Here is a 68,903-nt window from a genome sequence, read left to right as displayed (position 1 = left end):
GTCGATTTATATATACTCCAAAAAACACGCATATAAAATCATAATTTGCCAAAATCACAAGAAGCCCATCCCAAATGAACAAAAATAAAATAGAAAGAAACACCATCTAATCAGAATCTGACGATTGTGAATCCATTCAAATATTCAGAATAAAACACAATAAAGACTCGAACTTTCTGCAATATTTCCAAATGGGCCATGGATCCACACCCAATTACAACAAAAAAAAATCACCGATCGCACTTACCAGGAAAAATAAGATCGTTGAATCATGTGAATGAGAAAGAAAAGTTTCCGAATTCCAGCTTCCTTTCTTGGGTGTAATGTGGTACCTACGCGCATAAAATTTGTAAGCATAGGGAATGCAAACACCGACTGATCGATTCTTATTTGATAAGGAAAGAGCGTATACTTGAAGTGCCAGACAAAGGAGTATACGCGAAGAATATTGAGAAGGATACTTGTAACAAAGTCCGAACGAACCACACTTTGAAACATTCTCGTATTCGAACACGTTGCAGTTCCGAATTTGGCTTCAATTCTGTGGTTTCAGTTTAATTGGGCGTTACAATTACACCAAATTCAACTGGGATTCGTTTAGATGCATCATTGTAAAATGCATACTATTCTTGTTGACAATGTAGAAGAATTTTACTGGTCCACTTTTAATATTCCTCAATTTCAAATATCTAATAAATAACAAAAGTTGTACGACATAATTTATAAAGAGTGGGTGGACTTAAAACATTTATACCGAATAAAATTTAAATATCCATTATTTATTGAAAATACATAATATAAAAAAATATTATCAAATCTTTTTTTGCTTAGTTTTCAATTTTTGGGTCATCTCTGTGAGACTTTTTGTCTTAGTTTCTTGATCTTTTTACTTAAATCAAAAATTTTTTCATTATCTTTGATTTTTATGATTTTTGCTTTAGAACATTATAGACTTTGTTTTCTTTTTCTATGATTTCGTGATTTCCTTAGTGCTTATTGTCTTCTTATCTTCAAGTTATACTTGCTTTGCTATTTACTTCGTGTCATTTGTGTTCGTAATTTTTTTTGTCTTCATTTTATATTTTATTGATGTTTCAATTCTTTTTTTTCTTATCAGCATTTATCTTGAGTTGTGGTTTCTCTAATTCATCCACAATTATTGATGTTATTCCATTTTTGGTCGAGACAGACTTGTCTAACTTGGAAAGAAATTTGTGATCTTCTTTGCTTGATTGATCAAGTATTGTTACATGCTCCACATTACTTTTTTTCTGCAATATGAATGTTGTACATGTTATTTAAATAAATGTTTTAATTCACCTAATTAGTATGCATGTCGATTATTTTTTGATGGAGCAACCAATGACATCTCAGCAACCTCTTCAAACAACGCCACCCTAGCTATTTCATTTTCATCTTAGACCAACATTATTATCCGGTATCTGAAAAATTAATTGTGAGAAAGTATACACAATAATTAAATGCTTTCAAGCATGCAAAGTTAATTATAGTTGTAATACCTTGTGACGATCTCGATATTCAGCTTCACACAATTGGTGCAATCAATTTCATTGGTAGTTTTGGTAACTGATTTGAAACCGTTATAACATGCCTAGTACCACGGGGTTAATTTATTTTCAATTTCTTTAATGCTTGCTTTGATGTAGTAATACTTGTTCTACATTAATTTAATATTATAAGAGTAAACAAATTTAATTCTTGTTATATCATCTCATGTCATCTCAAAGTTGTAAAGGAATATACAATATAATTATTTTAAACAATAGATGTTTTGGTTCAAAACAAAAATTCATGAAACGTAACATCACCATTATCTCTTCTAAAGTTTCCTTTTTAAGCCATCAGTTGTCGTATGCTGAGTTGCTTTGATTCTTTTATCATTTTATATCCAAATTCATTCAAAGTTTTTTATGTTCACTTCTCTTCAACCTGTAAAAGTTGGAAATAGATAGAAGAACAAGTAAATAAAAAAAACATATCATAACTCTAAGAGATAATGCACTAGGACATACATAGAAATACATAAAAGATGACACAAATTTACATTCAAATAAGAAAACTTAGCAACACTTTTTGGGAAAATAAACTCAAAACATCAAATACAAATTATTCTTCAATTATGAGACATAACAAAACCGCAAAGAAGAGTTATACCAAACGTGAGTGATGACATTCAAAGTCACAGGTAATATAGATAATTGTATATACCAAAGTTGTTACACATGGATTATTGTAGAATTCAATTTGGAAATACAATCTATATATATACGTCATATTTGTACCATGAGTTTATATTTTCAGTGGAACCTTCTTGATGATGCTAATGATATATGTGCATAATAACATTATTTTGATTAAAAATATATATGTAAATATCACAATAAATAAAATGAAAACTTACTTTGGTCACTAGTGTCGTTTGGATTATTTGTAAATGATCAAATTCTATGAAGAGAAAATTAAGTTTGCCTAAATTTGACGCTTCTTGCAATTCAGTGACTAAAGTTTCTTTTGCATTATCAACTCAATACTTAGATTTACATTTGGATAACTGGAACTTTTTTGCTTTATGGTTGGATTTCATATAAAATAAATTTTGTTAGACTCTAAAAGCTGTTCAAATTGTTGAATAACATTGACAAAAATCAAGCCATGCATCATAGTTTCCTATAATATCATATTCATATTGTCAATAAATAATTGGTGGTCCGAAAAACATTCTATTATTTGTTCTTAAATAAATATAGCATTTGAAAAGTAGTCATTTGTGCATCCATGGAAGTTAACTTTCGGCTAGTCTTTGAATTATGTCTTGTTGAAATTCGATATCTTTGTCGAATAATAAATACTTTGACCACTACATTTTTTGATCATGTTGGAACGTATCAATCAGCATCACATCAAGATTTGACATTGTCAGTATGCCTTTAATACGGACGTGCAAAACTTTTTGTTGGTTAGTGAGATGGGTGGTCTGCCGTAGTGCCGTGTATGATTCAATATGATTTATAATTGTTAATAACTATCGTGACAAATGACATATTAACTATTGGCTTTCTAGTCATTTTCGTTTATTTCATTAATATCAGCTATCTTTCTCTTTAGCTACCTCATTTATTATTTTCATTAGACTAATTATGTGATTTATAATTAAATATGTAATGGTTGTTTATTAATTATATGTTACAAAAATTATGATAACTAAATAGGTTTTGATTTGTTTATGAATATTTAGATATAATGAAATCGTTATAATAATTCATTTAGTATGAACAATTGTTTGGAATATTTTTTTTTAAATTTATTTGCAAAACTTATATAGTATAGTGATTAAAATATTGAATGAAATAGTTAAATGCAATAAAATAAAATTTACTGTAATATATAATATAATATATTAGTTAGAAAATAATACACAATGCGATATTAAAGTTAAAAAAAACTAATACACAATTAATAGATGGAAGGACAATTCCAAAAATACAAAAATCAACTTAAAATTTTAAAGAAATACCTCATTAAGGTACTTGTGTAAAATAGTGAGGTGAGAACAAGTTAACCATAAGCTAAAATTAGAAAGAAAAAATGAAAAACATATTTCATTCAAATAACATCCAAAGCTAATATTTGGACATACAGTTATTATTCTATTATATTCTAATTCGATGGGTCTGAATTAAATATTGTTTGACTGACTTTTAATTATAATGCACTTCACTATCACCGATCATTTACTCCAATACATAGAATACATATATTGATATACATATAAATAATAAACGGAACAACATTCATGTGATATATATATATATATATAGATATAGATATATATATATATCGATTTGGATTTGGATTTGGATATACTCGACCCTAATGGTCCGGTGCAGTGCATGAGATTGTTAATCAATCAAATATTACTCGTGTTTTGATTTGTGGTTTCTCAGCCATGTTGGGACGAAAATCTGAGGGCTTTCGCAATGATGAAATAATCAAAGGGATGTTCACGCTGGATATTATTTGAAGTGAACTTTACAAGAAACGGCAAGATGACTTTTTCTGCACATCGTTTGTTAAAATAGCAAGATGCAACGTGTGTTTAGCAAACGGATGTCATTTTTTTAAAAAAAAAAATTGAAGTGCAATTTTTTCATATTGAGCTATCGATACTTGTGCTTGTGAAGTTATGTAAGTTCACATTTTTGCCAGAACTTAGAAATTTTCTTTAAATATCACTCTGTGTTGAACTTTTATATTTTACATAGATATCCAACGACATCACCTGCCTGTTTGTGGTTAGGACAATGGTGGTTTTTGTGTGCGTGTATCATGAGTGACATCTGGTAATTGAAAAGTACTGTAATGTCATAACCACCACATGAAAAGAAGAGTTGCAACATTGTGAATTCAAACCGCTCCTCCGTAGTGTCATATTCCGGTGAACACGATGGTTTGCTGGATCAACTCGTACTATAATATTGATTGCGAGTGTTGGGAGATGTGAGAGTGATGAAATCATCTTTTGGAGCCATAAATATTGAAATAGAGTGATTAAGACATGAGAATAATAAGGGAAACGGAACTTAAAGAACATAAAACGTCAATCTAGCTAAGGACAGGATAACGCAGGCGATATTTGTGATTTTGGAATACAGCGAGAACAGAACTGAATGTCAGACAACGCAGATCTTTGACATAAATAAATCACTAATTTTCAGGCTCTTTTCTTTGATTTACCCTCGTTAGCCCGCTTGAAGAGCCGTGCCTGAGTTGCTGCAGCCTTGTTGGAGCTAAGCGCAGCAACAAAACTATCCCTGACCTGTGTGGTTGTGTAAGGGAACCTCGAGTCAGCTGCGGAGTTTAGCAAAGCAGCTGTTCCTTGCCTGTAAAGCTCTCCAAAGCCATCGCTACGAGTGTTTGAAAGAGCCTGTAGCAAGTTCATATTGGCACCAATTCCTGGTAAACTGGTCACTCCAAATGTGCTGCCAATTGTTCCAATCCAACCAAACAAACCCCATATCAATCCAGGGTTAGTGCTCCAGTAGCTGCAATTCACAGGTAAGAAAAGATTACCAAGCTTTATTTTTTTAGTTTTGATATTTGAAGCCATGATCTGTATATATATATATATGGTTTTCATACATGAAAAGCAGCAATGGTAACTGTGTGAAAGAAGGAAATCAGTGGCGAGATTTGGAAATGTGATGTGAAATTTAATTGTGGAGAAATTGAAGAAGTGGACATTTGAAGAAAGAATCAAGCTTTTGATACCTTTCATATTCTGAAAATAAAATTATAAGAAGCTGATACAGACTTACATGCAAGTAAAAGGTGGAGAGACTGGCGTGAACGAAAATGGAGGTGATGGAACGGTGACGCCTGGAGTGGTCGGAACTCCGGGGCCGATAATGGGGATGGTTGGAGGACTTCCAATGGGTAGCGTTGGAGTAGTCGGAGTAGTTGGGCCAGGGATTGACGTTGGAGGGGGGTTGTAATATCCGCCACCAGTACCGCCACCAGTCGGAGGAGTTGGGGTGGTCGGAGAAGTTGGGGTAGGGATTGAAGTTGAAGGGCCACCAGCACCCCCGGTTGGAGGAGTTGGAGTGGTCGGAGTAGTTGGGGTTGGGATTGAAGTTGGAGGGGGGTTGTGATATCCGCCACCAGTACCACCCCCTGTTGGAGGAGATGGAGTGGTGGGGAGAGGTCCACCGCCTGGGGGAGTACCGCAGTTGACGGGTGGTGTGCCTCCATAGCTGCCACCTCCATGAGAAGGTGTTGGTGTTGCATGTCCACCTCCTGAACCATGTGCTGCAGGGGTGAATGAGACTGTAACCAAAAAGAAAAAGAAAAGACAAGAATTCAGCTCGCATGTTTGAGGGGTTGTTCGCCAACTCGGTACCATTCCACATTTGCATGCTTAAAACAATGTATCCTTTTTGATTCACACAGAACGGGAAACAATAAAGCTTAGGCTCATGTCCTTGTTATGTTTTGTTGACAAAAATATGTTCTCGTGGATGATAAAATCTATGCCTTTGCATGTTTCCAATAAAAAAAACATATATATGCCTTTGCAAACATAAACCAAGAAACGCCAATATACGTGCATGAATGAGCGTGTACGTACACACAGAGAAAAAAGAAAAACGCATTGCCTGTTGGAGGAGTTGGAGCATAGTAGTGTTTCTGATCCTCAAAAGACATGACAGGGATAACCAAGTTTTGGGAAACCAGCAGAGCAACAACAACAGCCCACAGAGGCAGCGGTGCCGGCTTAATTTCCATTCTTGAATCCATCTTCAAAGAATGGGAAGAATGATAGGTAGAAGGTAAAGTTGTTCAGAGACATGCACTGGGGATGAATCCAAGAGGAAGAAGCGGTGTATATATAACTGAAGTGCATATATATAATATACATACACAGGTAAATAAGTATGTGTGGTTGGTTGGTATGTGTTGCAGGTGCATTTAAACCACCATTTAACTCACACACAACGATGTACTAATTTTACACTGCATATGATTTGATGAATATTTAGTCAAATATAAAATATTTGCATGGTTAACATTTCATCCATTCATGTAACAGATGATCGAGCATCAAATATATGGGAAGATTTGAATCTCTCTCTCTTTATTTGTATTGAAAGAATCTTGGCACATGTAAATTTCTTTGGAGTAGCTAACTACCAACATGCTGCTTTAGGTGATGGAGATTTGGCAGAATTGACATAGAACGTCAATTTCCATGGATCCAACGTTTGTGTTAAGATACTTTTAAATGGAAGTTGGTAATTAATACTCCTGGAAAATTGTGACTATAGCATATCACTGTATTTATAATTTTCATTAGGGCAGGACATGTTAAAAAAAATATGGTACATACATGCCGAAAATATATAAATATTCCAGTTCGAAGAAAGACCATGTATTGTAGGGGTAGATTTTATCAATAGAGATCAAGAACTTGACTCGACTCATGAAAAAAACGTATAATCTGAATCTTCACTTTAATTTCTTCCCACTCAGTTTTCTTGATATTCTCCACCTGTCACAATTCACAACAGGCTCTAATCAAATCTATGCATTTAAAATTGTTGGTCTTGATGAGGGTTTCTGTGAAAAGTAAACATAGGTTGCAGTGCTTCCCTCCTACTAAATGCGAAGTAACTTGTTTGGTAGTATGATACCGACCCCTCTTGAGTTCGACTAAGAAATGCCACTTTTTGAATAGAAATCATGTTTGGCTGGGGTGAGTTAAATCTAAAAATATGTAAAATAAGGATATAAACCAATCGAATCGAGCCAAATATCGTAACATTTTAAGATATACTTCATTTCATTCGGTTTTTTTTATGTCCCGAGCAGGGGCGGAGCTACATAGTAATATAATCGGACTTTAGCTCGGGTGGCCCAATTTTTTTAAAAAAAATTTATATGTAAATTTTGAAATAATATGATATTAGTCCGGATAGATAAATTTAAAATATTAAAAAAATTTAGATTTTAAATTTTTAGCCTGGCCATAACCATATTTCTGGCTCCGTCACTGGTCCCAAACGTGCCTAAATAGATGATGCAGAAATGACAAAACAACGAATCATGTTCATCGTTTGAGGAGATATATTTGAAATTTATGATTTTGATTATAGTTTTATTATTAACAATGAAATAATAGATGAATTATCAAATATATACACTACTTAATTACATATTAGTTACATAAAATAGAATGAATTTCAAATGTCTCGATTATTGTGTGAGCTTGATATACATCATAATTAAGATAAAACATTATATAAACATACAATAGTTAGATTTGAAATTTATGATTTTATTTTTATGAAACTAAATTTATGGATTTGAAATATGTGGATCCAAATATATTATTTTAACTTTCTTGGGTACCCCTAAACTAAAGTTGCCTTCATTTAATGGGCAGGACTGAAATGTTGGTAAATATAAAAATTAAAAATGATTACTGATGCATTTAATTCTTGAATTAAATGAGAAACGTCCCTGAATCCGCTTTAAACTTTTTATTAATTTTTTGTGCTTAGAAAACAGAGCCTCTTTTTTTTTTTTTTATTTTGACAAGTAATCTGATGAGTGAATTTTAAATGACTCCATAAATTAAAGTTTCGAATATATTATTCTTTAAAAAAATCACTCGAAATCGAAGCTAAAATATTTGAAATTCATTCAACGTGTTTTGATATAGGATTTAATTAAAATCCATAAATGAAAAATTTATTAGAAAATAATTTTAAGCTTTATATTTAAAAAACTAAATTTGATGGAACTTATAAAACTAGTGCATAATTCAAGATTTAATTATTTTATTATATTAAATTACTATATATATTTAAGTTACGGGTTGGGCCGACTGAGGAAGGGGGGAAATCCGGGTCCAGATTATCCTGGGTTCCGATTTGTCGGGCCAGACTGGGCTTCCGAGTGGCCTAAATTAACAATGTGGCAATCATTCCGCATATATAGTTGGAGAATTTAATTCTCATAAGGAAAATAATAGCCTACTTTTTAAATATATTTCACATTTATTTTTATAGTAGAAACTATAATTTGACAACTAAATTACTAAAATAAGTTACATTTGATTGCCTTTAAAATTATAGTTAAGTTTTTTAATATCCTTAAATGTCGAAAAAATACACAAGTTAAAATTTTAAAAATTATTGTTCGTTAAACTAGTTGTTACTTTTATTTTATCTTGACTTATGTTTTTTGGAATCAATTTTTCAGAGACAAAAACTTGCGTGAGACGATCTCACTGGTCGTATTTTGTGAGACATATCTCTTATTTGGGTCATTTATAAAAAATATTATTTTTTATGCTAAGAATATTACTTTTTATTGTGAATATCGATAAGGTTGATATGTCTCACAGATAAAGATTCGTGATACCGTCTCACAAGAGATTACTCTTTTTCAAATCATCATGTGATGTTTTCTTCTTATGTTTTCAATGTCTTACTTACCTTTTTATTGTAACTCAAAAATGGAAAAGAAAAAAAGTTGATTTTTTTACTTATAAAAGAATGAGAATACTAATAGATTTGTTATTTTTAAGTAAAATATAATTTATCAATTTTCGGAGACAAAACTCAAACTCAATAAAAATTATTATTTTTGAATCAAAAGTATTATTTTTCATAGTAAAAAGATCGGTCAAATCCGGCTCACATGTCATACATATAAATATTTGCTACCGTCTCACGGTTGACTTGCTCCATATTTATTGGCAGTAAGTGAAGAAGTTTCGAGTAACAAACAACCTGATAGCTGTGATGTATTTGAAATCAGCCCTTGTTGAGAATTTGAAAACCCATTGGTGGCTTAACGCGTTAACTCCAGCTCAATTTCACAGGATAACTCACACTTTTTTCCTTTTTCTGCAAACTCAACCACAGCTGTCACCAATCCCATACTCTATATAAATCTTGATTTTCATTCATAATAGGGGCACGATTCCTTTGTTTCTTTCACCTCTCAACTTGAATGAGATTTTCGAATTCTTCAAGTTCATCAATGCTTCTTCTGTTCACCGTTTTCGTGGCCTGTTTCCTGGCTACTTCAGCTGATTTCAACCGAGACGCTGAAATCACATGGGGCCAAGGCCGTGGCAAGGTACTTGAAGGTGGCCGGGCCTTGACTTTGTCGCTCGACCAGTATTCGGGTTCCGGGTTCCAGTCCAGGAATGAGTACATCTATGGAAGATTTGACACCCAACTCAAGCTTGTCCCTGGAAATTCCGCCGGGACTGTCACAACTTTTTTCGTAAGTCATGCATGATTCTCGAAACCAATCCTGTTTAAAACTTGTCAAAAAAAACTAGTGAATTAAAGATTCTAAATTTTGAGGTGCAGTTGTCATCCCAAGGGCAAGGACATGACGAAATCGATTTCGAGTTCCTGGGAAATTCTTCCGGGGATCCATACACAGTCCACACCAATGTTTACGCGCAGGGGAAAGGAGACAAGGAGCAGCAGTTTCGTCTCTGGTTCGACCCAACCGCAGCATTCCACACTTACTCAATCGTCTGGAATCCTCAACGCATCATGTATGTATAAATACTATCATGCAACCATTCCGCAATAGTATATATCCATCACTGGTACGAATTTGAACGATCCCAATTCTTGTTGTTGCGTAATTTTCAGATTTTTAGTGGACAATATCCCGATCAGAGTATTCAACAACCACGAAGCAATCGGAACTCCTTTCCCCAAAAGCCAGCCCATGAGAGTGTACGCCAGCCTGTGGAATGCTGACGACTGGGCGACGCAAGGCGGGCGGGTGAAGACGGATTGGACCAAAGCTCCATTTGTGGCCACTTACCGGAATTTCAACATCGATTCTTCGAAACCCGGCGATTCTTTGAATGGGAATCAGGCATGGCAGACTCAGGAACTGGACAGCAACGGCAGAAACAGGTTGCGATGGGTTCAACAGAAGTATATGATCTACAATTACTGCACTGATTTTAAGAGGTTCCCCCAGGGAATCCCTGCTGAATGCAAGCGCTCAAGATTTTGAATGACTCGGTTTTCTTTAAAATTCTGTAATTTTTACACCTGTTGATGCAATTCGTTCATTCTTTTGTTCAATTGTAGCCATGTATTCTTGGAAATATGTTCGAATAAAGCGATGATAGTTCTTTTCTTCTTTCTTTTTTTCTTTTTCCACTTAATTATTAATAAGAACATTTATTCACAACAACAACGATGTTATAAAACAATTCTTACCATACAAAAAATTCAATACAAAAATTTTATTTATCAAAATCTCAATATATATTCAACGCAAAATCTCATGACATAATAATAAAATCTCGTAATATAATTGTCATAAATATCATTGTACGATATATTCATTGTATATTTAAGATTATTCTCACAACAATAATAGGTATAATGATGATATCATCATAGATAAGAAATTAAAATTGGAGATTTTAAATATTTAACAAGTAGAGATTTTTCTACAATTCTTCATATGCTACAAATTAAAATTAAGTATTAAAAATCTGCGGAATATGTTATCATGGCATGCATGGGTTATCTGAAATTTAAATAAAAAATTACTCCACTTAGATATAAAATTTTCAAAAGTGAATTATAGAATAAATTTATCTTGCATCTTCGACTACATAATTTAAAAAGTTATGTAGTATTGAACTCTTGTAAGGAATGCTACGTTTAAGAAAACTTTAAGTACGCCATCGCCAGTTCATTAATTGAGTTAATGGTTTTATTCAATAAATATGAGAAAACTTGCCGAGTTAATTCAATACGCATCAAAAGATGATAAACAAATATCAGAAAACTATTGCGGATTTCATCCTGTATAAAAAAAATATGAGAAAACTAAACACACAGTCTGTTTATTAAAAGATGGAGAGAGACAATATGTGGGATTGTGATTTTAATCTGTGTTACTCTTCATGATCAATAGCATAGAAGGAAATGACAATAGAAATATTTTCACCCCAAACGATAATCATGGCTACCTTAACTGGATGAAAATAGTCATCTTGCATACCTTGTACTGATATAACCAAAACAAGACTTGATGGATACTAAATTTTAAGCAACTGAAGATGCACAACAAATGAAATCGCAGAAAATCTGCAATGCCTCAAAAATAAAACTGCACCTTCGTATCAAACTGTCAATATGTTACAATAGTTCATGTGCTTCGCGGACCAATGGCTTCATTCCCTAAGACTGGCGAACGTCATTCACAAATGAGCCTGCCTAGTCATATGTAAACATCAAACGGTTCCAAACCCTGGAGTAAGCATTCCAGCGATATCGGGACCTAGAAAAGGAGGTTCACAGAGAAGTATGCAACCTTAGTTACAAAGAATATTGGCATGCAAGAATCAAACTTAGCAAGGAAGCCTAAACAAGGAAATCGTGTAGATATTGATCGAGTTGTTTTAACTCGCATGATTCCCACTTCTCTGTGCATTTCTATAACATGACATCACCGTAGGTAGAAATGTGCATGGCAACCAAAATTTTTCAAATAGAAATCAAGATAATAAAATGAGCATGCAAATGCCTGTGATACAAGTTAAGTAAAGAATCTGATGCGAAAGAAAGAAACTTCAGTGTAGTTCCACAAGAATACTCTTAAGATTACAGCAATAACACTTACAGTGTTTTCAATTCCCATGGAAGCCAAATAAATATTTTTAATTGATAATTCTCTCAATCCGAGTTCGTTTATCAACAAATTTCATCTTTGTCATCCAAAATCAAATACATAATGAGATTCATATCTAACTCTTCAAGAACAAAAATGTACAACAAATAAAATGGAAGGCAATAGTAAATGATTCCCTTAGGCTACATAACTCAATTGATTCCCCATCTATCAGATTCTAATAATGAACCGTTATTGTTAAAGAACGGCATGTGGTATCTGTTTTCCCCCTGAGACAGTAGCATTTTCGATTAGCGTTATGAGTTAGTTTGAGGTTCTTTAGGACTAATGCAATATATTAAAACAAACACCGTGCTTTAAAACATAAATAAAAGAGCAAAATCACAGAGAGTGAATTCAAGCGGATGTTATATAAAGCAGCCTCTTTGAACTTAAGGAGACTACCATGGATAACGTATTAGGACAGCATTTCTAACTTCCGAGCACTTGTGACTTCAACCACATCTGATGTTAATAGAATGTCAAAATCTGTTTCCAAACTTTTGCAATATGTGCATATATACTGAAAAACAGGACCATTCTCAACTATTCAAATAACTGCTTGAGCTTATGAGGAAACCAGAACAAAAGCTAAGAATTAAACAAATGGAAACACGCATCCTCCAAGGTTTGACCAAAAAGAAAATGGCAAGAAGGATCCCTTGCCTCGACCCTTGTCGTATGACTTGTATCAAAAAGATGAACAAGAAATTGGCAAGATAATTTTTCCAGGTTTGAAGCGACAATTTTAAATCCATCTCCCACTAAAGAGACTCTGACAAAGAAAACACAAAATACAGATGGCAAAGATATAAAAAAATTCGTCAATATGAATGCTATGAACGTGCGACGGAACACTGCTTCTAAGGTCTGGAAATAAGAGAAAAACTAGCTGAACAAGAAAAGACATGAAAGGAAGGGCCGGTAAAGAAATCATTTAATATGTACCTCAGCAATGCAAAGAATATGTTTGAAGAAACTAACAAGATATCAACGAACCCGTCAAGAATATGAACTAAATCACAAAAAAATCATGAAAAAAAATGCCGAACCTTAGTTTTACCTTTGGGGATGAAAACCCATGTTCCAAGACAAAAAGCACAATCTAATGCTACGGCCATGAGCTGAAATCTTTGTAAATGGCAAAGCTCAAAAAACTACAAATAGTCAAACGGGCGTTTATTTGACTTCCACAGAGAAAAAAGCAAGAAAGGTAAAAAATTTGCAGCGGCAGAAGCATTAAGTAGGAATAGTATCGGTTCCTGAGGATTTTGTTGGCGAGACAGTGTCATTATATTTCCTTTTTCCCCACCACCGATACAGAGACCGAGCCAAACAGTGCTCACACATTCGATACTCGCTCCTATCTGTAATGCAACTGGTATATGTGTTGTGTCATTTTGTGTATAGTTTTTTCGGATTACACGAATCGCGAGGAGGAAGGGAAGGCGAGGGTTCAAAATGTGAACAAATGTAAAGGTTAAAACTGCAGTAAAAAGGGTTCAAATTTTGTCTTAAATAGTGGGCAATGGCATCCCCACTATTTTCTTGTTTTGAACTGTCTTTTTCTTTGCACTTTTGACTCTTAGATGTCATCATCAAATCTGAAACTCTAATTTTTATTTTAAAAAAAATTGTTGGATTCCATTAGTTCGTGAAAATATGCGACATATAGATTTAATATTTCATATATTATTTTTATTATTAACAATAAAATTATAATCGAAATCATTAATTTCAAATACATCTATCCAAATACAAGTTAAAAGAAATCCATTTAATTTATGGAGATAAAATCATCATCGTTAAATAGATGGACTAAACATGCATTTTGTAGCCCCACAGGCAGGCTTGTCCATTTACTTCCTTCATCGTACAGCTCAAGGTCTGAATTTGGGACTTGGCTGATTTCAAGAATCAGTTTTTTTGAAACATTTTAACGTCCATGTTGTAGTGGGAAGTGTCAGATTCCACGACCTCATATGCCTTTGATTTTGTACTTAAAAATTAAATTCTCAACAATTGATGGCGATTACACAGGTATCATGTCCAGTAATATTCCTTCTTGTGGGGCAATTGATGCTCCTCTCCTTCAGATTTTTACAGAAACCACATCAGATTATATCACATGCTGCCTCTGCAAATTCTTGATTTTGCAGAACTTGTAGGGGTCAAACAAAATACTTGGAATCAAATTTAAGACCTTTGTCCTTTTTTCTAAAATAAACTAGAACATTATATACTAAATCATGGATAGGATTTCGAAGGTTTTCTATCGACAAGAAGTGATCAGCAGATAAGTTTTATATGATGGTTTTGACTATAGTTTAAAGTCTCCAAGGTAACCAAGTAATAGGCTTAATTTAGTGCGTGTCTATAGCATTCAAATATGAAATGTCCCAACGCCATATAGACAGAATAAAATAAAAAAACTCACAGGTTCTCCACGTTGAGCAGCTTCCCCGGCTCTTCTGTAACACGTCCCATTAAACTGATTGCCCTCCATGCTCCTGAAAACTAAATATCCCCCAAAACTGGACAAAGACGCTCGGTGCTTGGCTCATGGGATGACATAATAAATGAAGCAAAAGAATAATATAGTTATTTATAACTTTAATTATTGTAGAACTTGAACCAAACACAAGATGATACAAGAATGTAGAGTCTCGTCTTTCGCACCAAACGGTGCATAAAAGACAGCAAGTATCACTAGTATAGCTGAAAATTAAATTCTGGTCAAATCTCACATGTACTTCACTTTCTTAGATGCCCATTATGCTTAGACAAATTTATTAAACTTGTACTTTGATCGATGGATTAGAAATTAATTTCTTGAGTTCTTTGGATTGACAAAATTCAAGTAATTTTAAATTCATTCTACATCAAGTTAAAAAATTTCAAAAAAAATCGGGCTATCGTTTGAAATTCGTTCATCAAATCTTCCTCTAAATCAAATAAATCAATCTAAACGCAAACTAAGGTAATTGTGAAGAAAACAGCCGCAGCCATCAGATTTACCTAGGTAGTTTGTCTCATAAAAATTAAACGTGAACGTATTGATTCACTTGAGCAAAAAAGCAGACTCGCAGCGAAGAAAAGAGATGCAAAAGATATAAACTGATTGTTAGAATCATATCACGCACAGTGCTTTTTTAAGTATCTATGGTTTCAAGTTATGATTATCTTCAACTGCCAAGCAAAAAAAATGCAAAAAAGACAAAATAGAAAAGTCCTACACCAAAGTAAAAGCAGTAGCAGAAAATATATCCTCCAAGATTTGCATCGAGTTCAGCAGCCAAAAGTGAGAGATTGAAGATCAATACCACACATTAAAAAAAACGAAGGAAATTTTCTTCAGCGAGTAAAAACACATTTTTTCGCAAGTAATATGCTCCATCGGAGTAAGAACACTTACAGATGACAGTATCGTTGTATCACAGCATTTTGTCCCTTTTCGAGGTTATCCAGTTTTTAGTTTCATCACAAGAAAGATGTTCGAAGTCCCAATAGTTTTTTCTCAACTGATCAGCCCTTTCACAAAAATCATTCTCAGTAAGATCATGTTCATTAAAGAGAAACCAGGAATATATAAATGAAATGTGTTGTAAATATAAGAAAGGAAACATGCTTCATTCATATCAACCAAGCAAGATCCCCCCTTCACAAAATGTTCTTCTCACCTGGCATTGCACCATCACTGGGAGATAATTATTTCTATTTCATTTATTGTCCTCTTATCTTATACTTCATACAGAAAAAAAACGCCTTTATGGAGAGACACAAAGTAAGAAGGGCCTTTCTAGAATATGAATTGTGGGTTAGTTTGATCCAAAAGATTGGAATAACAATTTACTGGGGCCTACAAACAAGTTATTAAAGATTACTTGTCTGCCCGAAGCTCTTTGGTCTTGCTTCCAAGCATTCTCCACATAGCCTGATGCGTAAGAGAGTATGGTTGTACCAATTCTCTTCTACAACAACCAAAGATTAAGTCCACACTCAGCTATAGTTCCCAGGTCCAACCTGAATTTGAGAACCACTACAACAGAAACCCATTCTTCTGTCTGACTTAATTTATCCACATTATTGACAACCATTTGACTATGTGAAACTTAGATAATAAGAACTCACACGTGATTGTCAATTTAGCACTTAAATACGAATAGCAAGGAAAAGGAAAAACATATTAACAGATTAATTGAACATTTTATCAAGCAATCCATCGCAAGTTCTATAGAATCTATAAAAAAAATCGAAGTAATACTAAATTATGGTGGAGAACTTGAGATTGTAAAATTACTCCAATCTGAAATATATGCCCCAGAACTGTTTGCTTTCCCCCCTGTACAATTGTTATCTATTATGAAAAAGAATGGAAGCATATATATTAGTAAGTGTTAACAAGAAGTGTATATCCAATACATAGCCAGCCAAAACCAGAAACTAAATTCAAGTATCAAACTCCCACTGACCCACAGTATAAAAAATTTTGGTTTTCATCAGACCAAAAACTCAAGATTACATGATATCATAATTCTAATAACAAAACAACACTTCGAGAAAAGAAACAAAATACTAGTGCCGACTTTGTTGCAAAATTTACGACCCAGCAACCAAGTTCCAAAGTGACTCAAAATTCCTCAGCAGTGGAGCCTCAACCATTCAGCATCCCATAAAATAGCCTAAGCAAATTCTGCATCTAAGTTTATCATTCTGTTGAGGAACCTTTCTTTGGTTTCATCCTTCACCTTTGCAGTCCTTTCACTTGTTTTTCCATAATGCTCCCTGTTTTTCTTTCCCTTCTCTCTACCGGACTTCTCTAAACCTGTTAACCTATCTTCCTTTGACTTCCTACCCTCCACCTTCTCTGCTTCAGTCTTTTTCTTGACCCGGTTTGCCCCATTCATCTCATCCAAAATCCGTCCCTTCAAAGTTCCACTCTTGTTCCTTTTATTCCCTATATTTTCTCGAATTGTTGAATGATCATCCTCGATAGCATCTGTCTCTTCATTACCATCAGCACACTTTCGCCCATCAAAATTCCTTCCCTTTTCTTCCGTCCTACAAATGCATCATTATCCTCAGTCCCCACCGGTTCATTCTCATCAATATCACTCTCCATGACATCATCAACATCCATATAATTCAACTCACGAATTCTCCCAGTCTTCTTCTTCTTCCCAATATTACCACCCTTGATCCCACTCATTTCCTTGGACTCAGCCTCATTGTCACTCGATTTCACTAGCTCGGCTCCCTTCTCACTTTTCGCACCCTATATTTTCAACTTCACGTCTGGCAAAGCTTGATAAATCGGCAGCGCCACAGAGTCATAGAACTCCAGGTGCAGACTCCTCGCACCATTCCACTTCTTTGGCACCTTCTCAATATCCCCAACAATCGCATCAAACACAGTATCCACAACTTCATCCTTTTCCATCGACACTTTTACGACCTTCACCGCACATGTCCCGGTCCTCATGTACAGTATCGCACTTCCCAAAGCCCTCTCCAATTGAAACTTCAAATTTTTCTTCCTCAAATCCACCCCCAAAGGCAGCTTATTTTTCTTAAAAAGCTCCTTTACCTATCAACTTGGGTAGCAAGAGAACAACCCTTTTGTCCACCAAGAATAAGTCATAGCTATCACAAAGCTTCCTTTTTGCTTCAAAAGGCTTGTAATTTGCCTTCAGTTTGGAAATCTTAAGAACTTTTGAGATGGGATTATTCTGTGATTTCACGAGTTTTTTAATGCCTTCAGAAGTAGGAGTCCGTGATTGAGCCCTTTCGTCTATGATCAAGCAAATCTGCGACAAAGGGTCCAAGTGGTGGTCAGGAAGCGAGATTTTAAAGGGGTTGGCAAGCGATTTTGACGGGATCAGAAAAGCTGCGGCTTTTGGCTGGCAGATTGCTTGGCTTGGCTTGGCTTTGTGTTTTCATATTGTTAGATAAAATTTCTGACAATCCTCACGTTTCAATTAGTTTTTGTGGATTAGTTAAGTACAAATATCAATTTTAACATAATAATAGACTCTGATTTCACCGTTCAACGTTGGACTGTCTATAATCCTATTGTATTTATTCTTATCGAGTATTGTTAAATTTCATGTAGCAAAATGTATTTATAAAAAATTGATTGATGTTAGCAAATATCTTTGTATAGTAATAATAATAATAATATGATTTTTTAGAATAATTATTATATATATATATATATAATTTTGATATGTTACACAACAATCGTTATATTTACATGAAAGAATCATTTGGATATGATGAAATACAATGTGCAAACTTATCAAATCCTTGGCTTTGCTCGTCCACAATTTGAAGCAAATATACTACAAATCTTTCTGTATACCAACATTAATTACTTCTTGTTGGTAATTACAACTTTTTTAAAAGCTCCACATAGCATCTTCCAGTTCAGTTCAACGAAGAAGCGGCCCGAGAATATGGCGGACTCTGAGAAAAATGGAAGTGTGGATCAATGTGAAGAAGCAGGGGCGGAGGATCCGGTTCGGAATGCGGTGTCCGGGTCTCCGAAGGATTCGATCGTGAAGTATTTGGAGGAGGAATTCAGTGAAGCAGCAAGATCAATGGTGGACAAGCTGGCAGAGTCTTCTTTTGTTCAAGAAGTTGAAAAGTTGGTCAATGTGTTGGATCAACGGGCTGCTCTCAAGAATTTAGGGAGTGATCACAAAGATGAATAGAAACCAGCCTGCACTGGAGGAGAGCACGTTGCAGCTTCAGAAGAAAACGTCAGAGAATCCTCGGAGGAGGCCGCTAAAACGTCGGATGAAACTCAGGTTGTGGTGTCGAAAGAACGAGAAATGGCTTATCTGCATGAAAATCCAAAAGCCACACCCAGTCAGGTATGATGTTGGTTTCATTGTTAACCTCAGTCGAAATTATTAGAAATCGAGCTTTATATCTATCAAGTATTATGTCTTTTGTCACTTCAAATATATTTATGGGTCATGTTACATGTATAATGTGGTACACATTGGGTTACAAAGTGAATCTAAAATGACAAAATTATTTAAATGTATTTCTAAAAGAATTTTTCCAAATAAAATATAATTATAATTGTCATTTCAATTGAATTTTGTAACCCAATTTGTAACTCTTCTTATATTTATTAATGGATATAGTAGCTTGTTAAATATTCAATAAAAAAGAGTTTGGCCGTGGACGCATGATAACCATTTGGTCTCATTGCAACATGGAGCAGCCATTTATTGCTGCAACTGCCGGATCAAGGGCCTCTTGGGTGATTTGCTGCGGGTTGCTGGACTTTCTGAAACCTACAGACCAGTGATTCTATCATTCTAGTTTTGGTATGTTTCCGGTTTTCGACAAACTCAGCCACGCCAAAGGGGCAGTTCTCCCCTCGGTTTGAAATCTACTTCTTGTTCTTACATAAGTGATTTTGATACTATTGGTTTTTGGCAGCCGCAGGACATGGAAGAGAATACAGTGCAACTGCGTGGCGAGGAGCACTATTGAACCAATTGAAGTTTATTGGGCTTGTTTTGAATTTGATTTGTTCATTTGATTGGACGAAGCTTTTGTATTTGTAGAGGTAAGGTTGGGTGTTTTACTTTCTAGTTCTTACTCATGTTAGTGGAGAACTAAACGTGAAACTTTCGGAATGTCTCGCTACATTACACGGAATATGTACTACACCTGTGAGGTAGCATTCCCGTGTCACTTTATATCCGGCAAATGAAACTTTCGGAATGTCTCACTCAAATCAACAAAACTAGTCATTATTATATGATGCATATCTTTGCCTAGACCTTTATTTTCTTGAAGCAAGCATGCAGAACCCAAAGCGCTGCTTGTGAAAAGCTATATTCCACATTCAACAGAAACTGAGGCACAGTGGATCCAGTAAATTAGTACCTTTTTGGTGGAATCCAGACCTCACAAGTTAAAGAAGAGCTTCAAGCATTATCATGCATCTTCTTGTGTCCAGATTTGTTCAGTAAGCCAATCAGCTCATGACAAGCACACATTAAATGACGATGGCTCAAAGCAATGCCAAGTTTGATGCATCACATAAATTCAAGCAGCTTTAACAATGGTGATGACCAGAGCCAACAGACTACCAGTAATCAAAACATACTTCTTCATAGGACTTCACCTAGTTGGCAATGATAAAGAGCGATTGTTTTAACCAAGAGCATGATAAAGAGCAATGGAAGCATTAAAGCATTTTGCCGAAAACTAAAGAGGGGGGAGGGGAATATATTTATCATCTTTCTGTCCATGGTGATACATGAGAACTGGAATTTAAGTATTTCTAGTCCAAATCTACTTTCTTGAATAAGCCCTTTGAGAAAGGAGAGGACACAACCATAACTTCCACTAAAGACAGTGAATAGCAACCTCAAATATTCAAGCACAACTCAGCCAGAAACTATATCATCAACAGCCTAATGAAACTGCCACGAGCAATGTAACATCCACGACACGAAGCCAAAATTTTCAAGGATGGTCGAAAAACAGATCATAAATTGGTGGAATCCCCTATGGCATTTCACCTGGGTCACTAATGTTACAGATAAATGAAGCTGGAGATCATAAAAGCATATAGAAAGACCCAGATGAAATTATTAAAGAAGCACACATGCTCATATCTTAAAGCATAAAATTGAGAAGCCCACATAATACACATAACATCAAAGATTCTAAGTACTCGTACCCTCAGAACCTGCACAGACATAATTGGTTGAATCAATAAAAGAAACAGAATACAAACTGATAATCATAAACAAGGGTCTACAAAAACTATATGATCATGCATCAATCAAGGTAAGCCTCAAAGTTGGCTCGACAAGAGTCAAAAACTTACCAAGTTATTGCATATAATATTCTCAATACCAGCAGTTTTCTGAGAAAAAAACATATTTTTTCAGCAGTAATCCACAATAACCGACCATCAAGCTGAGATCACCAAACTTCACATTAAAGAAATCAAAGTCACAACCGTGAGGAAAAAAAAACAGCACTAATCAAAACAGATATTTTGTCTTGCGAACAAAATATTCTTCAACCACTACTATTATGCAAAGTTACGCATGCAAGCCGTCATTTTCTTGAAGCATGAATGTAGCACGCAACCCCCAACACAACGATGGCGGAAAAGGTTGAGCCTGCCACTAGCAACCAATCTTTTTGGCTTGAATCACCAAAAAATCCATTCTTTCCACCCCGAACTGCACCATCGCCTTCAATACCACCATTCACACCATCTACAGCTGTTCTTTCCTTCACTTGATACGCATGAATCATCTTCTCTTTCTCATCCAAAAAACTCTCAAGAACACTGATTTTCACTTTCATTTTCTCAACGGTCTTCTCCAGATCATTCTTCAACTTCTCCAAATTCTTGCTACTTCCCACCATTGTCTCCAACTCCTCAGCCCTCTTATTAAAATCACATATTTCCCTTTCTTTCCCCTCCAACTCATTCCTTACACTGCTCTCCACTCCCTCCAAATTCTCAACTTTATATACCAGCAAATTTATTTCCATCTCGATTGCTTCCAACTTAACATCCTTTTCCTCCTCCCTCTGTTTGATCCCCGCCATTTCACTCTTCATATCTGACAACTCGGCAGTCGTCTCCTGCAAATCGCTCATGGTGAATACCAAATCATGCTGCAGCCTTGACACATCAGTTTCCAACTCTGCAGCTCTAGCAACCACGGCTCCTAAAGCGTTATTTTCTGTTTCGACTTTGTTGACCTGTTTTTTGAACTCGTCATTCTCATTGCTTAACACCTTGACGGAGTCCTCCAACTCCTCAATCTGCCGCTTATACTCCTCCTGTTGCTGCTTGATTTTATCATTTTCTTGTTCAAGATCACTGAACTTCAGAGTAAGTCCTGAAATTTCAGCGGAATTATCACCAGCGATTTCCACTTCACTATGACCAGATAATCCTCCACTGACGGTCGTCTTATCTGCCATTTCTTACCCTACAAAAGAACAGAAAACGTCGATCGTATTAATAAATAAGAAAACCATTTCTAATTCGAGAAAAAGGACAAAAAGAAACTAAGTTCCATATATTCACAGTCCCCTACAATTATAAGCACAAAGTGACCAAAACCGGGTCTTCTTCAACTGAGTTTGCACAACCAGTGAACCTCCACTCCTTCTCCCCTCGCAGCCAAACCGATTGTCCCAGACCCCATAAATTGAAAATTCAAAGTGGAACAAAAAGTTTTTTCAAATTATCATTACTATGTATATTGTGGGCTCAAAATCAAATAGGACTCACCGTCGTGGGCGTAGAGGATTGACGCGATTTAGGGTTGAATTTTCTTCTAAAAATAACTGTAAGTCGTGTGCTTTTAGAAATGTGATGCACCAAGTGTGGAGCCCACATTTATTCTTTGAATGAAAGCGGACCATTTGTCGAAAAGTAAGTCAATCCGACCAATATTTACGATGAAAAGTAATATTTTTTAATGGATTATCCAAATAAGAAATCCGTCTCACAAAATACGATCAGTGAGATAGTCTCACGTAAGTTTTTGACCTTGTTGTTGAAATGCTGGCTCAAAAATCTAAGCCGGATTGAAGCTTTGGATTTTTATTTTTATTTTTACAAATAAGGATCGGAGTTCTAATACAAGGAAGGCACTTGCCATTTCCAAAAAATAAAAATAGTAAGGCACTTGCAAATGCAATCTTATTTTGGTATACTTTTGGGAATACTTTTAAATTTAAATTTGATCACACATTTTGAATCCATATGAGTAATTCTCTATGTATCTCAGTATCATTAAATCCTTTGAATCTTTCGTATACTAATGATCTAAGAATTACTCAACATGTACAAAATTGACACGTGAGAGTCTCACGGGAGTTTTTGTGTTTATTTTATTACAACGCATACAATTTTTTGAAAATGCAATCTGTTTTTGGATTTCAGCAAGTTGGTTAAGTGTTTACTTTTTCATTGTCAACGTGAGCGAATCTCGAATACTTTTATTTCAGATTTCGGCTTATTGCTGTCCAAGAATGATCCTCATGTGTGTGTAATAAGGCCGCATTATAAATTTTCTTTATTCTTTTTTTAGTACAATAATTTTGAATGCTTATAATTGTCATGTTTTGAAGGGAATTTGCTGGCAGTTTACACAAAACATCGTTAAAGAAAATTTCTTCCTCCCCAGAAAGGCAAAAATAAAATAAAATAAAATAAAATGCAAGAAGAAAAATAAATCGAAAAAACATCTTATCTATGATAAATCAATACCACTAGGATAAAAATACGAAGGAAACAAAAGTTATGGAATCACAAGATGTTATATAACATAACATCAAACTGGGCAAAAAATAAATTTGAGGCTGTAATTGTTGCTATCTGATTATCTCTAGAAAGCATAATTATCACAACTCCATCCATAACTAAAGAGCAACTGAACTGTCTTATCTTTGAGGAAACTAAGTTGTATTTCTGTACATCATGCACAACTAACAATCCCAATGTACACAAACCATCCTCTAAAAACAGAGGAGATCCATCCTACGAGAAAGTTCTTCCTCAGGACAAATACCCAGTCTGCTCAAACGACAACGAGCCTTTCATGAGTACATCCTTGCCATACCATGCTGAATCCCACCAACTTTTCTGTGGGCAGACATATTTGTAGCTGCTGCTGCTGCACCGAGCAAACTGTATTGACCTTTCGACTGTAGCAGATTTGTGTCGATCATGACAGCTCTATCCTCAACATGGTCCACCTTAGTCACCCCTGCTCGAGCAATATAATATGGATTGCTATCTATGTTTAAAGCTATATCGGCAGCTAACTTGGAGGCAATACTGCAGTTTGGTATTTGTTTGTTGTGTGGCGATGGTACTTCTCTCTCAGTCTTGGCTGCCGATCTTTCTGGCATTCCTGTACCATGTCTATGGTAATAGTAAGTTAACGGAGGAGGTTGGGTGGGAAGGATTGTACTTCTAACTAGATTTCTAGGATCGTAGGTATCTTTGATGGCACTCCCTCTCTCGCAGGGCAAAACAGGGCCGGTAACTTTCCCAGGTTTAGCTAAGAACCGAAAAATTTCAGAAGCAGCAGTTAATACTTGATACTACTGATAAAACAAGAACGTCTCCATCAGAACAAAACAATCGGTACATTTACAAACCAAAAATACCTTGTATGATTCTTTGTTGCGGTTGTATGGATCTTAATGAACCACTATGAAGCCCGTCAAGCTCTCTAGAGTTCCAGCTACATAACTCTTCACCATTTCGTCTATCTACTGCATTTGCTATGATCAATGGTTCTTTAGGAGGTATTGTATTCGAATGTACAATAGTAGACCTGCATCATCAAAGAATTGATCAGCACAACCTTACAAAAGGTCACTTAAAAGACCAATTATGATTGCAAATAGATACTGTAATACAATAGGCACTAGTTGGTTCTATGGAAGTAAAATGAGCTGTAGAGATCTACTCATGTTATGTTGGTGACACTTTGACACACAAGAGGGTCTAACTGGTCAGAGAATTGCACCAAGTTCCATGATGTGGGAGAAAACTATACTTATGCTCGATCCAGTGGATTCATTCAGTTCAAGAATCCCAAGTCCGGTTATATAATCATGTCTAACTATAATTATCCTGTCTAACATATGGAAAGCACCAGAAGAGATCCCACCACAAAACAAATTAAAGGACTACAATAAATATAACTATATAAGCAACATATTAAGGACTGTTTACAGATAATTATTTGAGATGAAACTTATTCATTCCTCCCTGAATGAAAGCTCAAGAATTAGTAAAATCAACAGCAATCAATAAAAGAAACCAGTTTAAAAAAAAATCTGAATAGAAGGCAACCAGCAGCAAATTACCAGGATACGCACATGAAGGACCCTTTTCAATGATTTTATCTCAACACAAAAAATCAGTGCCAAAAAGGCCAAGTTCTGCATATACCTAGGAAGAGAAACATGCTTTCTGTCAAGTGGAATCACCTGTCCACTTATACCACCATTTTCTTCCAGATGAGCAAATTGCTTTTTAAATTGGTCGACAGCACTACATAAAAGGTTAATGTTCCAGGATCAGTAATATCTACAGCAAAGAGAGATGCAATATAGAGGAGAGTTACCACCTAGGATAGAGAAAATTAGTTCTCTCAATTCTGTTAATGTAATCCTTCAGCAGCTGAGGATGGTACTCTAGTATCTCACGGAAAATTAACTCTCGAACATCCTCCTTTGTCACCCTTCGCCTCTCAAAGTCAAATTCCATCTTTGAAATTGGCGGGCAAGATGGTTCTCTCTCAACTTTGGCCAACCCCTGAAAATAAGGATCACCTAGTGCCTGAAAATGGAAAAAAAAACAAATAAATAAATAAATGTAAAAACACAAATATCAATAAAACGAAATCATATATCAAAAGAGAGAGTAATAATATCTCAAAACCCTGATAGAAACCATTAGTATCATTGTAGATAGAGGAATGGCCAAGAATGAAGGACGGGTATGATCAAATGAAACTCCAAGGTACTGGTTTGACAAGGTTTTTCTATAACTATTTCATATAAGGTCCACCCACCCAACCCAGATATGATTTACAAAGCCACTAATTCTCTCATCTGTTATTTCTGCACAGAACTTATCATCCCCTCCCTTATCTGTACTCACATTTCTTTTTCTTTGTACTTTCGATAATCTTTATTTCAGCAAGGCAGCAAAAAGCATTCCCCAGAAGTTGAATTATACAAAGATGGAATCAAGTGATTGACAGAGCACCTCAATGAAGCTAGCAACCAAATTCTAAATTCTCTCTTCGAAATTTTCTAAAGGAATGAAAACAAGGTCCATCATTTCTTCTAGCTTCATATACACTAGATGATGCCTTACAACCTTTTGTCTCCAGAAAATCACTACTCATTATACAGTAAAATTTAACAGAAAATTTGTAGCACCCATATGTTTTTATCTTCTTGCGTTCTATAATTTCATAAGTTGAAGAAAAACAGTGGTAGTTAGTGTTTGGAGACATTAAAACACTTCAGTTTTCAAAATAAACTAATTTAGATAACAGGTGGTTGACTGAATAATACTCTGGTCGGATAGTCAATTCAATTGTTTCTTGGCCAATTATCAAACTTTTACTAAATTTAAATTTTGCGGTCACTGAAATTCCATGGTTTCAAAAGCATACCAAACAAAGAGCACCGAGCATGGAAGGTCTAGAATTTAAAAGTATCCAAGATGATTGAAGATTATAAAAAAATTTACCATGTAAAATATATTTCTTTTTAACTGGAATCACGGGAAGTGGTCTAGAACAAGTGTACTTTTGTTTTTGAAGTTACCAAACAGGGCTCCTAAATTTCAAAGGACTTCAAACGGAAAAAATAATCCTTAAGAAAGAACCAAGGCCATATCAAACCTCTTCAGCAGTTGGACGGTCCTTGGGATCAAAATGGCCAAAGGATCAGCATTTGGAAATTTCTGCGCAAAGGAAACAGGTTGCTTCTTCCTCATGCTTGTAAGATATCTCCTAGCCTTTTCATTACGCACCTTAAACAGGAAACAAGATTTTAAAACAATGAACAGGTTGGATCAATGATGCTTACTCAAACACCCGTAATACTAATGACACTGTACAGGTTTCACTGTTGCATACTCGAGAAATGGTATCCATTGAAGGTGTGCCGAGAAGATCAGTTATCAGATCAAGTTGGTGAACAACATTCTTTCCAGGAAAAAGGGGCTTCCCAGTCAAAACTTCAGCAAAAATGCAGCCAATACTCCATATGTCAATAGCAGGAGTATACTGATACAAACAGAAACCTTGATATATCAGCACTCGTTAATGTGGAAATGCAAATGCCATAAAGCATCAATAAATAACAATACCGAGCGTATAAATGTGCAACATGTATGAGAACTAACTACTGAATTGAGGGTGTACCTAACATTAGAATACCAAAACCACTTAAAATTCATATTTACATATTCGTTCGGTTGTTCCCATCTATCTGACTACTGTCAGTCAACTGTATGTGAACATAGGACCCTCGATTTTGAATATACAATACTATGAAAAGGTCACAACTTGTTAAATAATTATCAACACATCAACCTAGCCTTTTTCAGGAACTCAAAACATGTTTTTATGGGCTACCAAAATGAGGTAAATTCAGTTTTATCAGAGAAAACTAAAATAGGTTGACATGGAAAAGCGAGAACACACACTTAGGGAGGGAGCGTTTGATACGTAGATAGGATACGTAAAGGATATCTGATATAAGAGATAAATAGATGATAAATAAACAGTGTAAACGAAACGCACCCGTAATGAAAAATAACAGTATGAGAAAAATAAGTCAAATCCCGAAAAAGTATGCACAGGATTTTGACTAAAATATTACCACCAGGTAGCAGGAAAAAGCGTAGAATTATACCTTAGAGAAAAATGAGCCACACAACTCTGGAGCCCTATACCATCTTGTAGCAACATAATCCTGTTATTAATGCCATCAAACTTTTGAATAAAAGAAGCAAGCAAACTGAATTGAGGGTAATGAACAAGAAAGGTAAAGACTTTATTTGCATACCGTCCAAAATATTGTCGTAGGAGTGTCACTAAATGCAACTCTTGCCAATCCAAAATCGCATATTTTGAGTTTACAATTTGCGTTTGCCAGAATATTTTTCGGTTTTAAATCTCGATGATAAACATTGGCTGCAGGCAAAAACCTTGAACATCAAGTATCTTCACAAACTCGTATACACAAATAGTCAGCCTTAATCACATATTGTATAACAAGACTTCCAAACGGTACCAACATCAGTCTTAACTTACAGGCATCATCTCTCTATAGAAAACCAATTTTTTACTGACAATTACCCTGGTCATGGTAGAATCTCATGACCATGCAGAACTGGCGGATGAGCACTGACATGGAATCAGGCTGCCTTGCCATCTCCAATTATTTTCAACAAGAGAACACATAGAATAAGGAAAAGTAGCATAAGTAATTACCTGTATGGATGTATTTAAGGGCACGATGCAATTGGTAAAGGAAAAACTGATAATGTTCCCTTGTCAAATCATCATTAGCCTTAATGACTTGATGTAGATCAGATTCCATTAGCTCAAAAACAACATATATATCTTTGAATTCTCTTCTGGAAGGTGGAAGCATAATGTGTTTAATTTCAACAATGTCAGGGTGTTGAAGAAGCCTTAGAAGCTTTATCTCTCGAAGAATTCGGGCAGCATCAGAAATGTGTTCAAAAATGTCACGTATTTTCTTTATTGCCACTTTTTCACCAGTATGAGTGTCGACTGCAGAGCAAACAACGCCATAGCTTCCTTTCCCTATGACCTCCTGAATTTTGTACCTGCTTGCATCACCATGTTCTGAAAAGAAATCCATTTCTGTTGAACTCTGTTACATAGAACAAGAACATTCAGTTTTAAATATTGAAATCAGCAGTTTATGTTGAACATCACAGAAAAAGGAACAAATGCTCCTTTATATGCAATGCAAATAACAGATTCGTTACATATGCTCCTTCTATTTGCAGAGCAACGCGCTACATAAGCACATATGATAGTTGACAAGTAACAGACATTTTTCCAAAAAATGCAACGTGATTAAAAACTGGTCAGGAATCACAAAGAACACTTACAATATTAGTCAAAATTAATGTTTCACCCCTTATTCTCTGAAAATTGAAAAATAATATGTAAGTGGCGTGTGTGCCAAGGAATCTTGCGAAGAGGTTGGCTAGAACAAAAAAGTCCATTTATAAATTTACCAGTAGAAATGCATAAAAAGTGACAAAAACTAAATACAATAGCACACCAACCAATTTGATTCCATGAAAGGGATTAAAAATTCTTGTGTGAATTACCCCAATCAAGTTTAAGTCAAAAAAGAGCATTAGAAGGCTCCAATTTACAGCAAACCTGGCTACCAAATCAGATTAATAAAAGTATAATAATCCGAGTGGATCCAAAAACATCTCTTTCCTAATCTTCAATAGGCATTGCACAAAAACTCTAGCTGAAAAAATTATAGATAAAAATTACTGGTTTTCTCCGTTTTGAAAGTTAAAACTAAGGTAAGACCAACATATAAAGTTGCAATAAATAAGCCCTCTCACAGGAATCAGCTACAAACGAGATTTATGAGATCAAACTAGTATACTCAAATTGTCAAAAACATAATATGCAGCATGAAGCTCAAAGATCTACACCTCGGTAAACACTACAGATTTCAACAGGAGATTTTAATCAACCAAAGTAATTAAATAACTTGGATCCAAAGAAGAAACAGAAGGAAAAAGCGACGAGTGAAATTTAACCACCCACTTCATGCCCAAAAAACATGTATTTATGATGAGGTGTAAAGTACATAAAAAACATACCGGAAGATATAAATAGGAAGAGAATAGATGCATTCAGTTATTGATTTTCTTAAGAATTTCCAATGCAAAACATTAATTTGAAATATAGTTGCAAATATCTGAAGAACAAAATATCATATACATCACTTCTCCATCATCATCCTAACCTATAAAGTGTTAACCAAAACAACCAATTATCCAGCCAAAATATACTATATTACACGGTACCTTTCCACCTAATTCACTTTAAACATCACGCCATAAATAGCTCAATTATAGCTACGCAGCAATATGTAAAATTTCCTGCAATCAAACTCAATTTTGTAATTTAACTGTATAATAAAATGAAAACAATCTAAACAAACAAGAACAGTCAAATCTCGAACTCAAGAACGCGCACAAATTACATGCACATAAAACCCGAACCCAAAACACAAAATCAATTTTTTTTTTCAGATTCAATATTTCTGTCGAAGTTGAATAGAAAATTTCAGAATAAACCGCTCACTTTCTTTCGGTGTTCCGGCTGCATTCTGAAAGAATTTCAAAACCCACAAAAGATATTCGCAGACACCCAATTCTACAACGAATTCCAGAAGAAAACCCAATCGCATTCCCCGAAAGATCTCAAAAATAACTCAGCCACATTTCCCCCACCGACCGCGGCTCCGAATGGCAAACGATAAGTCCCATCTCGTACGCTTCGAATTATTGGTAGAGCCGAGAAGAAAGCGATCCTTCATACAACGCAATCCTACCACTCCTTTCTCACCCACAATCATAGAACAACACCGCCAACCATCAAACAGATTAATAGCTGTGTTCTAAAAAGCGAGAATCTTGAAGCTCCGTAAAAATGTCCCGTTTCCGAGAAAGCGGAAAAAACGGTCTAAAGTTTGATCGAATTAAACATAATTAAAATCTTTAATTGAGCATGTTAAAGTACCATTAATCGTATTTATTTATTTTTTTAATTTTTTAATTTTGAAAGTATGTCATTTTATTTTAAAATAATAAATTAAGTTTATAATTTAGATGTTTATTTTTTAATTTTAATTATGATTAAACGTGTCTGATAATGATTTGACATATATTTAACATTTTTAATGTGGTCTAGTTGTAAAAAAATAAAGATTGTAATTTTTATATTTTTATGATTTTATAAATATGAGAATTAATGCATCAGACTTAAATTTATCATATTTATGTATTATTTTATCTATTTATTGGTTTGAGATAATTACAATTATACTAAAGATAAAAAACGCTTTTTCACGTTTAAGCATGTGCTAATCTCGCTTAAGCTTGAAAAGTTTGGAGCTCGACATCCACGTTTCGGGGTGCTTCACGTTTTTTACAACCTTGATTAATAGAGAGGAAAAAAATAGCCCATAAAAATCCGCAAACCCTTGCTCGCGAATTTATGGATCTAGAGGCAGGATTTTTTTTCTGGTGCGGGAAGATGGAGGGTGTTGTTGAGGTCTGTCACCGACAGCATATAGAGAAAGAGACGGAGACGTGGAGAGGTTTTGAAAAGGCAGACAGCAGCGGTGCAACTGATAGGAAAATTCAGCTGCTTGTACGTATCGATTTGTACGGTGTATGTTTTTCCTCTAACGCAGCAAATCGAATGCTTTTTAAGTAAAATTTTGTCAAAATATATATATGAATTACAAATTATCGACAATTATTATTTTATTCAAAATTCATGAAATATTAAATTATTTTTAATAAAATATATTATTTAAATCAAATTAGTCATGTAAAGATTATAATTTATATTAAAAATTAAAATCTAGTAAAATAATTTAAAAATATAGAGTCTAGAATTGTGGTTTTGGAATTATTTTTTTGTGAAAGTTCGTTGTAAGTAGGCACATCAATTTATTTCGACGACTTTCATTTCGGATAAGATAATTTGGTATCTAGATTTAAGAAAATATTTTGGAAAAATGGATTTTATTGATTAGGAAAAACTTCTAATAATTATTTTTTTTTTTATAGAATCAACCACTTTTATTAAATTTGAACNTTTCATTAATTATGCTTTATTTTCATTTCAAATCTTCTTTATAAATTCACATTTATATTTATATTTGTAGATTATTCTATTAAAATATCTTTACTGAAAATGAAATTTACTTGTGATATGAGCACTATAATGTGCTTATATATCATGTTAATTAAATATATAACTAAAGCACACATCGTATGATTTAAATTTTTTAATGAGTTATAATTGAATTATGAGTTTTATATAAATTTTATGCGCGACCTTTGTAATTTCTACAATTATAGAGACTAAAAGTGTAGTTTCTACGATAATTATCTTCGATCAACAATGTCGCAAGATAAACTAAATGAGCTAACTATGTTGTCGATTGAGAAAGAAATGGTCTGACAATTGAGTTACACATATTTGATAAAATTTTCGTCTCTAAAAAACTAGACGAGCAGTATTTATGTAGTTATTTTAAATATTTATTGAGTTGTTATTCATGTAATATATTAGTTTTGATATATTTATGTATTTATTATTATATTTGTTATTTGGAAATTGAATTTTATATTTATTACTGCAACAAAAAGGCCTATTTTTCATTTTTTGTTTCAGACCTCATTCAACACAGATACGGCTCTGAGTCCAAATACGACATGATATTTCATATTCAATTTGAGATTTTAATGTCTTTCTAGTTATAAATTACCGACGAAAATTAATAATTTCAAACAAATACATATTTTTGCTATATACACTCACGACATATATGTTCACATTAAATTTATTGCATGTCATTCACTTAGAATGATAATTAAAGTTCTTGTATGTATCTTTAGTATTATTTTACCAAATAATTACCATAAAAACTTAAACTTGTTCTACCGGGTATGAATCAATTTTTTTTATAGGAAAATACGAGTCATATTTTGAACTTGAATATATACCACAAATCACAATTTTTTGTGTCCATACGCATCTTTGTCATAGCAAGCAAGATGGAGTATATCGTACCGAAAAACGCATATTATATGTCATACCGAAAATTACGATATTTAAAATATTTAATCGATATCGTACTGAAATTTTCGATATGTATAATTAGCATATCAATTATACTAAAATATTGTGGTATACCGAGATTTCGGTACGCTATCGTTATATCTCGTTTATACCGAAAAATACCATATAGTTTTTTAAAATTTTAACTTTATTATTTAAAAATATCATATATTTTTTAATTTATATATTATTTCGATATATACCAACAAATTTCAAATTACATATCGTTATCATACAAAAAAATTTCGTATCGATACCACATCGCACCAAAAATTTCGATAAATTTGATATTTTTATGTACGGTAATCTCGATCTATCAAATATTCTGAATTTTTTCAACACTAGTGGAGCCATTGCCTCTTGAAAAGGCAATGTTATTTCACAAGTACAAACCTAAAGCCAAAGTTAAAAAGTCGTAAAAGAAAAATCTTGAGAAGATAACCCAAAAGGCCAAAAGTGGCTCTTAACTTTACTCAATGAAACAAATAATGAATTACCCCAAGTTTCTCGTTCTTTTTCAAGAACTGATTTGGTATGATAACGTAGTTTTTAGCTACAAATTAAATTTCATCTAAATTTCATTGAAATACTACATTTCTTAAAATCCAAAAGTTGGTGAAACGCTGGTTCAGCTTCAACAAAATTGAATTCGATTAAAAAAATAGTATTCTAATCAATTGATTATTAAACACCAAAAACTTATACTTTTCAGATTTTTAAAAATTATTCACTTCTGATTTGTCATAGTTAATCACAATCCTTAAATTTAATCACTTATTTGAGTTTGCTAACAATCCTCATATCATGTTTGAATTAAGCGTCAATCAAGTGGGTTGGACTTCTTTAAAAAATCTGTTGGGCCAAACCAGCCTGATGGTCCAGTGGAGTTATTTGGGCCGGTATTAATAAGGCCTGCTTAATACTTGCCACGACGAGATTTTTGGAGAGAGATTGGGTGTTAAAAACATTTATATATGAAATCTAAAAAAACATTTGTTTCAAGAAATTAAAATAAATTTGAAAAATGAGAATTTATGTAGAATGTGATATAATTATAAATTTAGATAATGTTTAAGAAATTGAAGTTAATTACTAGAAAGACATCTACTTTGGGATTATTATGTGATATATCTATAGTATTTTTCCTATATATATTCAAATGTTAGCTTTTATACTATTAACATATATGTCTACTTTTATAAATATATGACGGATACATGTGATCTAACAGTATTTGAATATGGATAGAAACATTACCGATGTAGCATAGACTAACATTTATTTTAGCACAGATGCCCGAAAAATAGATGTATGAGACGCTTGGCGTGTGATAAATACTCATAAATGTTTTATGTCAAGTTTAGTNGATTCACCGTCTATGTATTACATGTTATCACATCTCATGATCAAACGATAAATATAAAAGTATAGACGTAGAATTTTGATACATTGTCCACGTATTTGTGGGCGTCCAACGAACCTTACGAAAACATCTTGTGTGACGTCACATCGGTTTTCTCTTCATGCACTATTTCGTATCTCGGAAAAAGTTATATTTTATTTGATTATATTATTATCAAGAAGCATAAGGACCGATTAATTTGATATGAATTTTTTATTTTTTTTTTGAAGTTGAATTGAAATATAGGCTATCATCATAAATGTTTTGTCTCTAAAGGAATAATAGTATAATACGAGCACCTTTCTTCCAAAAGCTAAGAATGACGTAATTTCCGGCCAACATCTTAGAAAGGGATCACCCCGCGTACAACATTTTATTGCTCTTAATTTGTTTCTCTCACACGTAAAACAAAATGAATTTCACAAAATATAGGTGGAATCTTTATTTTAATAACAATAATAATTTTCGAACAATATATAAATAATAATATTAATACCAGCAATAACAATAATATCATTGAATTTTCAAAATTCAACACAAATCTATAATTGTTACATGTGTTATTATTATTTTTAATTTGATCAAATAATACTAAATAATTAACACGAAATTATATTCAATTTAGATGAGTAGTTCGATTTAAAAGAGAATTTTTTTTAGCTTTTTTTCTATATAAAACATGGAGTGACTTGAGGAGATTTTTAGTAATGTAAGAAAGGTAATTATGAACTTAAATATTTTGATGTTCTATAATATAATTATTCTAATGATGTCACACTTAATAATATAGTAAATATAGATATATATTATTAGAGTAAGCCTCTTGTGAGACGGTCTCACAAAATTTTATCTGTGAGACGGGTTAACCCTACTAATATTCACAATAAAAAGTAATACTCTTAGCATAAAAAGTAATATTTTTTCATGGATGACCGAAATAAGATATTCGACCCACGAAATTGATCCGTGAGACGGTCTCAAAAGAATTTTTTTCTTTTGACATATTATTAAGATTAAATGCGTGTTACGCGACATTATCCGGTTAATTTGTGCAGCCATGGGGGGTAGATAAACGTTGTTGTCAGTTCAAACATTAACGACTCTTGTATCACTGGATAATTGTATACTAACAACATTGTATATATATTTTGTAGCAATATCAATTTTAAGAATGATATGAATATTATTAGGGTGTAAATTATAATAATTATATTTTTCTAATTTAGTGTTAAAATGTTATGATTGCGATGTAACTTTGAATATATTAACCAATTAACTTCTCGTAAAAAAATAATAAAAATTAACCAATTAACTTTTTTTTATATTAACTAAAACATGTGTGTGTGTGTATATATATCATAAAATGTATCAATCAGTCCTTTTATTAAAACATGCACGATTGCAACAAATGTGGATCTAACCTGGATTAGTTTGATGTGTTTTGGAGCCATCGGTCCGAATCCAATTTTTTCTTGATGGAGCGAGTTCTGGATCACAATTAGGGATGACAATATTTCGAATTCGGCAGAAGATATTTTTTATCCGATTAAATAAATGTGTATTTAGGTATGGAGATGGAAGCGGATCTTAAAGAATCATACTCATACTTGACATAAATACCTTATTAAATTATTAGTATAGAGTTGATACCGTTTTTGTTGCATAACGATGTTAGGATAAATTGTTTATAATATTTGGTTATTTTTCTATAGTTTTAATTTACTAATTTATATTTTTTTTCTTATTGTTTTCAACAATTTAATAATATCTATTGCTTACTCAAAGTAAATCAAATTTGAGAAAATACAACTATATGTTGTAATAATATATTTGGGTAGGGTATTCATATTTAATCATCTGATGAGAATGAAGATAATGATAAAATTGAATACCTGATGAAGACGATGATGGAGATGTGGATGAATACAACAGATGGAAATGGATAGGGGTGGGAAAAAAATACCGAATTTTCGGTATACCGAGATCACCGTACCGGAAAAATATCGAATTTACCGAATTTTCGGCATACCGAAGATTTCGGTACGGTACAGTAACAATACCGAATTTTTCGGTACGATAACGATATGCAATTTGAAAATTTCGGTATATACCGAAATACCGAAAAAATATACAAAAATTTTAAAATATATAATATTTTAAAACAATAAATTTATAAAAATTTTAAAATGTAAGGTTTCTTTTCGGTATAAAACGGTATATACCGATACCGTACCGAAATCTCGGTATACCGTACAATTTCTGTATAATCGGTATGTTAGTTATATGTACACGAAATTTTCGGTACAATATCGGTATGAATTTTCTTATACCGTAATTTTCAGTACGGTATACGCTGTAAGATTTTCGATACGATATACTACCCTTAGAAATGGAGACAGAATATATAAAATTCTAACCAAACAGACACATTGTGATTTCTATTTACAATTATCAAACAGTACGTCCCCTGCAATTTATTAGTAAATCAAGCATAATTTCATATCCATAAATAGAATACCATGTACATTAGGAGAAGGTAGTCTCGATGGGCCCCGACCCGAGTTTTAAATGCAAATAAATTATAATAAATGCATGTACAAAAATAATGGACGACTGAAAACATTTTGTGAGAATAACATTTACTATTTTTTAAAAAAATTTCAAACAAGATTTTACTTTATTATATAACTCAATGTTCGACTTTCGAATTCGAAACTTCGTCCAAAACTCAAGAAAATTTGATATTAAACCGAGAATAAGCTCTGGAAAAACAATTATTGCACAATTTATCGATGTAAAATGTAATATTTTATTAAAGAAAATTAGCAAATTTTATGCTTTCAGAGAAAAAAATTTAAATAAATTTCACATAATAAGATCATAGAGCACGAGTGTTAACACAAAAATTCTTGTGAGACGGTCTTACAAATTAATTTCGTGGGTCGAATATCTTATTTGGATTATTTATGAAAAATATTACTTTTTATGCTAAGAGCATTACTTTTTATTGTGAATATCGATAAGATTGATTCGTCTCACAAATAAAAATTCGTGAAAGTGTCTCAGAGACTTACTCGAGTGATAAAAGCAGTAATGTTTTTTCCTTCCGATCTGCAATTAATAAAAAGATTTGCTAAGCAATGATAAGGAAAACAATAAATTATGGACTCTGAAGTTAATCATATGCATCCTTTCCCTCCAATCATTCTCCACCGTGTTTCCTTTTGCTTCGTGGACTTCTCTCTCTGTGAATTTATATATTTATATAAATATAAATAAATAAATTCGTGGGAAATTTCTCATTCTTGGAAACATTTTCTCGTGTTCCGGCGGGAGAGAATGAAGTGAAGGAGTGCAAGAAAGTGATTTTTCTGCTTCTACGAAACTGTTTTTTCCCCGTTTGTCGTGGGTTTGGGTTTGTAATTCTGTTCTTACTCTAGCCTGTGATTTTATTTCTCCAATTATTTTTTTCCCTTTATTTCACTTGTTTTTTTTTCAACTCTCGTCTTCCATTTTGTCAGTTATCGGTATCTTCATCAAGGCTATTAGTTCCTCTTTCCCTCCTGTGTTCTGTCGGTGTGTGTGGTTTTGGAGTGTTTGTAATCCATTTTTTTTAATTGAGGTGGGCTTTGGTTTTGTTCATTGATTAATATTTATGTTGGGTTTCTTAGTTGTGGGTTTGTGTTCGAAACATCAAATTGGATGCTTTGATGTTAAAGTTGTATCCTTTTACGTGTAATACAGTTCCTTTATTGAGAATTTTTGTTGGGGTTTTGTCTATTTTTGTTTTTTTTGCATGTGTTGGAGTAGAAACGTTTTAGCTTCGATTAGGATATATGAATGCTTATTTGAGTGATTTGGGGGAATTTACAAATTTTTTGTTGATTTAACATTGTAGAAGTTTGTTCGAGGGTTGACCGAAATTAAGTTGAGTTCAATCACTAACCGAGTTGATCTTTAAATATTGTTTGGATTGCACTAATTCTTGGTGCATATTTCACAAGAATTGAGGTGTTTTTTGTGATCAAGCAGCGAGGGTTTGTATTAATAGAGAATTAAAAAATTGTGACTGAGAAAGTGCTTATTTTATTGTGATTTCTGCTTTAAAATCTATTTGTTCCCCTGTATATTTTATTTTGTTCTTAAATTGATCAAGTGTATAGTCCATTTTTTCCATTCATCATGATAATTTGTTTACCATGTATACGCTTTTGCAGAAGTGAGCGAGGGCAATGGAACAACCTTCGCCAAATTTCATTTATGGTAAGTTAAAATGGTTGATTTTGTTCTTGTTAACAAGTTATCAATTGATTGATGCATCACAAGCACATGCCAATGTTTTTAAGAGACATATTTATATATCTCCACATATTTTTTTGCAGGTTCTTCTAAAATTTCATTTACAACCTCTTTTGGAAAAGAAAAAAGTGCATGGGGATTTCCTAATGGAACTGATGCATACAATGCGTCAAGCGATGCTAGCTTGTTTTCTACCTCGTTGCCTGTCCTACGACATGGGAATCGTAAGCACCAACAATTGGGCTGTTGGCTAATTTGTTATGGATGGTGAATTTGTCAGTTTTTGAATCTTAAATAATCATTTACAATAAGTTCTTTCATTCACAGTTAACTTTAGCAAATCCGAACAAAGTGGCCAATTGATTCACGATGTCTTCCCTAATCTTGGTAATATTCAACTAGAAGATGAAGTCAAGGATCCACTTGATGATGCTGAACCAAGAACAATTGGAAGCTTTCTTCCAGGCGATGAAGATGAACTTTTGGCTGGTCTTATGGATGATTTTGATCTTAGTGGGTTGCCGACTCAACTTGAGGATTTGGATGATGATTTCTTTGAAAGTGGAGGGGGGTTGGAGATAGAATCCGAATGTCCAGAGAATATAGTCAATGAAGTATCGAGAGCGGCAACATCTGATGGTACTGTTGGCATTTCTCATTATGGTTTGGTGAACGGTGTTGGAACTGTTAGTGGTGAACACCCATATGGAGAGCACCCTTCAAGGACATTGTTTGTTCGGAATATCAACAGCAATGTTGAGGACTCTGAGCTTAAGACTCTTTTTGAGGTATGTTGAATAAAGATTTGAATTTCTTGAATATGCAATAGTCTTTCACTTTTTGTTTTTGCAAATTATGTATGTTCAGTTTTTTCTATTGCTTGCTTCCTAGTAGATGTATTACGCAGAATAAGAAAGAAGTCTTATCTTGGAAAAACTACTTTGATTGATTAAGATTATGTGATGTATCGTGCACCTACTCTTAAACTCATTCTTCCGTTTTCCAAACAATATTGTGTTTGGTCATTTGTGGAAGTATGCATTGCCTTTGGCACTTGTATAATATTTACACTTGGGATATCATTTCTTGAAAATGTATCTTTATGAAAAGTGGATCTTTCAAATGAGATGATAAACATATCTAGTGTAGATGCTTATGGGTTTGAGTGATTTTAGATTGTAGTGGTGATGTAGCAGTTGCTTCTTTGTTGTTATTTTCTGTTTGCAAAATGCAATTAAAAAAATACCAGTTTGTTACTCTTACTTTTCTTGTTCTCTCTCTATAGCAATTTGGAGATATCAGAACTCTTTATACTGCATGTAAGCACAGGGGATTTGTGATGATATCTTACTATGATATAAGAGCTGCTCGATCAGCAATGCGTGGATTACAGAACAAGCCTTTGAGACGTAGGAAGCTTGATATTCATTTTTCAATCCCAAAGGTGCTGGCCAAGATACCTTTTCTTTTAAAATCTTGTCTCTAAAGCGTGACCTTCAGTTATCAAATTTTCTTTGTTCATGCAGGATAACCCATCAGAAAAGGATGTTAACCAGGGAACTTTGGTGGTGTTCAATTTGGATGCATCTGTTTCTAATGATGACCTTCGCCAAATATTTGGAGCTTATGGGGAAGTGAAGGAGGTGGAATTGAACTTTGCCAACTTGTCTAAAATTGTTTCTCTTAAATAATTTATTTGCTTCCGATGGGTAAAATGTATTGGCTGTCTGATGCACTTACTGCAGATAAGGGAAACACCTCACAAAAGGCACCATAAGTTTATCGAGTTTTATGATGTTAGATCTGCGGAGGCAGCTCTGAAGGCTTTAAATAGAAGTGACATAGCTGGGAAGCGCATAAAGCTCGAACCTAGCCGACCTGGCGGTGCCCGTCGGAGGTACATTCAAATTTTCATTTTTGGGTGCCCAAGTTTGTTGTGGTTGTAACACTATGTTCATTTTTCTTCTTTCATTGGCAATAAATTAATATAATTTTCGGGTCTTTAGAATTGGAGATGCACAACATTTATATACTTGTGTATATTGCTTTGATGTTAAGTTGGTACACAGCCAAAAAGTAATGTTTAAAAGGTCCTCTTGTCCCTTCCTCATAATGATAATAATATACTAGTATTTACTAGACTGTGTTAGAAATGTGCATTTTTTTGAAATAGAACTCCCTTCTGTGGCTTTTTTCTGTGGAATTTTATTTATTTTCTGACGCATCTCGACTCTTAGATTGATTTTTAAATTTCTCAACTTATACTAGTGTTGACTCGTGAAATAATATACATGGACTCTTTATTACCCTGTTGGTAATACCTCCACATTAATCAGTATGTCTAATTTATCTTTTGGCGTGCCTGGTTTTTCTGTTCTGTGGTCATCTTGCTCTATCAGTGTAAATTATGTTTGCTGTACAATGAAGATGTTTGACTTCAGATGCTTGCCGCCTAAGTTGGTTTTGCCCTTAAAATCTGCAACATTCCAACGTATATGTTAGTTTTCTCCACTGTTACTGATCCTGTTGGTTTATATTTTCGTTCTTTAGGGATTACATATTTGTTGGTGCTCTTATATTTATTTATATGCATGTTGAGTCAAAAGGATGTTTAATGTGCTTTCCATGCACAGTTTAATGCAGCAATTGAGTCAAGATCAGGAGCAAGATGAGTCTCTAAGTTTTCGGCATCAAGTTGGTTCACCCATAGCCAACTCTCCTCCAGGCATGTTGATGGTTGATCTAAATTTGTTTAACAATCTCTTGTATGAAATATAACTGTGGAACGTTCTTTGCAGGTAACTGGCCTAATCTTGGCAGTCCAGTTGAGCACGACTCATTGCATGGCGGCATTAGTCCTAACCCCAGTATGGGAAGTCTCAGCCCTGTGGCAGGCAACCACTTACCTGGTTTGGCCTCTATACTCCCATCGCAAGTATCAGCTCCTGTGAAGATTGCTCCCATTGGTAAAGATTCAAGACGGATTAACCAAGTAATAACCAAGGCTAATACCACACAAGGAACAGGTTATCAACATCATTACTCGGTTTATGATCCTAAGATAAGTTCAAGTTGCGAACCGATCTCTCCATTCGGTGATTCCCAGTCCTCTAGTGTAGGGACCCTCTCTGGTCCTCAGTTTCTCTGGGGAAGTCCCACTTTTCATTCGGAGTTCACCGTTTCCTCACCCTCACCATGGTCATCGTCACTGAAAGGACGTCCATTCTCATCGAGTGGACAGGGTATTGGTTTCCCATACACAAGTCAGCATGGATTGTTTCTTGGCTCACATCATCACGTGGGATCTGCTCCACCTGGAATTCAAATCGAAAGGAATTTTGGTCTCTTCCCTGAGTCCCCAGAAACATCATATGTAAGCCAGGCATATGGAATAAATAATTTTTGTTACAACAATGGGAATCATGCGATGAATATTGGTGGTCCTGGCAACATGAACACGGGAATTGCTTTTGCTAGAAACTTCACCGAAAGTGGTTCTCCTCACTCCAGAATGATGCCGATGGCAAGAAATGGTCCTTTATATTTTGGTAATGGCTCTTTTGGAGGCATTGGAGGAATTATTAATGATGGATGGATTGACCGTACTCGAAGTAGAAGGACTGAAAGTGGAGGCCAGATTGACAACAAAAGACAGTATCAACTTGATCTGGAAAAGATAGTAAATGGTGAAGATAGTAGAACTACTTTGATGATTAAAAACATACCGAACAAGTGAGGACAGTGAACATTTTCTTTGCATAGGGAATTGTACTTCGAATGTCTTATCTCTTATGGATTTTCTTTGTTTCTCCTCTGAAGGTACACTTCAAAGATGCTACTTGCAGCTATTGATGAAACCCACAAGGGCACATATGACTTTCTCTATTTACCTATAGATTTCAAGGTAACTTTGTGTAGTGACTTTTAGAGAATTTTAAACTGCAATTTTGTAATATTTTTTTTGGTCCAGAATAAGTGCAATGTTGGGTATGCCTTCATCAATATGGTGTCTCCTTCACACATTGTTACCTTCTTCGAGGTTTGTATTTCGTTTCTGTGATATACTTTATATGTAATTGCTCTTTGATAACCCCGGCAATCCACGTAATCACTAGATTTTTTTTTTCCTAAACATTCGAGTCCGTTTGGTGATGAATCAACTTGTCACGCTTCTCTTCATAGGCGTTTAATGGGAAGAAATGGGAAAAGTTCAATAGTGAGAAGGTTGCTTCATTGGCATATGCAAGAATTCAAGGAAAAACAGGCCTTATTTCGCACTTCCAGAATTCGAGTTTGATGAATGAAGATAAACGTTGCAGGCCAATCATTTTCCAATCAGAGGGCCAAGGAACCAGTGATCTAGTATGTTATGTTTTCTTTCATAATAGTTATTTTCATTGTAGTCTTAGAGTATGTCACTCGGAATGCAAACTTGGTATAAAGATGTGATAACCTTTTCTTTTCGTCTTCATGCATCACTTAGGTATCTGTCTCGTCAGGCAATTTAAACATTTTTATCCGTCAGCCAGACGGGTCTTATGCTGGAGATTCACTTGACAGCCCAGAGGGCGATCCAGATGAAAAGTTGTAGCCACTAAAATGTGCTCGTGACTTCGCTGACTCTCGGTGAAAATTGTAGGGGAATATGTGCCAACTTTTGTATAGTTTGTTTCTCTTTTAGTGTGCATAAACCAGTAAGGTAGAAGGGATGGTCGGATGGATAATTATATCGCTGGGCAGTACAGGACACGACGTTTTTCCTTCGGCAACTGACCGTTAACAATGGGAGACTAGGACCATGGCCAGGCACATTTCATTTTAATGGTCCCATTTTGACGAGTTTATCCTAGTAATTGTACATTGGTTTATAAAGCTGTGTCGAAGGTCGGAAATATGTATGAACTGTGTGTTGTCTCAGTTGTGGCAATGAACACACTTTTTCATTTTTGGATGGTTCCATGTTGATTTATTGAGACATTTAGAGTAACTAACTTTTGGTATCATGTTCTGTTTTAATAAATATATATATTAATAAAATGTTAAGTTTTAATGTAAGTTACACATAGCTCAGCGGATAGAGTTTCTATTTCTTAGACTTATAAGTTATAGGTTCAAGTTTTACTAGATCATTTTTTTATTTTTTTCTTTTTCTATTTATTTTTTAATTTATATATCCAAATCACATTGTAGTTCATCATTATTTCTTATAATTATATTTTGATCTTCATTTAATCATAAACCAAATGAATTATAAAAAAATATTATACAAGCACGTAATGCGTGCGTCGATATACTAGTATATATTTATGTCAGACAAATATTGAATTCGAGTTTCAGGTTCCAAGTTTATGCATAATACAATTTCTTTTGCAAATACTCATTGCTGACTTGGTCGATGAATTTTTTCATTTTCTCAACGATTTCTCAAACCAAAGTTTGTTTATTTTTAGTTGAGAAAACAAAATTGGGCCTATTTGACGAAAATCATTTTTATTGGGCCGAGGAATTGATATTCTCAAATACATTGGACACAAACTGAAAAAAGCCGAAGCACTGCAGCGATGGCAGATTACCACCATGTTTACAAAGATGTGGAAGGAGCGTCCACACAGTGGGATGATATTCAAAGAAAACTGGGAAATCTACCCCCCAAATCGCCTCCATTTAAACCGCCGGATTTTGCCCCAGCTGAGGATGAAGATTCGAAGCCCAAAGACAAGGCCTGGATCGATAGGAAAACAGAGGAAGAGCTTGAAGACCTGGAAGATGATCTAGATGACGATCGTTTCCTCCAAGAATACAGGTCTTGTTCGCTATACCTATTTGAAAACATAGACGCTTCTACGATCGCTATCTGAGGACCGCTTTCTTATTCTATTGATAATTTGGTGGAATTAATTTTGGGGTGAACTGGGTCTTTCTCGTGCTCAATCTCCTCCAAATGTGATTACTTCTTTAGATTTCTGATTGCAAGAATCTATTTTGATTGGGGTGTTGATGGTGTTTTATCGTAATACTTTCTTTATGTTCCTGTGTACTTTATTTCTTTTGCTTAAAAGTTAAATCTGATCTGGAACTCCTCCACTGTGTTGCTACATTTCTGAAGACTGCTTTAAAATTTGTTCTGATTGTTGTAGGAAGAAGAGGTGGTCTGAGATGAGAGAATCAGCCAAGATTGTGAGGTTTGGATCAGTGCTTCCTATCTCGGGATCGGATTTTGTTCGTGAAGTTTCCCAAGCCCCGCCAGAAGTTTGGGTTGTTGTAATGCTATTCAAAGATGGGTAAATTGAACTTGTACAAATGTTGTTGCTGTTGGTTGCATTCTGAGGAATTGCCTATTGCTAGCTTCAACAATGTTGTTGCTCTTGGTTGCATTCTGAGGAATTGCCTATTGCTAGCTTCAACATATTTCATTTGTAATTAATCTGTTCTTTCTTTTGCAGATATCCAGAATGTCGGCTGCTTTTGCAATGTTTAGAAGTATTGGCAACGAGATATCCCGCAACAAAATTTGTCAAAATTATCTCTACAGAGTGCATTCCCAACTATCCTGATTGTAACCTTCCCACTCTGCTTGTCTATAATAATGGTGCTGTTAAGGCAACTCATGTGGGAGTGCGCAGCTTTGGTCGGAGATCAACCCCTGAAAGTATGTCATGTATCTATTTCCATTTCTCTACTTCTTCGTGAATTCCTGGATATCTTTTTATTCTCTGTTGGACCAGTCCTTTTCTACATATCAAGCATTTGTAGTTTATCTAGAAGGTTTATTATCTTGCATATGGGTGATTGTGGTATGACACTTCACTTTAAACTCAAAATAAGTTGAGGTCCAAAGGATGAAAGCTATAGACCAAGGAAAATTAGGTGATGGGTGGACGTGGAAGGAAGTTAGACTAACCAGTAGGAAAATTCCTTTTGTAGTTTGGAAGATGTCTATCATGTTCTGGTAGATGTCATGAAGAATGAGAAATGGACAATAGTTCTTCAATCCATTTGAAGTTTGTTGATATTTGTGATTATGGATGTCGTGATTGCTAGAGCAATTGCTGCAAAATAAGCTATTCTAATTCTTGAATGGTTAAAACATCTCAAAAGGTGGAACACAGAAGGGAAGGTAGGTGCATCACACCTTAAATTAATAGAAGATCGAGAACCGAAGTTCAACTCCTGGACTTTCTATTCTATTTCACCTCATACTCTCTATTGTGCAACGTTGAAAGTGATCTTTACTTTCATTGAAGGTGCTTGAATCTTCATTCATATGTATACTTGTAGGTGTTGCCTTAGTTCTATGTCAGCGGGATCCTGTACTAAATGATGGGCATGGTGGTGAGCAATCCAGGGAAGCCGTTCTCGATGAAGTGCGGAAGAAGCTTGTAGAGAGGGTTGTTAGAGACCATGTAGATGATGTCGATGATGGATCGTCAAGTGAATGATACCTTTTATATCCTGGGATTAAGTTTCAATGTACCCTTATGATCATTATTTATTTTTATTTCTTTTCCGGGGTTTTCTGGTGTCTCTAACTTTGTTACAACGTGAGGTTCATATAACACTATATTTTGGGTCCTCGGGTATTTAATGTAGTATTTTGCTTCAAAATAACAGTTACCAAGTTTTATACCTAAATGTGAATCCCTATGAAACATCAGGAAGGGAAGCCACATTTTACCAGAACCGAGTAACTTAGAGACTCGAGACAATAAGCTGACTGCAGAATCAATGCCACCAATTACACAAAAAGCAAGAAACATAACTCCTGAGAATGAACCAACTGTTTTAAGTTCGTAAAAAACCCCGAAATTTCTGTTGAAAATGGTTTTGGATTTTTTGATCTACCGAAATTAAATTTAAAATTCAACTTTTTATGTTCACAGAATTTCCACTTGAAAATTTTGGAAATTTCACGACCAAAAGCATTTGGCTCACGTTTCTGTGATTTCATTATCATGTTAGGATTGAAAAGCATTTGATGCAAAACGATTGAATTAATAACAGACAAAAACTTGTGTGAGACGGTTTCACAGATCTTATTTTGTGAGACAGATCTGTTATTTAGGTCATCCATGAAAAAGTATTACTTTTTATGCTAAAATAATTACTTTTTATTGTAAATATTAGTAAGGTCAACCCGTCTCACGGATTTTCTCACAGATTAAGATCCGTGAGACGGTCTCACATGATACCTACTCTTAACAATATACCTCACGGGTGTTATTAGTTTGTTTTGTATGTGTTGGTGATTTTCGATTTATCATAAATATATTAAAAAAAATTAACATGCAATAGATTGAATTAAATAAAATTCAAGTTTTGATTCCACGCACTATATCATTGTCCTCGGAAAATTACAAACCTTGCAAGAAAAATAAATAAATTAAAATGATAATTGAAACAAGTGGGATATCTTTGTAAAAAAAAAAAGAAAAAAAGAAAAAAAGGAAGCAAGTGGGATGTTAAATTTCATAATTGATAAAGAAAAATGGAAACACGGGAACCCATGGATCGTACATAGCTTTAATCTCTACCTTTCGATTTGAATCGGTGAAGCTGCACAACATGTTCTTAATCCAATAATTGTTTGAATTTTCCCAACTGGCAACGAGGGTGACAATTTTGTTTTTGTTTTAATTATTTTTTTTTCTTAATTACAATCGAGAGGCGAGTGACACAATTTTCACGTGTCGACAAAAGAATTCCCATGCTGAGGAACTCGTACTAGAAGCTGGAGAAGTTGTACCTTAAAGACTCAAAGCTTGCACACAGGTCTTGAACTGGCATTCCTAATGCAACACCAAACATGTCATCATGCCAACTATATTTCATACCTCGATTCAATCTTGCAATAAATCCCGGCTGCTGGTCCTCACAGTGCTTCAAGAACTCCACCACAGCTCTAGGGTCTTGGCTCTTCCAACATGCGGCGGAACTGAATCCCTTCTGCAGCGGCGCAGCCTCTTCCAAGCTTGGTGGCAGCCTCCCAAATCCATCCAAGTTGCTTGTGATATATTCCACAATTCCATTTATCAGATACTTCGGTGATTGACCTTGACCATCCCATAGCCAAACTCGTGCAACACCTTGTTGGACTGCAAGAAACATGCCACGCCGGAAATCTGCACCTTCCAGGATCGATGGACTTATGTTCAGTACAAATTCATGGACCCTCTCGGAGTTAACAACGACTTCATCGCTCGAATTCGAGCCTTTGAGCTTGAAGATTATGCGGGCGACTTCTTTCTTGGAGTCCATATCGTTATCGGTATAAAGAAAAGTTTCAACTACTTTGCTAGCTTTGATCACGATGCGGGTGGCTTCATCATTTGACACGTAGAAGAGATGGAAACGTTTCCCGGCAATTGTTTCACCGGCATCATTGATTATGGTCACGGAAAACCCTTTATAGGCTTCGTGATTTGCCCACAAGGACACCAAGGCAAGCAGAGCGATGAAAGATATTCGAAACGTGATGCTAAAACTTGACCGTGAATCATGGTCGGAGTCTTTATCTCGTGGTGTGGTTTCAATGTCGATAACCGTCACCGAGTAGGAGGACGGAGTTGCATTGGATGGTTGTACAAGGGGTTGGTGGAGGTGGTGGTGGTGCTCCTCCATGATATGGTGGACTTCTGGATATGAAGAGTTGGAGTGCGATATTTAGACAGATAGATTAGATAAATCTCACCCGAATATATACATAAAACATGATTATATTGCCAGTTGAACAACTTGGAGTGCCAGTTGTACAACTTGCCAACATGGGAATGAATGGTTACCCAAGTGGTCAGAGTGTCCGGTCCCTTTGCCAACTTCATGTGAAAAAGACTAATTGCTAGAGGTGAGAAATATCATTGGTGTTGACATTTATTTTTATATAAGTTTTTTACTAACGAGATTCCATATCTAGACAAGTCCACTCAGTTCAAAACAATATTTTTTAATAAAATAAGAATAATTACATGATATAATGACATAAAAAATAATATTTTAAACTCAAATCAGCATATACTGACATAAAAACAATTTTTTTTGCGGTGAAAAATAATATTTGTATATCAGAAATTTGTCTTAACTTAACCGTAAGACGATATCACATGAATTTTTGTATTATTTTTATAGTCTATAATAGTTAGCTCATGGAATAACACAACATGGGTTGGGTTCATCCGTGCTGCAATATTCGGAAAAGGTCATCTCACTTGCTGGACTTGATTACGAATCACAACTGCCATCTACTTTTAATTAAAAGGGACTAATCCGATTGCCATCTACAATATTCGGAGAAGGGTTGGGTAACGTATCGAAATGAATAGTTGAGAGAGCAAAGTAATAAACCGACAAGAATTTCATGGGTCAATGTGAAATTTACCCTCCACAATTCTCTCAAAAAACCAGAGCAAGAAAACAATCCCACAAGGAAAATCCAACAAAACTGAACATTTCTTCTTCATTTATACATTACTTCCGTCAAGAAAAATATCACTGACAACGGAAGCGATACGAGCATCAATCCGATTGCCTAGACACTTTGTAGTCTATATATTCCTACAATCTTTGGACTAAAAGCTTTGATTTCCACACGCCCGTATATCAAGTGATCTTCTCTGCATTTGCAGACAGACAGAGAGCCATAGGCCGAATCAAATCCTTCAACAATTCACCGGCTATATCTTTGGATGAGCTAATATAAGGATGTGAATGACCAAGATCATGTATTGGAAACAAGAAATGGTACTTGGTATGGCAGCTGGTGAAGTTGAAGGGGTGATTGGTCTTGCTCCAAAAACTCTTGATCCGCTTGAATTAATATTTAACACCGACGTGCTGGTGCTGCAAAAGTTAGCCAAAGGTCAGAAATTTCCCTCTATCTGATAATGCTAAGGGACAGATCATTGTTGTGGAAATTCACCTCGTTGATGCATATTGACATGTACCATAACCTGCACAAATGTAACGAACGACATATGACTGTCGAATGAAAAAAATTTGAACTTTATCAAAAGAACAATCTACAGTTTAAAAGCTTTCATCTTACTTGGATCAGTGTTGGTAGTAAATGCAGTGCCACCAAAATTGCAGCTACCAGGGATCGGGTTTTTCTGATAGTAACTATTGAAAGCATACGAAGCGTGCCCATGAAGAGTATCCGGGGCAAAGCAGCTTCCACTCGGCTGAATAGCCGAGCAATCAGCACCTCCATGTCCGCAGGCATAATCCAATGCCACTTGCAAGTCAGTTTTCGACACAGATTGGCTGGCTACACACCAGCTCCTGGACGAAGATCCCGGAGAATTCGTTGTCGTTGGAGCTATAACTGGATTGGCAGGATTTGTGATTATACTTGGTGAATCAGGATTTGAGTTGGTTGGATTGAATACAGGTTCCGTCGTTGTGGGATTCAGTGGATTAGTGGTTGGAACTGTTGTTATTGGGGTCGTGATATCCATTTGTTTGGTCGAAATTTTAGCAGAATCTTGAATTTTTTCATCTTCAACATCAGAAAATTTTCTGTGTAGTAGTACTGCCTCTGTTGTTACTTTGGCAATTGGACCTGAAATGGAAGCAAAATTCAAGAAACCACACTGCATATTTCTTGTCGAAGAAAAATTCAAGAAATCGAACTTCCACACTTCGACATGGTTATTAATTTGTAGAACTATTATTTTTTTTTTAAAAAAAAAAAGTGAACGTTAATTAGGAAATCAAAATGGTGAGAAACACCCTCTTTTCTTTCGAGCTAGGGATGATCCAAAGGATATCTTACGAACATTTCTTGGAAAAACCACATTCGAATACTATGAAATACAAAACTATTTCAAATCCCATGTTTAATTATTCCAAAATCACAGATTTCACAGTCCTATTTTCCTAATATAATTAGAACCTTTCTCTTAATTAAATTCCTCATCCATTCAATACTCAACCATGCATCGTAATCAGTAACATGTCGCAGAATCTTGAGCTTGAAAACAAACTACATGCACCGTTCAACAGACAAGAGTGACTAAGATTTTTTTTTAAAATTTTTTTTAAAAAGCAACAATATATAAAGTTTTATTTCAAGAAATAAAGGAAAAAAAACTACGTAGTACAATAAATTTGAAATCACCTGAACAGATTAAAAGAGCAGCCAGATGTATTATGATCAATGAAACAAACCCAAAAATCTTTGTACTCATTATTTCTTCCTGATCTTCGCTATTTTTGTTTCACTGATCTCTTTTTCTTGTTAACCAAATCCTTGCTTTTAAACATAGGGCGAACCATTTAAACCCACAGGGGAATGATTACTCTTTGGAAAAGGAACAACTTTGTGTCTTTCATTATATATATTTAATTATGAGTATAATCATGATAGGGAGACATCGCCTAGGCATGATTAAAGTACAGATTCTATTTAATTTATTTTACAAGTTTTTGATAAAACTTTACTTATAGTTTATATGTATTATGTAAAAAAAAGAATTGTACATATTTAAAAACAATTAATCAGAGGTAGGAAAGCAAATTGTGTGTTGAAGGTGGTGGTGGTGTTGTTGCATGCTCAAATTTTAAACACATTTAACTGCTTGACAATTGGATATTGTTTGTTACAAGTTGACGAGGTTCGATATTTTGTCTGTTCAAGTTTTACAATAATTGAAGTTAAAAATAGTAGTTTCATTCTTATCTTTTAATTTATCATCTCATATTCCATAATTTCGTCCTGCGAAAGAAGCGGTGTGGAATCACAAATACCATTTTCACTCCATTCCAATATGATATGGAGGAGGCATGAGTTGGGAGAGAAAAGAAAGTTAAAGAGGGAATTGTTAATTTGGAATGTAAGGTGGGGTGGAAGTAGTGATGATGGTGGCCTAGTGATATTTGCCTCCATTTTACTTTTGTTATAGACATAATTAAAAAAGAAAAGAAAAGAAGAGTCTTTTACTTCAACATAGGACTCATATTCTAGTATCCAGGAGCCACTTTCAATGAAATAGGAACCCAAGATTATGCTCTCTTTTTTTAACCTAGAATTTGGAATTTATATAGATTTGTGGCTAATGAAATTTGACTTTTTTTTTACTCTAAGTCGTAAAAGGGTATTATTAGAATACTTTGATTTATTTTATTGACAAAAGTGTGAATAATTTAAGGTTGTATTTCGATTGATGAAGTTCAAATACGTGATTTGCAAATATATTTTTACTCAATAATTTAAACATTTGAAATTCATTCTATTGTGTGCAATTAATGTGTGAATAATTGATTTAACATTTCATCTATTATTTCATTATTAACAATAAAACTATAATCGAAATCTGTGTATTTTTAAATCCAATCAACCAAACACAACTTAAGATTATTCATGAGTACGATGTGCTAACAAGTTTTGATAATCGACGTAGACATTTGAAATTTATTCTATTTTATAATTTGCATTTTTTTTCATTTTTTGTTCATGTTCCGAAGCTTAAATTTACTTTTAATCATTTCTATAAAAGTTATTTTATTTTCTACTAAATTTTAGCACCATACGAGATTGGATATTAAATTTTGTTTCTGAGATTCTCGTTCATAAACTTTTAATAGAAGTGATGTTGAAACTATTTCATAATGAAGTTTATATCTAAACTTCAAAATTCATTTTTATGAGATACTCTTCCTTGAAAAATAATAAATTTAGAGACATAATTCCAAAAAATTTTAGGTCAATGTTTTTAATTGGAGAATATTTAGATATAAATTATTGTATAATAAATACAATTATTACCCAAAAAAAAAGAACAAAGGTGATACTATCTATGTATCTTTCAAAAGCAAAGATGCTACATAGATTGTCATAATTGCCGCTAGGCTTCGTAGCCATTATGTAAATAGAGGTCAAGTTTTTCCAGTTTAGGGCAGTTAGCAAATAAAAAAAACAAAAATTTGTGTGAGTTAGGGCAGTTAGCAAAAAAAAAAATCAAAAATTTGTGTGAGACAGTCTCACAGATCGTATTTTGTGATACGGATCTTTTATTTGAGCCATCCGTGAAAAAATATTACTTTTTATACTAATAGTATTATTTTTATTGTGAATATCGTAGAGTTGACCCGTCTCACATATAATTCGTGAGACCGTCTCACAAAAAATATGTACTTTTATTGTGACATTGGATCTCCTCGAATCCAATCAATAATATGTACTTTTGACCAACTGATTCCGAAGTTTTTAGGTTACCAATACTTTATATTATATTTTTATTTCTTATGCGCCTTTCAAAGCAAAATAAAGTCATTTCTTGACTTTTGTTACAAGTGAATAATATTCGGAAAATTGGCCTTGGACGGAGACCAGTGAGTTAGCTCGGATCAGTGGTAGTACGAACCTGAGGACCTCACGTTTATTTATTCAGTTTTATGTTCAAACTCTTGTTATAACTTTATATATATTTTAAGTTATTGTTTAAAACATTATTCAGTTTCCGCTGCTATGTTTATGTTAAACCGTTGGGTTATTTTACGAAAATTTTTATACGTTGCAATTTTATTTATTTAAAGAGAAAATTTTTAATAATTCCGAAAAATTATGAATACGAATTACGGGCTCTCACGCCTTCAGTCTTCAGCCGTCGTTTTTTTTTTGTTCAGTCCCTGAGTACTTTTTTAGTACCATATTTCCACATGAAGTGTACCACATTTCCACATGAAGTGAACCACAATTTGTATGACATAGTACCACAATTTTGTGGGTAGGGAGTGAACCCAAAAGAATGTTTTGATTGAAGATTTTTCACCAACTTCCCCAATAATATTTGAAAATAAAGTGTAAAATAAATTTAAAATAAATTATAAAGTATGATAAATTAGATTAATATTGATATAGGAGATAAGATAACCAAAATAAGTAATGCGAAGAAATACTAATTAAATGGATAAATTAAAGCGAGTTGAAATAAATAAGAGTCTTAAATTTTGGTGTCTCCAATTAGTATAAATGCTTGATGCGCTAAGATGTTTCGAGTTCGAGAATTACCCACCTTACTTGTAATTAAAAAAAATTTGCTTGATACGCTTCAAAATTTAATTGGTGGTCTTTTACGAGATTACAAAATTTGGTTCTAATTAAGTTTAATAATAGAGCATAATATTTTAAGATATAAACAAACATATGGATATCAACGTAATTGTTGGATCATGAAAACTTGATCGGACGGTTGTCTAGAAAATTTACCGAAAACCAAAAACGCGAAGGCTTTTCCACAAACAAATGGCTGTCACAAGTCAATAAATGCTTATTACTCTTATAAGTAATGTATATAAAATAAAATAAAAAAATTCATGAGCCCATAAATTATACCAAAGAGAACTCAGAAATCTTGTAGAGATATGGAGCAAAAGAACTCCTATAGACAACCTTTAGGGATCTGTTTCCCGTATGAAGAACCAAGCACATGTGAGCACAAAGCCATAGCTTGTCCTCCGGTTCCATTGTAGGTCAAGTTTATGTCTATGAGCTTCACATTCTTGCAAGGCCGGTCTTCACTGCATTGTATGTTCACCGCAACTTGTGTGCTCGATACGCCCCGTATGTTCTTGAAGGTCACGTCTTGTATCTGCACCCTCGAGCTCGATTTACCCTATGTTCAAGAAACACGAGAATCATCACACTATCAATTTATATATATACACAAATATCACGAGCCTGACAAAAGGGTATCATCGATAATATATCAGGATAAGCATCCGAGGACTTGGGATTTATAGAGTGGTTCGATGTAAGAAAAGTGTATTGTATAAGATGGAAGATGTGAATAATGATTGACCTTGGTTTCGCAACCAGAGAATGGACAATATTGTTGATCGATGAGAATAGGATTGGCGGTATTTTGCATGACGATATCTTCGAAAGTTAAATTGGAAGCCACGCTATACAACGAGGGAGACCACGTCTTGATCCTCAAGCCGTTATCTGCCCCCTTAAAAGTGCAGTTTTTTATACTGATACCTTCCACATAATCGCCTACATGGCTTCTCCCCAGACTTCCAACACTGATACCGTGCCCAGGCCCGCAAGAAACGTCGTTTATCTCTATGTTTCGACTACCAGAGACCATGGATATGCAGTCATCTCCTGTCTGAATAACGGACCGCGAAATCTTTATGTTGCTCGAGAGTCCGATGTGAATTCCATCTGTGTTAGGGCTGCTTTCTGGTGCTGTCATTCTAATTTTGCTGATGTTCATGTTTCGGCACGCGAATAGGTTGATATGTGTGTTTTTGCTGTTAATGGATCTTAGGTGATTCACCTTTGAATTTGTAACGAAATCGAACCTCAAAGTCTGCATGCATGCAATCAATGTTAAGATTTAATTAACAGAAGAACAATTCTTTTTAAATAATTAAATCGGCTGCTTTTTTCTAATCCAAGTTAAGACAATCACTATATCCGGTTGTTTAATTTACAGAAAAAAAGAAGAAGCAATCTTTAATGGTTGAAATCAATGGAGCCAATTTGGGGGACGAAAAAAATATATTAAAAATTTTAGAGAAGGGCAAGAACAAATTTTAGAGAGGAAAATGCAAAATAATATAATTATTTATAGCCCTTTACCCTTTAAAAAAATTTGAGGGGGGACTTGAATTATCAAAAACGATGAAAATATAAGCAATATATCATACAAAAATGGATACAAAAATTTGATATTGAATTACGACCTACAGTAAATTAAATCGTGTCTAAATGGGGTGTATTCAATCAAGAAATTTAATGAATTTTTTTAAGGATAGATTTTGTGGATTTGACAAGTGATAATATTACCTTATGTCGGAAACCTTATTTAGCTCTATTCACAAAATCATTTTAAAAGATTCACAAAATCATTTTAAAAGATTCACAAAATATTATGTTTCACCGAAACAGATCACTTGATTTCGGGTAATTATCGATACAAATCTTCTTTTTTTAAAAAAAAAAATTCACTTAAGGAATGATAAATGGGAAGATAAACATCTTATTGACATTTTATGAACGACGAAAGCTAATTTCAAGATTTAAGTAAAATCACGGTGATAATACAATGAATAATACTAAAAGTACAACGATATTTATTACAATTACATCGTTAGATTTTGTATTGAATTTATTATGAGACTTTGATAAATGAAATTTTTGTGTCGTAAAAATTGTTGTGCAAAAACATGTAGTAATTATATAATTTTGAAAATTCTCCTAAAACTAGTAATTTTTATATATATTTTCTTTCTTCTTTTAAGGGAAAAGAAATTTAAATATGAGATTTAGTTAGAATCTGTATTAGTACTTAGAGAGAAACTTACAGCAGGAAGAGGCTTGCAATTGGGGTTCCTATAACAGTCATTATAAGGCCAAGCCGCCTGGCCTTGGCCGTCCAAATACCCGCTGCCTTTCACCGTCAAGTCGTCGATGTATTTGAAACCGATCCAAGTCTCCGTAAAGAAATTCCCAGGGTCCGTCGGAGCCTTGAGCGTCCCTTTAATCAGAAACGCCATCGAACCATTGCATGGCCCTTCAAAATTTACTGAATTCAACATAAATGTTCGTCTTGGAATCCAAACTCTACTCCTCCCATAATATTCACATGCATCTCTCCATGCTTTAAGAAATGCCTAACACAAAAACACACACACACACACACACACACACACAGAGGCAAACAATAAGTCATTGAAATTGCTGAAACAAATTCACGTTTTATTTACCATTTTCATTTTTATACCAGAAACTTACCTGACTGTCGTCCGTTTTTCCATCGGCAACTGCACCGTAGTTCATGACATCGAAGAATTTTCTTGGTGGCGAGACACCATTGACAAAAAACACAAAGGATGAGAAAAAGAAGAGAAGCGGCACAATCATTACACAAAAAGATTTCATTATCATATATTTTCTTTTTTCTTCTTGTTATCTTTTGTGGCAAATTTATGATAGATATGCCTTTTGCTCTATTTAGTGCATTATTATATAAGAGTGTAAATAGTTATTTATAGAATATTATTAATGGGCCTTTTTAATTTCCATTGATGGATCACATATTGCGTGCCATTTTCCAAGAATAATTACCAATAATTCAGCAGCATATTAGTAATAAATTTATTTTATTCAAATTTCAAAATATATGATAACAAATAAATAAAACTGCTAATGTTATTTTCTTGGCAATAAATAAAAGGAGTGCTGAAGATACAGGTCATATATATGATTAATATGAAAAAGATATTATTAAGATTATTAGGCGCACAGTCAAAATTATGTTTCCTTGATCATTTCAATAACTGAGGAATTCTGTTTACTTTGGCCATAAATCTGTTAAAGTCAGTAATCCTAATGAATAAAATATTTCAAATCCGATTATATATATATATATATATGATACAGAATCTTATTATGTTGATATAATTATTTTATGAAAAAACAACATATATAAATATCTACGTGTAGACAAAAATTTGTGTGAGACGATCTCAATGTGGTATTTTGTGAGACGGATCTTTTATTTGGATCATCTATAAAAAAATATAACTTTTTATCCTAAGAGTATTACTTTTTATTGTGAATATCGGTAAAGTTGACTCGTCTCATAGATAAATATTCTTGAGACCGTCTCACAAGAGACATACTTCTAAGTGTAAACATGCCTATAATATTTTTTTACTTCTATTCTCGTATGTGTTTGATTAATTGTCTCAAAAATTTTAAGAACACCAGACTTCTCAAACATTGTGTAAACAACTAACTTACGCACCCTTATATTAAGACTTGATTTTTATTCCCTATTTATCGTTAAAGCCGGACGGGGGACATAAGCAGAACCCCCGAGGCTAAAAATAGCAATCGGGTAACATATCTTTCCCTGTCTCAAATATAAAGATTACAATTATTTTATAAGTCCAAAATATATAGTCAAGTTTCTACTTTTAGTATTATTCTCTCTATTTTTTAATCACTCTTCCGCTATCATTAAATACATTAACTAATTCCAACATTTTTTTTATCTTATTAAAACATTCATTAAATAAAGTTAAATGAGAAATTTAATTGTAAAACTTATTTTTTTAATAATTTTCTTAATCTGTGTGAAAAATGCAGAAGCCTAAATATATGGGACACGAAAATATAATACCGATACCAATACAAGAAAAGAGAATGAATATACTCTTTGTTTGTTATACACTACACTAGTTTCACTTGCAGAAACAAGTTGTAGCTTTTCTCCAACCATCATGTCATTCTCTCAAGGGTTCGCTTGAACTCGTTTTTAATTGAATGATCAAAGCAATCCTGCAAATATAACAACGCTGGGCAATCAACTGTCAACGTAAGTAAGAACACGATGGAAATATACTTATAGGTTAGTGTTCGAATATCATTTACCTTTCTCTAGTGTTGCGCAGACACTCAAGAATACCAGTTGCATGCTGCACCTTCGAGTATTCTGGCTTCTTCTTGCTTTCTAAAAGTAAGGAGGAAACACTTATAAATGTTTCGAGTTGTTCCTCAGTTTCGTGCAGCTTTTGATCTATGTGTTTCATGAAGTCTTCGAATGAAGAGATTTCTCTCAAATGCTGCATTGTATTTGAATTGTTTCCGTCTATTGGACTGAAAGATGATGTGTTGTTGAAGTCTCCCCCACTCGACTCACTCTCTGTAACAACTAGTACTTCCTGATGCTCACCAAATTTCAGCTGATCCGACTCAGAGAGTTGATTTTCATATGAATTGTTAAGATTTGCCTCTTTAGGGGTTATAATCCGAATAGGACTAGATGGCTCTGTTTCATTAACTTCGATATCCAAAGCAATGTTTCCAATCAGTAGACTTTCTTTCACAGAAATTGCCTGAAAAAACAGTTGTTTTCTCCCGCAACCAAGATATCAGAATTCAGCATTTTTCTAAAACCTTCCTTGACTAGAACTGTTATAAAGGAAAGAAGGGATACGTCTATCTTGGTTTATTTTTTATTCGGAAAATAAATTATTGAAGGTTCAAGGAAAAAAAATTATCACATAAGTTCTAAAACGTCAAGCTTTAGAAGTAACAATCCTAAAAGCTTCCACGGATCAATGAAAATAAATGTTTTGTTCTTTCTTGTAAGTAACTGAAGTAAATGCTCTTGGGCCAAACCTTTTTTCCAACTCTTACACTTGATGTGACTCAAACCAAATCTATCAAGAACTAATTAGTTGGTCTCAAAGATGTAAAACTTCCATACCATATTGGCAACCATCACCGACCATTTCCTTTCAGATTATATATAAGACTTCAACTTTTCATAACATATATTCCATGATAAATTATTGTTTCTCCAATTGTAAAAATCTAGAATGAAAAAAAAAAAAGCAAGTTTTATCAGTAAATATACCATGATCACATCACTGCAAACAGTTAAAAGAAATGGAAACGTATTTATCTTGAAACAAACACATTACCATTGTAGCCCAAGCTTTTGGTACCCATAGTCATTTTCTTGGAATATTTTATTTTTTTCATCACTAATGAATGGATTGAGATGAAGTTCTATACATGATCAATGAGTAAAAGCTGTTGTATCATCTCTATCATATCATTGTGCCTATTACAATCATCTCGAGGGATGTTGCAATTGCACGGTATGGGAAAATTAATAGTTGCAATGATTACATCTAGATTTTTGGTAAATAATTCTATTCAGTCCATCTATATTTTTTTTACAGTTCGATTAGTTGTAAACAGTTCAAAATGCACGCTAGTTCATAGATTTGAAAGCAGAATATAAGTTAAGCAGTTCCAGCTTCGAAAAAAACCCACAGTTGAATATATATGAAAGTTGCTATACCTCATTCAGTTTTGACGAAAGCTCATCAAGTAACTCAATGCGACTCTTCAACTTCTCCATAGCCTGCATGACTTGCTTTTTTTGAAATAGCAGCTTCCTAGCATCATCTTCCTTTCCAGTTTGGACACTAATAGCTGCTTGCCGTCTGAATTTCTCTGCCGCTTCACTCAACCGCATGAGTCTCGACCTGGCATTACTTGCTGAAAACATCAACCAGTTAGTACTCTCAGTCAAGTTGGAAGCTTCTTCATAAATATATTAATAATGCCATGAAATGCAAATCGCTCATTACCGAAAGAATTTCATGGAATAAATTAAGTTTAAACTGCAAGCACTCCCCCAACCCCCCTTACAACTCACTCCACTGAATATCTCAGTGATCACAATCCATGAACTTCTTGATACCTTCCGACCAGAAGAAAATGATTTTGACTATAAAATGTAAAACTAGAGGAAGATACACTCTTGCAAATCTCTTACATTATATGGATAACTCGTGGTCATCCTTATTAAATATAATCATATACACCTAAGATTTAGTAAAAACTTTAGCCATATCCATTTAATCAGGTACAAAAATTTAAAGAATACATTATGGTCAATTCGGAGCAACAAGAGCACAGAAGCCTCCTTTATCCCACTAAGTGACGTCATTGTTATCTATATCCTGTTATATCCCCATCTGTATTTAGATAATACATATCATGTTAATCGTTTGTATTCAAATCTTTTCTGCTCTCCCTCTTGTCTATTAATATGGGTTGGGTACTAATCATAGTCAATTCGGATGCCACAAATTCAATAATCCCAGGGCAGGGCAGAAATAATTGTAAGTTTCACATGTAAAATACACCAACTCGCACTCAGCTAAATTTCTGGCTTCAATTCTCCCAACAAAGCTACGAACTTTGTGAACTTACAGACTAAATAAATCAAAATTCACCTAACATTAGAAACCTGAATGCCAAAACAACAATTCCTAATTCATTAAGTAAAATCCAATTACCAAATACATAAAATAATCCACCAAAGAAAAGAGATGACAAATGGTTTAAATAATTAAGAAAGATAAAGACCTTTTGTTCTTGTAGCGTCAGCCTCAATGTGAAGATTATCAAGTTGTTGCCGAAGCTTCTCTGGAGAAACTAAGCACACAGTCCCAGCACGCGAAGCAGGTCGCCATCGACATCGAGCAAACGCACCGCCACAGTGCAGTATCATTTCTTACGCAACCATTCGATTTTCTTCTCCATAAACTACCGTTTGTTTCAACAAAACAATTGAGTATTAAAATCGAAAATTTATATTTAAAAATCGATTTATTATTTAACAATTATGATTTTTTTTCTTATTATCATACTGGAACTATTTAAATTTCATTTTAAACTTTTTTTATAATTTTATTTAATATTAATAGGATATAAACTTTTTTTATAATTTTATTTAATATTAATAGTATATATAAATTTTAGGGTCGACACAGGTCAAGTTATTCGGGTTTCGAGTTTTATATTTTATACCATATCTAAAATAATCGAATTATTTGGCTTTTTTAAAAAAATTTATAAGAAATTTACTAAACTAAGTTTATAATTTGTTGTTAATTAAAATATACTTAAACTAAAAAAATACAAAAATATTAGTGTATTAACATCTTCAACTAAAATATAAAACTAAAGTAACACAAATTTATCTTAAGCAAAAACTCGTGTGAAACGGTCTCAAAGGTCGTATTTTGTGAGACGAATTTCTTATTTGGGTCATCCATGAAAAAGTATTACTTTTTATGCTAAGAGTATTACTTTTTATTGTAAAAATCGATAGGATTGATCCGTCTCACAGATAAAGATTCATGAGACCGTCTCAAAAGAGTCCTACTCTTTATCTTAATTAAATTATAATACCCGAACAAAACAAAATGCCCAAACTACCCGACTTTTTCTATCCGATCGGATTCGGGTGGTCGGGATCTTAATTACTTGACCCGAAAGTCCAACTATTCATTATATTTTTATTTTAAATTTTAGTATTTTATATTCAATAGTTTATTAGATATAAAATACAATCATATTGGGAATATTTTTTCCACAATTAAATATTCTAGTTTTTATTTGAGAATGCGAAGCTATGTTTCACTGATACGCAGTGTGCTTGTATTATCCTCGTGGCAGCACCCACTAACCATATGGGGGATTATTCTATCCTACATCCAAGGGCCAGAATTTTTTCTGGCACAATTTTTTTTTTTAAAATTTTTTTTTCCCATGAAGTGAAATCCCAACATTCATATAGGTGTGGGCACTGCCCCCACACCCAGGATCGAACGAACCCCATATGGGGGCGCTGTCCTAATGCTAGATTCAGTTATTCTTGTATATTTTAGCCCTAACAGAAACTACTAAAATGCTTAAATGTGGTTTAAGGTAGACACAAAGTCTTATGAGATCGTCCAATGAAATAATTTTGTTAGATGAATTTTCAACCCGATCTGATCTATGAAAATTGTTATTTTTTATGTCAAAAATTGTTTTTTTTGTTGTGAATATGAACTTTGTCAACCTGTCTCACGTATATAACGTGAGACCGTCTAATAGAAATTTTATTCTTCAGTGAGGGTGGTATACCGTATCGTACTATAAAATACATATTATATATTATATCGAAAATTTCGTTACCGAATATCGAAATATCGGTATCAAAGTTTTCGATATGTATAATTAACACACAGATTATATCAAAATGCTATCATATACTGAGATTTTGGTTTTATACCAAAAATACTTTATATTTTTAAAAAATTAACTTTATTTTTTAAAATTATTATTATTATATATATTTCGATATATACCTAAAATGTCAATATCAATATCATATCATACCGAAAATTTTCGATAAATTCGATATTTTTTTATGCTTGTACCGCTCATAATAAATATAGCACATTTTATTTTAAAAATACAGTAGCATCTCATTTTTTAAAGCTGATCCGTTGACGTGGCTAAATTAATATGCTCCAACTTATGCGACCGTACAAGTTAAAATGAATTTAACCAATAACTCATGGGCCTTCGGCTTTTATTCACATGCAATGTTCTTCCTTTTCTAAAAAAAAAATGTTCGTATCTTTTCTTCTCTTTTTTTGCAATGTTCTGCAGTAATTACTATTGTAGTGGTGGTTGGTCTTAAGAACGATGAATTTATCACATTTGTTTTCCGTAAACATCCTAAATATCATACAGATACAGAGTACAACTGCTCCGTTAAATTACAAAAGGGGTCCTGCATTGCCTAAAAAACCTCCAAGTATCAAAGAAAGTGGTGGAAGTCTCCCTACTTTCCCGTAGAAGATCGAGCAGAGTACATGAGATGAACAAAAATGATGATTGTTAAGTTATCAATGACACCCAATTGGTCCAAAAACAGTGGCAAGTATAGATGTGAAAAAGTTTCCAATGACACACAGGGCAATAGTTTGTTGTTCACATCACGGTTCTCTGTGATTCAAGATTACTTCAAAAATCAAACTTTGAAAACGTCATTCGTGTAGGGAAGGGTTGGTCACTAAAGTATCTACACATCTAAAATCAATTCTTTTACCCCCAAACTAGTGGTTGAGCAGAGAATATCAGTTGTTTGTCTCCGAAGAATGGCTCTGTGATTGACAAACCTTGACTTCCATCTCAACAGAATTGGAACTTTCCTTCATGGATTCGATTTCCATGCTTGTTGTTCTGGTTTTTCTGCTCCTTCGATCCTGCAAGAAAGGAAACTTTAGTCGTTTACTAGTCGATTAATTGATTGGGGTTTGCATCTTACAAGTTTAGCACACTCAGACTCACCATAACAATCAAATATTTTGTGCACTTCGAGCTTAAAGAGATGCAGCTTGAACAAATAAAAAGACAAAGTCCTAATAGCATAACATAAAAGAGGTGGGGATTGAATCTCACCACACGATAAGGGAACTCCTCAGTTTCAAGCATTTGAACCACCTGACTCATTTTGGGGCGTTTCTCTGAATCAGGGTCGACACACCTAAGAGCAACCAAAAGGGCACGTTTCAAAGAACGGGTTGTGGGCCTAACTTCGAGACCAGGATCCACAACTTCCTCGGCTTTTCGGTTCCCAACCATCATTTTGAGCCACTCGACAAGATTAACCTGCCAAATGCACAATCTCGGTGGGTTAACAGGAACATGATCGATTTCTCAGTCACAGTTCACATATTCATGCGTGTTTCCCCACCCCGGTTACAAAGGAATATTAAGTAACCGAATTACCAGAAAGAAAATAGATAAAGTACCTCATTTGCTGGACGTCCATAATCCACTGGATCTCTTCCTGTGACAGCTTCTAGTAGCAGAACACCAAAACTATAAACGTCACTCTTTTCATTCAACAAGCCAGTATTTGCATACTCAGGAGCAACATAACTAAAATTCACGAAGATCGGTATTAATGTCACAACTTACAACAAATGAAACAACAGATATAGTTGGGATATTTTTAAGTGAGGGTGCATAAGTGAATACCCAAATGTTCCCATAACTCTTGTAGTTATATGGCTTTCTCCAGATCCCAAGAGCTTAGCCAATCCAAAATCAGAAACCTTTGCATTGAACTCATCGTCAATCAAGATGTTACTAGATTTTATGTCACGATGAACAACTTTCGGTTCAATAGCTTCATGCAAATAAGCCAGCCTGCAAAACCAAATTGAGATATTTCTGAATAGAGACCCTTGAAAGTCAAAAGTGCATGTAATACGAGAAATAAATACGGCTACGAGTAGCAAATGTCCAATTGTGTTATTTATCTGAATCTTACAACCCATCCGTGAAAATTGAAATATGTCACTCTGTTTACTTTTGTCAAAGGTGGTTGCTTCCATATCAGCAAAAACTGAATCACATGAACGAGTACTTTGTTGTTAAAATCTAAATCTACTTACGCCTTCGCTGTACCAAGAAGAACTTTCATGCGGGATTCCCATGTAAAAGTACCATGTTGTTTCATAGACCCGCGAAGCCACTGTTCCAGGTTGCCTTTGTTGACATACTCATATACCAACATTCTGCATAGAAGGATAATTTAAACTCAAGTAATTAAAGTTCGAGTAGAATACACGAGTACACGGGAAAAAGAATATTATAATTGCACTTAATTGCAACATAAATATCAAACATATAGAATTTAAAATTTAGTTTCAGAACTACACTAGCAAAGAAGCTTACCTGTGAACTCCTTCTATGCAATAGCCAAGAAGCCGCACAAGATTCTTGTGTCGAACATGGCCAATAGCCTCTACTTCGACCCTAAATTCTTTCTCCGCTTGGCCACTGGAAGAAAATTCCCATTTCATTTCAGCCATAAAAAGTAAGTATACAAGCCTCGCTGATAAAATGGGACAAGCTTTAGAAATGTTGGAAACAGAAAATGGAAACTTACAGATTGTTAAGAAGTTTCTTAACTGCGACTTCAGACCCATTAACCAATTTCCCTCGATAAACAATCCCATATCCACCTTCTCCAATAATATACTCAGATGAGAAGCGCTTTGTTGCAATTTCGAGATCCCTAAGTGTGAACCAGTGGCCCCATCCAAGATGAGATGTTTCCGGCAAGCCAACTAAAGGTGATGCCATAACAAGACCATAAGAAAATGAAGATAGTTTGCGGGCATTCCCAGAACTTCCTTCCTCTCCTGATTGAGAACTAAAGGCCCTTTCATGATGATATAATGAACTGCATTGGCTGATATTATCACCATCACTTGATTTACTCCTACTTAAATGAACTAACATCTTCTCCGTTTTCTTATCACTTGCTTTGTCATCAATGGTCAATAATAGACTCTCGGTGTGATCATTCACACTTTGATTCCCAACTTTGTCAACTTTGATTTCTTTTGAGACATTAGGGATTTGAGAGAGTGAAAATTTTTCTGAGGTCTTTCGAGATTTTCTAGTAAACATGCCCCATATAGATAATATTCCTAGAATTAATATTATAAAGGCACCCATACACACACAAATCAAAACCCATAGTTTCAGACCCCCGTATTTCTTTGATAACTCGGTGCTTAAACTTCCAGTTGACATTTTCTTCAAACCAGACGCAACGAAGAAATCTTGCTTTTACTCTTGGTAATGGACAAAAAAGATGACAAATTCAATCCTGGATCCCAGAAACGTGTCAGGTCAAAAAGAAAACATCCAAAATTGGAAGATACATCAATAATTACAAGAATCCTAATCATTGCTTTGCTAATCCCGGAGGAGTCACGAGTTGGGAAGCAAAATAACATGAACAAAGCAGCATCACTAACCAAGAAGAACTATTTATCCACCGTTCTATCAATCAATAGAAACCATTTTTGGATCAAACTAGGCAATGCCAAAATTATCACACAAACAAAGATTTATAACCAGGGGCGAGCCACCTGGGTGCGAGAAAAAATCTCAAATGTTATATTTAATTTATTGATGCCTGAATTCCATGTCCGCTTCTCAGAGCATTTTAGAAGGCAGATAAAAGCGAGCATTCTCAGCCCTTCAACCAGCAGCATTCAGTGAATAAATCCCATCCTAAATCAAAATCTTAAGAGGGGTGATAATAGCAAAATCAAGAAAGTGTGACTCGTGATACAGGCAGCGTAAGTAAGCCACAGGAATAAAGCGGTATAAATTCAACAGATAAAACGAGTAAAATCTCACCTTCGCAAGTGATCTAACTTTAACACCCCTTGATCTTCTACTTTGAGAAACAACCCAGTTAAAAGGCCCTTGCTTTTGTTGACAGGGGTCGATGAGCATAGATACACAACAAATGTATAGATGNAAAAAAAAAAAAAAAAAAAAAAAAAAAAAAAAAAAAAAAAACCTACCAAAGAACCCAACCGAGAAATGAAAATAAAAAATAAAAAGAGAAAGAAAGAAAGAAGTAGCACCCCACAAGAAAGTCGAGCAACTAAGCTAAAACAAGAGTAGTTTAGAAGTCAAAAACCCGTAACCGGCAGTGGGCCAAAGCGCATTTTTTCAAGAAAATAAAAATAAAAAAATGCGAACACCGAACCAAATTTTCTCAAACAATGGCAGACAAAAATAAAAGCGGAGACATCTCAACTTCGACGGTGGAAAAAATTGTCGAGTTCGGTTCAGAATTGGCTAATGAAAGCAGAGTTAAGTGAAATCTCAGTTGGCATTGTGTTAATGCGGGGCAAAGAGGTACATCAGAAAAGCTGGAGAGGAAGCTTTGTTTACAATGGACTGATGGAGGAAACCTGACGGGAGAGAGAGAGAGAGAGTCAGACAACAATTATTCACTGTAGAGCGTAGACAGCATTTATAACAGTTGAGTAAGTAAAATAAAAATTTACAGACAAAGTAAAAGGACATGGAATGAAAACAGTCAACTTTACTAGAAAGGAGGGAAAACAAATGACATTTGATGGTTGAAAATATAGTATTTGATGTTATAATTTTTTTATACATCAGTTGATTATTTTGTTTTGCTTGAAAATTTTTCAAATTTATCTGATATCATATGAGATTCATCAGATGATCATCTAAAAAATACATAACATCATATGTTGTGTTTTCAACCATAACAGAAGATCTAAATCCAAACAAATGTAAGGATTTGTCCGTGAATTTACTAACTTGTCCTTCAATTCATATGACAGCATTAGTATTACTTTTTATATCTATAATACACCATTTAAATAATATCGATAATGAGTAAAATTATTTTGATCTAATATGTTTTTTAAAAATTATCTTCGTATTTGATAACAATCAAATATATTTTGAAAAATTAGTTTTTTAAAAATGAAGTTTACTCAATGTTATTCCTCCAAATTTTCCACATATGTGTATTATGTATATATATAATTTGGTTGGGGAGAATGCTAATTTAATATGATAATAGTAGTCTATGAACAAGCGTTGCATATATAAAAAGTAACAATAAATCCGAAAGTGGATATTTTATGCGACACAAAAGTTCTTGTGAGACGATCTCACAGATCAATTTCGTGGGTCGAATATCTTATTTGAGTTATTCATGAATAAGTATTATTTTTTATGCTAATAATATTAATTTTTATCGTGAATATAGGATGGATTAACCCATCTCACAGATAAAAATTCGTGAGACCGTCTCACAAGACACTTACTCTTTATGCGATTGTTTTTCAATATTGGGTGTGAAATTGAAAATAAATGAGTTGATTTAATTTGGATAGAAAATGAATAAGAGTCGGTGAATATTTAATTAAATATGTAAAATATTTTATATTTAAGAAAATATGAGGGATATTTCTGAAATTTTAAAAAAACGTTTCATCATTGGTGAGTATTTAATTAAATATGTAATATAATTTATATTTAATAAAATATGAGGGGTTTTTTTTTGAAATTTTAAAAAACGTTTCACCATCGTATGACTAACTTAGGTTATTTAAATGTAATTAATAATATAGATATTTGTGACTTGTATATTAAGATCTGTATATATTAATTAACTCAAGTACGACATAAATTTTAAATCTAAAATTTATGGTTACATTAGCATTAATGTTAAAATAGTTGATTGAATTAAATCAAGTTTGTATAAAAATAATTTATTTTCTTACTCGTACTTCATTTTTTAGTGAAATATTTTATGAAATAATGCTATAAATTGTAGATAAAAAAATCAATTGCTAATTTTGAAACAAATATATGACAATGGATATAAGCTTGTATGTATTTATCATATCATACATAATACAGTGATCCATAAACTTATATTGATACGATAGCTATCGTGTTGATCTCTCGATTAGACCATCTCCAATTTATATATTCTATTTTTCATTTTCTATTCAAAAACATTCTTTAAGTCATATATTTTAAATGTTGCAAAATACAACATTTTTTAAACTTTTTCACTTCAAACGTATATATAATTACATAATATGTGGTGCAACTGTGTTTTCATTTGGAGTTTAACATTGCCAAATACTTCATTATTTCCTTTTAGTTTGTAATATAAGTAGTAAAATTACAATTAATATATGATAATAATAAAACAATTCAAATAAATTTAAAACAGATAAACAAAATTTAGCACTAAAATTAATTAAAAATTCAAAAGAAAAAAAAAATGAAATGGACCAAAAATTTTAAAAAAAATTACGAAAAGATTGTTAAATCAATTAAGATTTTTATGTAAAAAAAATTTTAAGGCAAAACTGAATTGTGTTAAACTAAAAGAAATTAACTAGATTGGACTAAGTCGAGACTAAACTGACGCATACTAAAATTTATTGGTTTACCAAGTCAATTAGTCCGAAGAAATATTCATACATTCTCAAGGACATAAGTTTACACTTAGGAAAGCAAAACTGATAGTTGGGTAAGTTTTTTCGTACAAAATTGACCACAATAGTGTACAATTGTCAGATAATGTTGACGTGGACAAAAGACAAGAAAAAAATATTTTCTGGAATGGATCCTTTTTGAAACTCGAAACTGTTGAAGAAATTAGGTTTAGGAAAGTCTTACGACTTTTACAAAAGATTCAAACATCCAAGCTTTCAAGTATTTTAACTAAACTCAGTCAGTCGTACACACTTTACAAAAAATTGTACCCGATCATCAAGCATCATTG

At 33.9% G+C, this 68,903-nt stretch overlaps 10 protein-coding genes, 2 long non-coding RNA genes and 3 pseudogenes across 25 annotated transcripts; 4 read left to right on the top strand and 11 right to left on the bottom strand.

The window, feature by feature from the left end:
• LOC140977632 (trifunctional UDP-glucose 4,6-dehydratase/UDP-4-keto-6-deoxy-D-glucose 3,5-epimerase/UDP-4-keto-L-rhamnose-reductase RHM3-like) overlaps positions 1-660 on the bottom strand; it is a 2,584-nt pseudogene extending 1,924 nt beyond the window's left edge.
• A 3,842-nt stretch (positions 661-4,502) lies between these two features.
• On the bottom strand, positions 4,503-6,403 carry LOC140977617 (uncharacterized). Its single transcript, XM_073442368.1, has 3 exons — positions 6,174-6,403; positions 5,337-5,844; positions 4,503-5,063 (listed from the first exon to the last, which is right to left on the bottom strand). Exons 1-3 carry the CDS (start codon positions 6,313-6,315, stop codon positions 4,733-4,735), a joined length of 981 nt encoding a protein of 326 aa, XP_073298469.1. The 5' UTR covers positions 6,316-6,403; the 3' UTR covers positions 4,503-4,732.
• A 3,084-nt stretch (positions 6,404-9,487) lies between these two features.
• Positions 9,488-10,699, top strand: LOC140977623 (xyloglucan endotransglucosylase/hydrolase protein 24-like). Its single transcript, XM_073442374.1, has 3 exons — positions 9,488-9,816; positions 9,906-10,099; positions 10,200-10,699. Exons 1-3 carry the CDS (start codon positions 9,538-9,540, stop codon positions 10,573-10,575), a joined length of 849 nt encoding a protein of 282 aa, XP_073298475.1. The 5' UTR covers positions 9,488-9,537; the 3' UTR covers positions 10,576-10,699.
• A 701-nt stretch (positions 10,700-11,400) lies between these two features.
• LOC140977614 (uncharacterized) lies at positions 11,401-13,941 on the bottom strand. Its single transcript, XR_012175431.1, has 2 exons — positions 13,313-13,941; positions 11,401-11,859 (listed from the first exon to the last, which is right to left on the bottom strand). It is a non-coding gene; the product is annotated as an uncharacterized lncRNA (long non-coding RNA).
• Positions 13,942-14,011: 70 nt separating this feature from the next.
• LOC140977607 (uncharacterized) lies at positions 14,012-18,185 on the bottom strand (annotated as a pseudogene).
• A 327-nt stretch (positions 18,186-18,512) lies between these two features.
• LOC140977601 (uncharacterized) lies at positions 18,513-20,427 on the top strand. Of its 2 annotated transcripts, XR_012175430.1 has the most exons (3): positions 18,513-19,124; positions 19,484-19,834; positions 20,079-20,427. It is a non-coding gene; the product is annotated as an uncharacterized lncRNA (long non-coding RNA). The 2 variants fall into 2 exon arrangements; XR_012175429.1 differs by having other exon boundaries at positions 18,513-19,834.
• A 629-nt stretch (positions 20,428-21,056) lies between these two features.
• Positions 21,057-22,702, bottom strand: LOC140977592 (peroxisomal and mitochondrial division factor 2). 2 transcript variants are annotated; one of them, XM_073442354.1, is made up of 2 exons: positions 22,544-22,702; positions 21,057-22,238 (listed from the first exon to the last, which is right to left on the bottom strand). In XM_073442354.1, the coding sequence occupies exon 2, from the start codon at positions 22,228-22,230 to the stop codon at positions 21,346-21,348; it is 885 nt and encodes a 294-aa protein (XP_073298455.1). In that variant the 5' UTR covers positions 22,231-22,238; positions 22,544-22,702; the 3' UTR covers positions 21,057-21,345. The 2 variants fall into 2 exon arrangements, with proteins under 2 accessions (XP_073298455.1, XP_073298451.1); XM_073442350.1 differs by having other exon boundaries at positions 22,347-22,591.
• An 826-nt stretch (positions 22,703-23,528) lies between these two features.
• LOC140977587 (mitogen-activated protein kinase 20-like) lies at positions 23,529-30,493 on the bottom strand (annotated as a pseudogene).
• A 6,843-nt stretch (positions 30,494-37,336) lies between these two features.
• LOC140977526 (protein MEI2-like 5) lies at positions 37,337-43,389 on the top strand. 10 transcript variants are annotated; one of them, XM_073442338.1, is made up of 13 exons: positions 37,337-37,490; positions 38,346-38,391; positions 38,511-38,651; positions 38,833-39,215; positions 39,713-39,871; positions 39,954-40,070; positions 40,173-40,324; positions 41,061-41,152; positions 41,226-42,159; positions 42,247-42,331; positions 42,398-42,466; positions 42,610-42,789; positions 42,911-43,389. In XM_073442338.1, the coding sequence occupies exons 2-13, from the start codon at positions 38,361-38,363 to the stop codon at positions 43,016-43,018; spliced, it is 2,451 nt and encodes an 816-aa protein (XP_073298439.1). In that variant the 5' UTR covers positions 37,337-37,490; positions 38,346-38,360; the 3' UTR covers positions 43,019-43,389. The 10 variants fall into 10 exon arrangements, with proteins under 10 accessions (XP_073298439.1, XP_073298431.1, XP_073298375.1 ...); XM_073442330.1 differs by having other exon boundaries at positions 38,830-39,215; XM_073442274.1 differs by having other exon boundaries at positions 37,338-37,490; positions 38,755-39,215; positions 42,911-43,388.
• A 551-nt stretch (positions 43,390-43,940) lies between these two features.
• LOC140977517 (uncharacterized) lies at positions 43,941-46,053 on the top strand. Its single transcript, XM_073442262.1, has 4 exons — positions 43,941-44,230; positions 44,565-44,708; positions 44,871-45,076; positions 45,706-46,053. The coding sequence occupies exons 1-4, from the start codon at positions 43,989-43,991 to the stop codon at positions 45,864-45,866; spliced, it is 753 nt and encodes a 250-aa protein (XP_073298363.1). The 5' UTR covers positions 43,941-43,988; the 3' UTR covers positions 45,867-46,053.
• Positions 46,054-46,851: 798 nt separating this feature from the next.
• On the bottom strand, positions 46,852-48,116 carry LOC140977506 (uncharacterized). Its single transcript, XM_073442251.1, has one exon. The coding sequence runs from the start codon at positions 48,043-48,045 to the stop codon at positions 47,149-47,151; it is 897 nt and encodes a 298-aa protein (XP_073298352.1). The 5' UTR covers positions 48,046-48,116; the 3' UTR covers positions 46,852-47,148.
• Positions 48,117-48,762: 646 nt separating this feature from the next.
• On the bottom strand, positions 48,763-50,725 carry LOC140977498 (glucan endo-1,3-beta-glucosidase 12-like). The gene is made up of 4 exons (XM_073442240.1): positions 50,540-50,725; positions 49,466-49,981; positions 49,340-49,370; positions 48,763-49,260 (listed from the first exon to the last, which is right to left on the bottom strand). The coding sequence occupies exons 1-4, from the start codon at positions 50,607-50,609 to the stop codon at positions 49,095-49,097; spliced, it is 783 nt and encodes a 260-aa protein (XP_073298341.1). The 5' UTR covers positions 50,610-50,725; the 3' UTR covers positions 48,763-49,094.
• Positions 50,726-53,606: 2,881 nt separating this feature from the next.
• LOC140982849 (exopolygalacturonase-like) lies at positions 53,607-56,349 on the bottom strand. The gene is made up of 4 exons (XM_073449641.1): positions 56,165-56,349; positions 55,735-56,043; positions 54,222-54,737; positions 53,607-54,035 (listed from the first exon to the last, which is right to left on the bottom strand). The coding sequence occupies exons 1-4, from the start codon at positions 56,315-56,317 to the stop codon at positions 53,802-53,804; spliced, it is 1,212 nt and encodes a 403-aa protein (XP_073305742.1). The 5' UTR covers positions 56,318-56,349; the 3' UTR covers positions 53,607-53,801.
• A 1,164-nt stretch (positions 56,350-57,513) lies between these two features.
• Positions 57,514-60,531, bottom strand: LOC140977487 (uncharacterized). The gene is made up of 4 exons (XM_073442228.1): positions 60,326-60,531; positions 59,250-59,449; positions 57,809-58,272; positions 57,514-57,715 (listed from the first exon to the last, which is right to left on the bottom strand). The coding sequence occupies exons 1-4, from the start codon at positions 60,468-60,470 to the stop codon at positions 57,661-57,663; spliced, it is 864 nt and encodes a 287-aa protein (XP_073298329.1). The 5' UTR covers positions 60,471-60,531; the 3' UTR covers positions 57,514-57,660.
• A 2,085-nt stretch (positions 60,532-62,616) lies between these two features.
• LOC140977473 (probable receptor-like protein kinase At2g42960) lies at positions 62,617-66,546 on the bottom strand. Of its 3 annotated transcripts, XM_073442221.1 has the most exons (9): positions 65,966-66,546; positions 64,698-65,426; positions 64,484-64,588; positions 64,201-64,323; positions 63,782-63,952; positions 63,553-63,682; positions 63,200-63,409; positions 62,847-63,003; positions 62,617-62,743 (listed from the first exon to the last, which is right to left on the bottom strand). In XM_073442221.1, exons 2-8 carry the CDS (start codon positions 65,348-65,350, stop codon positions 62,875-62,877), a joined length of 1,521 nt encoding a protein of 506 aa, XP_073298322.1. In that variant the 5' UTR covers positions 65,351-65,426; positions 65,966-66,546; the 3' UTR covers positions 62,617-62,743; positions 62,847-62,874. The 3 variants fall into 3 exon arrangements, with proteins under 3 accessions (XP_073298322.1, XP_073298317.1, XP_073298313.1); XM_073442216.1 differs by having other exon boundaries at positions 62,617-63,003; positions 64,698-65,836; XM_073442212.1 differs by having other exon boundaries at positions 62,617-63,003.
• Between the last annotated feature and the right edge of the window lie 2,357 nt (positions 66,547-68,903).

The sequence above is a fragment of the Primulina huaijiensis genome, chromosome 1, assembly GCF_012295235.1.
Source record: "Primulina huaijiensis isolate GDHJ02 chromosome 1, ASM1229523v2, whole genome shotgun sequence".
Classification (NCBI taxonomy): domain Eukaryota; kingdom Viridiplantae; phylum Streptophyta; class Magnoliopsida; order Lamiales; family Gesneriaceae; genus Primulina; species Primulina huaijiensis.
This window is presented reverse-complemented; position numbering and strand designations above follow the sequence as displayed.

Coding starts and splice junctions, on each gene's coding strand:
- LOC140977617 (XM_073442368.1), bottom strand. CDS start 6,315: ATGGATTCAAGAATGGAAATTAAGCCGGCACCGCTGCCTCTGTGGGCT. Junction 5,845..6,173: donor TGCTCCAACTCCTCCAACAG/GCAATGCGTTTT, acceptor TTTTGGTTACAG/TCTCATTCACCCCTGCAGCA. Junction 5,064..5,336: donor TCTCCACCTTTTACTTGCAT/GTAAGTCTGTAT, acceptor TGTGAATTGCAG/CTACTGGAGCACTAACCCTG.
- LOC140977473 (XM_073442216.1), bottom strand. CDS start 65,350: ATGTCAACTGGAAGTTTAAGCACCGAGTTATCAAAGAAATACGGGGGT. Junction 64,589..64,697: donor AAGAAACTTCTTAACAATCT/GTAAGTTTCCAT, acceptor ATTTTCTTCCAG/TGGCCAAGCGGAGAAAGAAT. Junction 63,683..63,781: donor AGAGTTATGGGAACATTTGG/GTATTCACTTAT, acceptor CGTGAATTTTAG/TTATGTTGCTCCTGAGTATG.
- LOC140982849 (XM_073449641.1), bottom strand. CDS start 56,317: ATGATAATGAAATCTTTTTGTGTAATGATTGTGCCGCTTCTCTTCTTT. Junction 54,738..55,734: donor ATTGCAAGCCTCTTCCTGCT/GTAAGTTTCTCT, acceptor GCATGCATGCAG/ACTTTGAGGTTCGATTTCGT. Junction 54,036..54,221: donor TCTCTGGTTGCGAAACCAAG/GTCAATCATTAT, acceptor TCTTGAACATAG/GGTAAATCGAGCTCGAGGGT.
- LOC140977592 (XM_073442354.1), bottom strand. CDS start 22,230: ATGGCAGATAAGACGACCGTCAGTGGAGGATTATCTGGTCATAGTGAA.
- LOC140977506 (XM_073442251.1), bottom strand. CDS start 48,045: ATGGAGGAGCACCACCACCACCTCCACCAACCCCTTGTACAACCATCC.
- LOC140977498 (XM_073442240.1), bottom strand. CDS start 50,609: ATGAGTACAAAGATTTTTGGGTTTGTTTCATTGATCATAATACATCTG. Junction 49,982..50,539: donor TGCTCTTTTAATCTGTTCAG/GTGATTTCAAAT, acceptor CTTCCATTTCAG/GTCCAATTGCCAAAGTAACA. Junction 49,261..49,339: donor TGTCAATATGCATCAACGAG/GTGAATTTCCAC, acceptor TAACTTTTGCAG/CACCAGCACGTCGGTGTTAA.
- LOC140977517 (XM_073442262.1), top strand. CDS start 43,989: ATGGCAGATTACCACCATGTTTACAAAGATGTGGAAGGAGCGTCCACA. Junction 44,709..44,870: donor GTAATGCTATTCAAAGATGG/GTAAATTGAACT, acceptor TTTCTTTTGCAG/ATATCCAGAATGTCGGCTGC. Junction 45,077..45,705: donor TCGGAGATCAACCCCTGAAA/GTATGTCATGTA, acceptor GTATACTTGTAG/GTGTTGCCTTAGTTCTATGT.
- LOC140977623 (XM_073442374.1), top strand. CDS start 9,538: ATGAGATTTTCGAATTCTTCAAGTTCATCAATGCTTCTTCTGTTCACC. Junction 9,817..9,905: donor GGACTGTCACAACTTTTTTC/GTAAGTCATGCA, acceptor TTTGAGGTGCAG/TTGTCATCCCAAGGGCAAGG. Junction 10,100..10,199: donor TGGAATCCTCAACGCATCAT/GTATGTATAAAT, acceptor CGTAATTTTCAG/ATTTTTAGTGGACAATATCC.
- LOC140977526 (XM_073442309.1), top strand. CDS start 38,361: ATGGAACAACCTTCGCCAAATTTCATTTATG. Junction 38,392..38,510: donor TTCGCCAAATTTCATTTATG/GTAAGTTAAAAT, acceptor ATTTTTTTGCAG/GTTCTTCTAAAATTTCATTT. Junction 42,790..42,910: donor GCCAAGGAACCAGTGATCTA/GTATGTTATGTT, acceptor TGCATCACTTAG/GTATCTGTCTCGTCAGGCAA.
- LOC140977487 (XM_073442228.1), bottom strand. CDS start 60,470: ATGATACTGCACTGTGGCGGTGCGTTTGCTCGATGTCGATGGCGACCT. Junction 59,450..60,325: donor TGACGCTACAAGAACAAAAG/GTCTTTATCTTT, acceptor TGATGTTTTCAG/CAAGTAATGCCAGGTCGAGA. Junction 57,716..57,808: donor CTGCGCAACACTAGAGAAAG/GTAAATGATATT, acceptor TTATATTTGCAG/GATTGCTTTGATCATTCAAT.